Source organism: Oenanthe melanoleuca, chromosome 4 (assembly GCF_029582105.1).
Source record: "Oenanthe melanoleuca isolate GR-GAL-2019-014 chromosome 4, OMel1.0, whole genome shotgun sequence".
Taxonomy (NCBI): domain Eukaryota; kingdom Metazoa; phylum Chordata; class Aves; order Passeriformes; family Muscicapidae; genus Oenanthe; species Oenanthe melanoleuca.
The window spans coordinates 7,328,429-7,400,517 of NC_079337.1; the positions used below are offsets into that span (position 1 = coordinate 7,328,429).

General features: G+C 39.5%; 1 protein-coding gene across 1 annotated transcript; it reads right to left on the reverse strand.

Annotated features, from left to right (window-relative positions):
* Positions 1 to 52,678: 52,678 nt before the first annotated feature.
* LOC130252337 (uncharacterized) lies at positions 52,679 to 58,127 on the reverse strand. Its single transcript, XM_056489804.1, has 11 exons — positions 57,827 to 58,127; positions 56,270 to 56,331; positions 55,965 to 56,118; positions 55,355 to 55,611; positions 54,973 to 55,058; positions 54,527 to 54,621; positions 53,985 to 54,090; positions 53,641 to 53,749; positions 53,367 to 53,498; positions 53,009 to 53,145; positions 52,679 to 52,890 (listed from the first exon to the last, which is right to left on the reverse strand). The coding sequence occupies exons 1-11, from the start codon at positions 57,897 to 57,899 to the stop codon at positions 52,857 to 52,859; spliced, it is 1,245 nt and encodes a 414-aa protein (XP_056345779.1). The 5' UTR covers positions 57,900 to 58,127; the 3' UTR covers positions 52,679 to 52,856.
* Between the last annotated feature and the right edge of the window lie 13,962 nt (positions 58,128 to 72,089).

A 72,089-nucleotide genomic window follows, 5' to 3' on the forward strand; every position in this document is an offset into this window, starting at 1 on the left:
TTTTTTAATACTAAACAAATCTAGGTGTAAGTTTCTCCTAAAAAAGACACAGTTATTTAAACTAGAAGAAATACATTATTTTTGCCATATGTAATATTATGTAAAACTGAACTTTATGTGGAATATTCAATTATAAGACTTTATAGTTTTAATAAAATTTTAAATGCATTTAATGATAGGCAGAAATGCCATTCCATCTTAAATATTGTTTACTCATTTGAAGAGGCATTTCTAGACTATTAAAAAGAATGAAAGTATATAACCAAATTAGTAAATATTACACAGGCTATTATATAATCTGAAAAATTGATTTTGTGCATTATATTGTGACTGGATTAATTAGTATAAAATAAACAATGAAACTGTCTATCAAAAGATGTGAAAACAAAATTATTTTATTTTGAGCCTGTTCCAAATCTTCAAAAAATGTGAACATCACCTTCAGTGGATGGATGATGAGATCTCTAGTGCTTTGAAAATGTCTCTTGTAAAAACCTTTCAAAAGAATGATCCAGGTCTTAAAATGGTAATATGGTATGGCAGGGACTAAACAAGCAAGAAAACACCTTCAGGGCTTAAATCAGCTACACCCTTTTGTTTGAAGTGACAAGGCCTATCATTAAGAAGAAAAATTTTGCTTCTCCAGCACAGCAGAGACACCAACAATGCATTCTCACATTTTCTTCCCTCCTGTTATTACCTTTTCAAGTGTAATTGATTTCACACATTTCTGAGGAGTTTGTTTCCCCAATAACACGCCCAGCCCTGTGGACATCTGATGGGAGCATTCCACATCCCCAATTACTGCCATGCTGCTTTGTTCCTCTAGCAAGTTTTTCCCTTCAGTCCCATGATTCCCAATATAAAGATTTCTTTGTGCTCTTTCAGGTAGATATATATCTCTACACATATATTGTTTTCCTCCTTGAATTTATCATCATTTCTTAATCTTTCTGAAAGAAACAAAAAGGAAAATGGCTGTTAATTGCTGGGAGAAAATCTGAGTTGCAGCATGCACATAGAATTTACATAGAGTCCTGTAAGGCCACCAAACTTGCACTGTGAGACTTTTAAAAGGGCTTTATAGTTCTTCATGTACTCTGAGTTAGTGGCATGGGAGAAATACTGACAAGATATTCTCACAAAAATAAAAACTTCAGTGGCAACCTTAGAAAATCAGAAAACTTTGGCAAAAAGTTGCTCTAAAACAGCAGCATTCAATCTGCATAAAGCATTTCTCAAAGCATTAACTTGACCCATTCAACTTTGCAAATTCTAAGCCATTTGATTTTAAGTTACTCAAAAATTCGGAGGACAAATAATTAGAAGAAAGAGAAAGAGAGGACAGAAAATATATAGAAAAGAATAAATATAGGTACTACTCCTGGTTCCAGTGATCTTCAGCTGATTAGAAACTCCAAGAGGAGGTAGGGTCAAGACATATGGTCTTTACTTTCTATTTCTAATATTCCACAAGTGTACTAAAAGAATTCTAATAAAAGAAGAAGAAAAGGGGGGTGTGGGGGGAGAAATTAAAGTAGTTTCAAAAATTAGACAAAAATGGAAAGAAAATATAGGAAACTAAAAATCCTCCAAAGAGAAAAAAATTGCAATCAGAGCTGCACATGGGTACAGATGATTGCCTGGAAGGACCTGGTGACAGTGGGAGGACACTGTAGCATGAGCCACCTGTGTAAGGAATCAAAATGCTCTTATGGCCTGAAATCCATGTGTGAAGAGCCTGGCAGGATCTGATGCTAAATTTCACTTAATTTCTAGCCTATCTGGAAGTACAATTAGGGTTAAACCCATGAGCAGGACAATAGCTGAGGCAGGCAGTAACACACACAGGCAGTATCCTGTGCTGAAAACACATGCTGTGTCAAAGCACAGCAACCAAACGGATTTGGGTGTTCTATAAATGCCTGAATTTGTGCCTCCACATGCTTGCAGAAGGTCAGTGCCCTGTGCTGTGTGTTCAGGATGCTGCTGTTGTGCCTCAAGCCCCACACTAAGCCAGCCAGACATCTGCCAGCCACAGAGCAAGGGACAAAAGGTGATCCTGACAGGGAGAATGTGGGACCTGCATTCATTCCCACTCACTGTCCATGGAAACAAGAGTGAAACAGCTGGATAGACCCCGGGGGAGCAGAATGAGGCAAGAAATGTGACAAAAACCACAGGACATGAGAAAGAAAAGCTGAGATTGTCAAGAATATGACAGAGCCTGCAACTGGACTGAGAAAGCTCCAGAGAAATTACAAATCTCAATACTACACAGCAAACAAAGCAAAGAAGGGGTTGTTAAATGCTTCCAAAATGCAGATGAGACCAAGAAATCCCCAAGGAACAGCAGGTGCTTCTACAAAAAGCAGAAGCTTTTCCTATCCTAAAAAAAAATAAATCTAAATTAATACTGTCCATGTAAATGATGAGGAAAAAAAAATAGGATTGATATGAAGCATTATGACTTTAAATTTGTGAAATAAGCACTTTATCCCTACCCACACATCCCTCTGAGTCAAAAAGTTACTCTTTAAATGAAATACTGATGACACTTGGACTGAAAGCCACCCAATCATCCTTGCTCCCCTGTCATAAGAGAAAAGACCTCCTATATGACATATACAGCCATATAATCAAGATATCTGTCAAGAACTTTGATAAAGTAAAATATTAAATGCCATTGTAATCAAGAAATTAGTGTTTCTGCTTGTCTATCCATTTCTCAATCTGCTTTCATTTACTCTTTTATTTCCTCTCTAGAATCTGTTTTCTTTCAGTCCTCTTCTTAGCTGCTTAATTTCACTGAAAATAAGGATTTTTCCCTTAAAAAAAAAAAAAAAAAAAAAAAAAAAAAGAAGCAGCAAGCAACCATTTCCTGCTCTTTACATTTTGTTAAACCTCATAATCTTTTTCCCTGTGTCAACCACTTTGTCACCAAAATGACTTTGTCTGATCTTCCTTTAGAAGTAATAGTTCAAATCTGATGATCTTTTGGAAAACATTACCCCTCATAATGGTATATATGAGTTCATTACTTCATCTCTCCCAGTTATATTATCCTGCCACAAGAAACACAGTGACTTTTGATCTTTGAGACTTTTCCAGTCCTACAGGAGCTGATGATCAGGGGATTTTTGCTTTATCTTTCTTTGCATTGAATCAGAATAGATTTAGCATCATCTTGACCTGGAGATTGAATTGAACCATTAGGTAAAATTGAATGCTTCTAGAAAATATGTAAAATAGTGTAGTGATATATAATGTAATGGACTCTTTCAAAAACTCTTCTATATAATTCTCCAGATGTTAAGGAGGTTATTTACCATGCTTCAGACTTTCATTCTATTTGCTCTTTATGAAAGCTTCCAGATAAATTCATACAAATTGTAGGGAAACTTGTTTTTTTAAACAAAATTTGCAATTACCATTGCCAATGACAGTTCAGCATACTTAAGAGAATGAAGTAGCTCATTTTCTTTCTAAAATCCACTGATTTCCAAGAATTATTTTTTACCTCAATTAATATTGATAAAAGTATACCTACTCCATACTTATATTTGTACTTTCATAGACTTTTCAAGCAGCACTTTAAAAAATATTACTAAGAAAAAAGCATAAAGTATGTTGCATTCTGTTTAGGTTACCAATTTACATGCCTGACCTATGATTAAGTATTTCATTAGTGTCTCACTCATGGGAGGAAGCATTTATTGGATAGAGAATGCATGATTTATTTCAGGACAAGAAATCCAAGTTGAAACACTTTTCACATCTCCTAGTGACTTGACATAGAGGAGAATGTTCTATAGATCATCTAATGATAGGATTAGTTCTCTGATTGTTCAGTGGTGGGATTTTAGTTGTTTTTCAGTAGAGGTTTTTGAGGTTTTTTTTGCTTGGTTTTTTTGAAAATGTTTCTTGTATAAATCAAGAGTATCATTAACCTAAACTGCCAGTTCTGGGAAAACTTGTACAAAGAAGATTTCTCTTCAAATTTGATCAATAAAACTGAAACAAGTGCAAGAGACTGGACTACTTGTTCCTTGTCATAAGGACATATCATTTGAATTAAAGCCTCTTGCTTTTACTTACATTATTTTTGACTCCGATTCTTCTCTAATTCAAAGTCAATTGTGTTTTCTGGCAGGCATAAAGAGGTTTTTCCCTCTGAAGTGGCTTATACTTATTATAAGAGATAGTTCATTTGGTTTGAAAATCAGATCATTAAGTCTCCATGTCCTAATAATAGAATAAACTGTGCAAATAATGCAATTGTTTTGAGCTACAGAAGATAATCAGATGGACTCTTGAAGTCCTTCTGGACTATTAGAGTTTGAGTCTTGTGTCCTGTTTATCACCTCCCCCTCTCAGAGAAAAAAAATTTGGGTTTTCACCTAAGCATAACCAAGATTCCCCCATCCACCAGGATCTCTTTTTTCCCCAGCATCCCCTGATATGAAAATGCTGCAAGTACACCAATAGAAACAAAAACAGCTGAAAAAAAGCTCCACTAAAATGATGTTTGTAACAAAGACTATTAAATTTGGTATTACAAAGAAAGCCTATTGTACTTACTAGATAATAAATAACTGGAAATAACTACAAGGCCACCTTACTGCTTATATATTTATGTGTCCTGCTGGAAATTGTTGGCATTTCCCCAAAGCTTTCTGACATTTTAACGGCAGACACCTTTTCATATCCATTTGCATGTTCTAAATCAAACCAAGGGCTGAAGGTGTATTCAAAAGATCTCTTTTCAGCTGTTTGAAATTACTACTCTGAGCTAAAATCAATGTTCTATCAACAACCTGTTTTTTAAAAGTAATTTCAAAATATAATTTCAGCTATTAACTTCAGCCTGTCCTTTATTCTTTCTCTGTGCCCAGTTCTTTCTGTAAATCTGCCACCCATTCTATCTCAAAAGCTGAAAATTAACTGAGAGGCTATTGCTTAAAACCAGTAATAATAGTATAGTTTACATGTAGAAGTGATTACCTATTGCCTTCTCACAGTCAAATTGGACTGGAGTTTGTTTCTTGTCAATGCTTGCTCCTTCAGAAAACCTGCATTTCCAGCTGTGAAACCACAAATAACCAATCTTCCCCTTCTCTACCCCATGAATTTTCCAGGACTTTCAGATGTGAAAATTAAATATTGTGTGTCTGCAAACTCTCATTAAGGTTTTTGGTTTTTTTTTTTAGTAACTGGTTGTGGAGAGCTTAATATCAACATAAGTATGGAGGGGAGAAGAACAGAGCAGATAAAATGTGGAAAGAGATCAGCTCAGAACTCTCATATTCAATATTTGCAGGTAACATTCACATCTTCAATGCCTACATTAACATAAAACACCTCTGACTAGCTTGAAAAATACATTGATCTCATTTTTAACACATCCTTTACCTTCCCTTATGTATTCACTCAGAATTGGTGGTCAGAGATATCTGCTGCAATCACCTGTAAACATGTTCTCCCATGTACTGTCCTCATATCCATCATTCAAAAAAAAAACCACACATCCACTTTTCATCCCCCTTAAGTTTCTACATTTTTTTTTAAAAAAGGTCCAAGTGAGACTATTTATCTGTAAAAGCTGCTGCATTTTAACACACAAATTCAGCCTTTAAGACCAGGCAATGATGTATCTGTAACTACCTTTATAAAGACAAGTCTTTCAGCACCCAGCTTAGAAATGTAACAAGATTTCTAATACTTTAGCTTGAAAACTTTTTTTTTTTTTTCTGTATTTCTTAATATGTGCAACATATTGTAATATGTGTATGGTGTTTCCTAACTGGCAAAATTATGTTTGAGTTAGGAAAATGTTTTCAGGATGTGATCCTCAAATAACAAATCCTTAAGGGCTTTACCCTGCCCTCCCATTCATAAAATAAAGGTGCCCACATATTTTCTTTTTAGGTACTTTTTTAGCAAGTAAAACTGCTTACAAAGTAAGAAAACTCCCTGTAAATTTTCATCATCCCTCATTTTAGCTGTTGCTTAAGATATCTTTGAAGAATTAATAGGAACTGGTGTCAGTAACAGAAACCTGTTGTTGGTTGTATAAATAAAATTCAATTTTACTTCCAGGAGTTGAAAATGAAAATAAAACCTGTTTCTTTCAAATATTTTTTTTTTTTTTTTTTTTTTTTATTATGGTAAGATGTAACCTCCAGAGCCACTGCTGTGAATCCTGTTTTTATCCAAAAAGGAGTTAATCAGCTTTAGAGCTAGAAAGATCCTGACAGTGACAGTGTGGGGTGATGATGAAATCCTAACTTTGCCTTACTCTGTTCCATCAGAGCACCTGCCCACACAGGTACAGGGGTAGACCAGCTGCATTTCCAGCTCCATCTCCACATGTTGGTACATAATCACCATCCAGCCCCTGTAGCTCCAGCACAACATTAATTTTGCAACATAATTACAGCTGATAAACATAATGTGAGGAAAACGGATGCAATAGTTATTAGCACATGTTCACTTCTATCTGAAATCAGTACATATTTTCATATTTATAAAAATCAAGATGCAATAACTGACTATATTTTTAATGGTTGAATGGTGTTTGGGAGAAAAACATGTCATTTTTCTTTACCATTTTACTTATTTCACACACTAAAATTAAATTTAAAATGAAGCCTCAAGAATCATTGACTTAAAAATACCAAGCACCCAAAAAGAATCTTTTACTGAGAAGAAATTTTGAATTGTGACTTGAGTAGGACTTGAGTGGGAAGGGGTTACTATTTCAATAGCAAGAGAATATCCATAAGGTTTTAAGGAAGTTAATAAGGATTATAACAGTTCTCACTCTTTCTTCACACCACTTCAAAAATCTGTAAATAAAAATGAGGATAAGATATTTGCTGTTAGGGATCTGGAATTGAAATAGGCAGAAGAGGCATCAGTACTACACCATTGACATTAATACTTGTACAGCTATGATCTTGGTTTTTTAAATGGGAGACACCTCCAGGCAGATTTTACAAAGAATTCTGAAACCAGGAGAACAATTAGCCCAGGGTCATCAGCCTGAATCATGACTCAGTCCAGGGACATCAGATCATGGATCAATATCTCTGATGAAAAGAACAAAAGCAGAATTAAGCAGGTTGCATACAGGCAAAGACGTAATGAGTAGCAGTATTCTCTTCACCTGAGTTTGAAGAGGAAAATAAATGAAGGACTATGCTATAACAGTTCTTTGTTGATAATATTGTTATATTCTTATGGAGAAAAAATATTTTAAAAAATAAGCTAGGACTGTGGTGTTTAATGCCCAGTAACTGTGAACCTTAGTGAGCTAATTCCATGTTCAGACCCTCTAGCTACAGACTCACACACATAGCTTTACCCATATGAACAGTCTCAAAGATTTCAATGGGATGAAACATATACCAAACATACAATATTCATCTGAAAGGAATAAGTGCACTGTAGCATGAATAAATAATGCTTAGTGAAAGGTTGGGTTTGAGACAAACAAAGAGTCTTAGAAAGGCTTGTATTGGAAGGGACCTCAAACATCATCTCAGTTTCAATCTCCCCTCCATGGGCAGGAATGTCACCCAGTAGATCAGGTTGCTCAGGGCCCCAGACAACCTGGTTTTGGGATGAGGAAATTGTACTCAAAAAAAAAAAAAAAAAAAAAAAAAGTTCTATTGGTTCATTTTAAAGACAAGCGTATCCAAATATGTGGTGCAGGTGATGCAGTGACTTCTTTCTGCCTCCATCACCTCAGCTGTCAGCTCTGAGGGAAGGGAAACTGCAGAACCCTGTCTCCCTGGGACACAGGTCTTGAGTATGAGGTATCATCTGCCAGCCAAACACCACAATTCTCCCACTTCAAGTCCTCTCCTAGGCTAGGAGACCATGGCAGCAGTAGGCACTGCAAAGCCAAGAGAATTTCCTTTTGCACCCCATAGAAATCTGACAGCATTCCACATTAAATAAGTGTTATGGTTACCAATCTCCTTCGGTTTTAAACTTGCCTTAAGCTGCTATTAGAGAATTATTTCCCCCTTTGACAATTTGCTGACATCTTGCTAGCATGGGTGAAGTCATCACTAAATTCCCTTCTCAAGACTCACTGTAAACTTGATGGGAAAGTAAACACTTTGCACAATAGATTTTTAGCTTGTGCGTTCCTCTAGTTGCTTTTGCAACACAAGCAGCTTTGCTCAGCAGCAAATCCTATTCAAGTAGTTATTGTGATTGCCTGCACTAACATGAGACACTCATTTAAGAAGATTACAAAATAATGATGAAATTGCAGCATTACTACATTGTAAATCTCATCAGTGAGGATAGAGAGAAGCTCTCAGAAAGTAACAGATTGTTATTTCAAGTTTCTCCGTTTCCATTATCTGACTTCTCTGAACATAAGGAAACTAAAGACATTGATATTTTAAACTTAATTAAATATTTCAGACGTAGTTGTATGCAATGCCTATATTGTAGTTTAGAAGTTTAGCTTCACCCCAGAGTTAATAAATGAATAGCAGGTGATTAAAATGCTGTTTATTTTATCAGTAACTTTAAACCACCTTGTGAAAGCAGGGCTGCATCAGCTTCTGCACTGAGCATTTTTATATCTAAAGTGCTTAAAGCTCTGAAGCATCTATCTGCTGAAAAACTCAGTAAGACATCCACTACTTTAAAAAGATATTGTTAACAAATATTCAGCTAAACAAAGTAAAGAATTCAGACTGATTACTATAACCAGGCTGGGGAGGTACCAAACCTATTAAATTTAAATGTTGGATTGCTTTTATTGCTTATCTGAGAGGCTCAGTTTCTGGAAAAATTGAAGACTGCTGGAATTATCTAAAACTTCAGTCCCATCATAAAAACAAACTGGCTGGTCTGGTTGCAGGACACCTCACTCCCTGTAGATAATCTCATAAAAATATTTCCCTTTTCTTCCCCCTAATTGCACACCTTGAGGGGTTTGCACCTTTCTGTGGCATACTGTGGTCATGTGCTCTGCTATAAAAGTGGGAATGCTGGCTGCCTCCAGGACAGTGCAGTGCCTCATTAAAAAATGAGTAGCTGCTCTTCCCAGCTTGGATGCATTGGCATTTTTTACATCTCTGGCATCCTAACAGAGTTGTGAGTTACTGAGAATACTGAGAATAGTCAGTGCTCTTGGCCTGAACATCTTTCTTGAAGTAGTTTATATAATCAACAGAGCAATTTATGCCCATATTCACAAGTGCTTCACGCACTTAAGGCTCTCCTTAAAAGTATTATAAAGCACACTGCCATATGTATAGGGCTTAATGTACAGATATTCTATATACATTCATACCTAGATATGTCTTAATTTAACATACTTTCTGTAAAGGACAAACCTGAGCAAGTGAAATATTTCTCCTCTTCAACTTGATAGTAAATAACCTCAAAAGTACATGAAGCTTGGGAAAAAACAAGAATAATTATTTTCACAATTAAACTTAGGTAAGGAGCTTTTGGGGATGACATTTCTGGTGAAGCTAGTGGTTAAAAAAGGGTAGTTGACAATGATTAGCTATAATCCACTACCTTTGCCTCTGCTTTTGCCCTTAAAGCAAAGTAGGTACTCCAAGGAGAGCAGTCTGCTAGAAAAATTTCAATTCTTACATGCAGACAGAAGAGTAAAATGGAAAAAAAAAAATCTAGTTCTCATTTATCAGGAATACTCTAGCCACAAATAGAGCTCCATTTGAGCAACCTGTTCAGGTGAGCTATCTTGAAAGGATTTTTATATTATAAATTAGCTGAGAGCAGGGTTGCATCTCTCTTGTGGGTAAGGCAGCTGACAGGAGCACATCTTCTTTCTACTCCCACTGCACTGCAGGTATCTCTGCCCCAAGACATTCTGGGCTTGCAAAATACACAACTGTTATTAGCAACTCTTGACTCAAGTTGCTAAACATTTTAGGAAAGGTTCTGGTTGCAGAATGTGCATTTCCATAGCCCTCACTGAAGCATGCCCACATAGAATGTCATCTTATTTCCACCCAGAGAGGAAAAAGTGATTTTGATATGACAATCAGAGTTAGAAGAGACCTTAAAGACCACTTTGTTCCAACCCCCCTGCCATGGGCAGGGATACCTTCCACCAAACCAGGTGCTCACAGCCCCATCCAGCCTGGCCTTGGACACTTCCAGGGATGGGGCAGCCACAGCTGCTCTGGGCAACCTGTGCCAGGGCCTCTCTATCCTCACAGCAAAAAATTTCCTCCCAATATCTAATCTAAACATATCATCTTTCCTCTTAAAATCATTCTCCCTCTTTCTATTCCATTCCCCCTTGTCCCATCATGGACATGAGACACTTGCAGGGATCAGCAGGAAACCCTGCTAAGAATTTGCTTTTATTGTAAGGCACAAGCACTTTTCAAACTCTTGGTCTGGGGATCCTATTCTATTCATTCCAGTTTTCAAGTAATTTGTGAAGTCTCTATTGCTTGAAAATATGCTTATATTGTAGCTTTTATAGTCTAATGTTAAAACATCTGAATTTCTTTGGGAAAAAAACAAACAAACAAACAAAAACTTGGTGTCATAGCTAGATTATACTTCATTTAAAAGAAGCATTTCCCCCTTAATAGAAACGTTTTAATTTTGAAAAACAAAGTAAAGGAAAACATTATTGTGCTTTCAGATTTCAAATAGCTTTTGGCAGATGACATATGTTCCCCAAAAGCATACTTTGGGGACTTGGGCCTTGACAGAAGCAAAGTACTAAAAGGATGAGCAACCAAGGGATATATTCCATCTCTGTTTTTGGTAATGCTATCATTTGTAGCATTTACAACAAAAACAACAACAAATGAATATTCACAAAGCAACAGCTGTCCTTCTCTTCAAACTACTCTTACAGATTATCTCTGTCATGATGTTTACAAAAACTTGACTATGGTTAGGCAGATGATATTCTCTAATTGCTTATTACTTATAGCAAAGATGAGAATAATTTCATCCCTAAAAAGAGTTTCTTCTGTCTCCTTTTTGTATTTGTCTTGGTGAATAGGGAACATAGGTGAATACCTGTGTTCCAAACACAGGTAATAATGATAGAGATCCTAGATGTCATCAATATTAGAGAAAAAGGAAAGAAAATAATGTTTATTTTTCCACTAGAGCTCTAATTCTCAGTTACAGACTATTATGTACAGCAAATGATTCCTGTATTTATGCTAGGTAATAATTTACTCCAAATGTATGAAATTATGTCTAATCATTTCTCTTAGGTAACTATATAACATTAAAAAATCTGCTGTGTGAAATCAGATTTAAATGTCAAGCTGAAAGAAATCCACCAAACATATCTCTCCAGGTATCACAGGAATGCTAACATTAAACTGCAGACAGGAACACAATTAATATAAAAACCTAAACCAAGCCCAAACCAAAACAGTATATCCAGCATAAACCCAGAGGTAATTTTTAGGATACATCACAAGAGATTTTCAGGCAAATAAAGAATTCTTTGGGAGTACTGCTGAGATTCAACAATATCAAAACAGGTAGTTTTCATGAGCTGCCTTAAAATTCCTTAGCATTTGCTGTTTCTAGCACAAGTAATATAAAAATAAACTGGATATCAAGACTAGTATGATTTCAGCTCCAGGGATACAGGCAGCAAGATTCATCTGTCACCTTGCTTCCACCTAGTACAGATCTATGTGATAGGTGATCTCAAAATATCTCATCACACTGGATTTCTTAATACACAAACTGGGAGGAAATGTGGAGGTAAAAAAAAAGCTGTCCTAAAATTCCAGCGCTTCAAGAATCCTTTGAATACTCAAGAATCAGCTTCTAATTTTGCTGAAATTTTGAATTCCTCCCTCTGGGACAGTGATTTCTAACTCCCAAGAAAACAGCTCAATCCTCAGGCTATGGGCATTCTCCAAGAAAACTGGGTTTCTCCAATTCTGAATGTTTGGGGACAGGGAAGGAGGGAAAATAAATGGAAATACATTCTCCATTCATCTAAAAACAATCCAATGATCAGATGATTCATATCAGTCAAGTGTTCAAGAGCTATATAGAATATTCTACAGATAAAAATCTCCTCTGAATATGTATATAAAAGCTTGAATGATTTTTTTAGTACTTCAACAACTCCAGCAGTAACCCAAGAAGCACAGGGCTGGAATTGTTCAAACAGTAGCTAATATTCAAATAACCCATCAAAACCGTATTTCTAACAGACTGGCATCATGAAAAGAATTTTGGATAAAGGGGAACAGATGAAGAGAAATAGCAAAAAGAACTCAGAGGAGCTGTCAAAGTCCCCCAGGACAGTTTTAGACAGAATTAGGACACCATTTGCAGGGAAAGTTGTTGTTATGGACACTGAAGGCTCAGCCCCAGCTCTGCGTGAAGAAAGCACTCAGAGAGGAACCTGACTGTTCAGCTCCAATCAGAATTACATTTACATTTATTTAGTCTCATAACCTGTGGATTCCAAATTTTAAAGTAGCAGTTCAGCCTCAGACTGGACTTTAATATTGGCTATGCATCCAGGCAAAAGGGTAAAACCCTGGGATGCCCCCTCTCTGGGAAGTCTGAACAAAATTGGGATATGGAGGCACATTCAGGATACTGATCCATCTTTCAGAGATGCAAGAGCTAAGGAACAACACTCCCAGTTAAATACTGGCAGGCAGCAGTGGGTAGCTGCAGAGCTGCCACCTGGGAGGTGTTAGGTGATACTTGGGGAACGTGTTCCCCTCTACAAAGGGGCAGTGGCACACAGCAGGTTCTCAGCCTGAGCATGGTGTGTCAGGGTTTATCTCAGCACCCCTGGCTGCTGAATCCTGGCTATAAATCACAGCACCAACCTGCACCTGACTTCCCATGTCTTTGGTGAATGCTGTAGGCACTCTTTTTCTCCCCTCCAAAGTCTTCATGGCCCAAAGCTTGGCATTATTAATCTTTGATTAGAGATTAAAAACAGCTTTAGAAGAAGGCAGATGGTTCCCAGAACAACACAGACTGTGGTGTTAGGATATTCTTAGTGAAAGCAAAAAATTTTTAATTCTGCACCAAATAAGACTGACATTTATAAAAATTCCACTGGGACATTAGGCCAAGGATGCAGATGATTATTTTTTCCACATAAGGGCAATAATCTGGCATGGAGTCCAAGGGACACTTTCTTTTTAGGAACCTCCAGTCCAGCTGGGCACAGTATTCTGAGAAGTTGGACCCTGACTTCTCACCCCAGCATTTCCTAAAGGTTAGCTTTAGACCTTTCCCTTCCCTGCTATTGCCCCTGCTATTGCCCCTGCTATTGCCTCTGTGTCACACTTATAGCAGCTCCCTGTGCACAGTGTGAGGTTATTGAGCAACTTGAGTTATCTAAATTTCAATAGACAATGCAGTTTCTAAGAGCTAGGGGACAATGTGACTTCCAGAGCCAGGGCTCTTTTCCAGTATTCAGTCTCTGACTTATTATGTAGTGATACAACAAATGTTTTGAACCATTTTCAGAGTGGCTAAACAGTCAATTTATCAAATTACTGTATTTCCAGACTGTGGAATATACCCTGGCTTTCTGATGGAGTGGAAGTAGGAGGAGGAGGAGAGTAAATATTTCCCTTAGTAAGTACTAAGAGACTGAAGAGATATAAATACACATTGAAATACAGAACATTAATTAAAGACAACCAATTAAAGCCTTTACATCTCTCTATTTCTTACCTCTATCTCAATTCTTATCTTATAAAACCTTTGACTTGAAAAGACCATTCTAAAGGCACTAAGTGGAGTCCAAGGTAGATAAGTGATTATAAAGTCTCTGAGAGGCACACAGGGTCTTTAGAAGTAAGGATAAAATTTAGAAATTGATACTACCTCTGAATGCTCAGCCACAAGACTCTCCACATTGCTCTAGGTGATCTACAGACACTGGCAGCAAGAGTCACCTCAGTTCAGAACTCTGCCAAATTTCCATTTTCCTTCCAGTGAAGAGAGTCTTGCAGTGGCAACATTCTGCAGGGCTCAGAGCTGTACAGACACTTGGTGTTTCAGTAGCAGCTAACACCTTAGGCCAGCCAGCCTAGAGTTCTAATAGAGATTTGATAAAATGAAGTGATGGTGCACAGCCTACTTTCAACAAAAGAAAGAACTTTTAGGCCAGTACTTACTGTATTAATTTTTAACAGAGGTTCACTGGCTAAGGGCCAGGTAGATACCTACAGCAAGCACATGCACAAAATTTAACTGCACCAAAACCCTTATTTTCTTTCAATCTATCTCTAAAATTACTGTGCAAAACTTGGCACAGCAATGAGTTGAACTACAATTCTTTTCCTGAAACCAGAGCTGGCAACATGCTCTACATTACTGGCTTGCATAAATGCCTCTTCTTCAGGTGGTTTAATGCACCATTCAACAAGTCTTCACAGGCTGCTGTAAATCATTTGTGCATATTTCAGGAAGCAGATGTTAGGAAACCTCACAGGTCTAGATGTAAATCACATGGCTATGGACTTCCTGGGAGAAATAAGCACAGCTCTTGGCAAGAGGAAAAAAGGGAAAGGGAAAGGGAAAGGGAAAGGGAAAGGGAAAGGGAAAGGGAAAGGGAAAGGGAAAGGGAAAGGGAAAGGGAAAGGGAAAGGGAAAGGGAAAGGGAAAGGTTAAAATAATACTCTAGATTTGGAGCATTTTCTTCCACTGGTGAGTTGGAAGTTAATAGACCAGCTTCAGCTAAAGAAACTGACTGGAAATCATGGTGGTCAGTTTATTCTTTTTTTAAACCTGCAGCCTCAGGATGTGGTAAGAATATTTTATTCAGAATTAATTGTAACTAAAACAAGATAAAGGGGAAGATAGTTTCATGTATAAATAAAAATGTTAAAGGGAGAAATTCACCTGTCTGATCCAAATCACAATTAGATGGGCTAAATTTGAATTTGAGAGCTGGATTTGGGTTAAAGCACAAAGGCTTTAAAACTCTTTCAAACTCATGCAGAGTTAGTAATCTCAAGAAACAAGTTTTACCTGTTCTCCAAAGCCTTCTGGCTGAAAATCCAAACTTGGCCACTGAAAAAATGTGTCATGGAATTGAGCCAAAAATCTTAATGCAAGTTCAGGCATTGAAATATATTAAGGCTGAAATGCCATGCAATACTGGTCATGAAATTCCAGCAATCTTTCACTATCTGCTTGTTCACAGCAATAAAAAATAGTTATGAGGTTCCCAGAATAAATAATTTAAATATTAAGAAAACTAATGAGCCAGAATACTGTTGAAAAATAAGAGAATTTGTGTATGCAAAAACTTTTAAACTTGCATTTACAAACTTTAAATAGATTTTTAAAAAACTGAATTCCCATTCTCCCCCTAATATTGCCTGTCTTCTGAACACACCACCTTTACCTTTTCTCAGCTTAGCTTTAATGAACATTAAAATAAACCAATTCTTCTGTGTAAAGCCAAAATACAGTGTTTCAGATTGACACTGGGACTCACTGAAACTGTTGAATGCAGCTGCATACATCCACCTTTAATTAAGATTGCTGCAAGTGCAGGTATTCCCAAGCTGTCCAAAAAATCACCTGCTGAGGAAATCAAGCAACCAGGGTCAGAGATTCTAACTGGAAATTATTTTGTCCATTAGGAAGACATGAGGGAAGATGAAAGTAGCAGAGAGGTGGCTCAGAGAGAAAAGCATTATCCAGGCAAACTCAGGTAGGACAGCTCTGCAGGGCATTCCCCCTTGGGAAAGGTGGGAGTAGCAAGAGCTGCAGCTGTGCCCAAGCATCTCCTCTCCTCCTGTGTTCAGGCAGACACCTTTTTCTATGTGTCTGAGAATGAATAAGGGAGCACCAAAGGTTAATCTGCTCTCACAGCATGACACACAGTGCCTCGGCTGCTGCTCACCTCTGCAGGTTGGGTGGGTGACAAGGAAGAGCCTGTCAAGAGCCTGGGCACTTTTAGTTATTCATATCCCCTTCCCTTGAGTATAGACACACTGAAGAAAATGCAAGTACATTTTTAGTCATCTTCACACCACATACATATATAAAAATACACACACAGACACACACACACTGTCTCTCTGGAAGCCATAAGAACAGACAAGCCATTCTTAGCTCTGCTCCAGAGCCTTCTGGAATTACACTGGCCCTACACTCAGACAGGACCTCTCATCACTGTGGACACCAGCCCACTTTGCAGCACACCACTAGCCAAGCACGGTACAAGCAGGAAACAAAACTGGGTCTCTACTCCAGAATGGCTATAACCAAAATACAGGATGGTCTCAAGCTGCACCAAGGTTTTTATTTGACATTACAAGAAACTTCTTCATGGAAAGGGTTTTCAAGCGCTGGCAAAGGCTACCTAGGGAAGGAGTGGATTCACCATTCCTGGAAGTGTTGAAATAATGCCTAGATGTGGCACTTGAGGACACTGTTTAGTGGTAACATAGTGGTGGTGCTGGCTTGGCAGTTGGACTTGATGGTCTGAAAGGTCTTTTCCAATCTTGATGATTCTGTGCTTCTCAGAACTAAAGGAAAAATAAAGCCATGCAGGCACTGAAAAAATAAACAGGTGTCCTGTTCAAAACTTCCACTTTAATCTAAGAAATGGAAACTTTTGATGGACATCAGGCTGTGTGTCCCTGAAATGAAATATGGATCTCTAGCTTTTATAAAGCATTTCAAAGAAGGCACAGAGGAGAAAAGACATCTTAAATATAATATCTTTCCTCAGGACTAATCTCTCTCAGTATCAGTTCATGACACTGCAGACTTTGATGCTGCTTTGACAAATATTTTCTCTAAGGTGAACTTTAAGTTCCTTTGGTTTAGTTTTTACCACTTTATTTTTTTCCACTTGTAGTTTATGTAGGAATTGCACTGAAATGATAACCTCTATTCCCTCCAAACAGACGGATTGGAGAATAAAGACCATTTATTTCTATTAAACTGTACCACTTCATATTAAGGTTATCCAGGCCACTAGCTCATGACAAAATATCTTGTTCAATGTAATTTCAATTTCAACCTGCAAGAAAAAGCAGAAGATACACTTGAAAGAGCAGTGCAAGTTTTATATTTTTTTAATTCCCCTAAAGAAAAAGGAAAAAAGGAAAAAAAAAAAAAAAGTGGAAAAAAAAGTTATTTGTAATTCTGAAAAACTAATGAAAAAATTACCCTGATAGTTTTCTTTTTTTCTTCCAATTTTGAAATGGCCTGCAATTTTCAAGATGTTGTTTTAAGTTCTTTTTAAAGTTCTTGCCTTACATTTTTTGGGAAAGGCAAGTTATCTCCTCATTCCACATTGCTTTGCAATCTCAAAATAGTCATCTAACATGAGAACACAGCCAGAGCTGTAACAAGCAGAGCTGCCAAGATAACAGCAAGAAATCCCATCCTTTGCTTTCACCTTAGTCTAAAATGTAAAGTACAGCATTTTAAAATGTTTCATTTTGAACTATTATTTGAAGTCTAGATTGAAAAAAAGGTAAAACAGGCTCTGCCACCTGAAAAGCCTCAGTTGAGTCTCAATTCAGATATTTTTTTCTCTTTTAATGCATTAGGGTAGAGAAGAAATTATTTCCCTTTTCTTTAACTCAGTCATTCCATTTTCCCTTGCACAACTTTTATGGACTGCCATCTCTAGCTCTTCCAATTTTTTCCTTCTATTCATCTGCTGTCATTTCTTAAAGCATAATGCAATGGCAACTTACCCAGTGGCACCAGATAATGGTTTATTTCTTTACTCTTGCTCTGTTTAACAATACTTTTCTATGCATATGTTGAGTCTTTTCTGTAAAAGGACTGCAGCCTTTCAAGTCTCTGAAATTTTATTCAAAAAGTCCCCTAAAAACTTTTAAGTGTAATTGTACCTTCCAGTATTTTAACATTTTCCAAGAATCAAAAGCACATGTTTTCAGCTTTGCTGGAAAACTTTTCCCTTTATAATATAAGACTACAGTTTCCAGTCCCTGTATTTCAGGAATTTACAGTCATGGAGTTCTACCTACATGAAAAGTCGTCAGCAGTCAAGGCTCAAAGTTACTCATTTACACCTCAAACAGCAGCTGATGCATAGGAAGGAAAGATCTCTCCCTTCTGGACTCAAAATGCCTTGAAACAGATTAAAAAACAAAACACCTTTGAGACATTTCTCCAAATTAGTCTATTAGATGTGGCCTAGTGGAAGGTGCCCCTGCCCATGGCAGAGGGATCTGGATGATCATTAGGGTCCCTTCCAACTCAAACCATCCTATGATTTTACTGTATGTTCTGATTTTTCATAGGTGGTGTAAGTGGAGGCTTGCATCTTTTTCTCTAAAAGAATACAAGCACAGCTAGGAAAAGTAAAAAGTCAAAAAGTAAAACCAAACTACTCTTTCCAGCTATTCAGAATAGCATTATTTCACAAAAAAACTGTTTGCAGATTAATTTCTTTGCCAAACCTCTGTTTGGCACAGGACTGTGGGGAAGCATTTCAGCTCCAGCCTTGCCTCCTCAGAGTTACAGTTTGTGAATTCAATTTGAGAGAAAGAATTTGGTATCCACCAATTCTCCAAAGAAAGCAAGATTATAACTAAAGCATCTAAGGCAAGATCTGGCTCTGCACTCCTCAGTGCAGCATCACTTTGCATCAAACCAGGAGCCATTAAAGAGACAGTAACTGACAGTAATCTGTGTTCTGATATTTGAACACTAAGAACCAAGCAGAAAGCCATGCAATTAAGGCTGCTGAGGACAAAACTGATATCCCAGACCACTTGCAGAGCAGTTATCACAGTAATATGGCTTAAAATAAATGAACAAACTTTAGCATCCAGTTTTGTTTCTGTTACAGAAGATAGATGAAGCTTGACACTGATTTTCTTAAACATGATTAAATTTTTTAAAACTAGTTTATTTGATGAAAGGGCACGTTTTGATGCAATTATGCTCAAACTGTCCTCCTGGCATGTAAAGCTTACCAGTTGTTTCGCTTGAGGAAAGAAACAGATGTAGGGATAAAGAGTGGCCAGTAAAACTTGAACTTATTCCTTATGAAGAAAAAACATGATTTCTTTGTGTTTTGCTTAAAAGTAATTTTATTTGGAACAGAGAAGCATTCAGATCATCACAACCTAGAAGGAACGATTAACTCACAGTCCTAAAGTAGTCTATCACATGAAGTAATGAACTTTTATGCACATCTTGGGTCTGGGTGAAACTAGGTCCAAATAATTATCCTAAGCCAAACAAAGGAGAATGAATGGTAGGCTCAGTTACATCAAAAACATGCCAGACCTTCCTTACACTGCAAGTAGCATTTTAAAGGCAGAACCCTAAATCTGCTCTAAAATTATTTTAACAATATTGATGCAATTATAAAGTAACTGGTAATCAAAATGTATTCCACAATATTGACCAAGCATTTTTTTTTATTCTACTAGACAGCTAGAGAATTTTTCTCCAAAATGCTCAAAGCTTTAGACAGCAGCAAAATAAATTTTCACCTCAAGAATATTAGTTAATGGAACATCAAACCTTTATATGCCATGAAAGATTAAGGTAACTGTTGCCAGAGAACAGCCTCTGTTACTCATAGGTATAAAAAATGGTGGCCTGACACATTTAAAAGCTGAAACTATCAGCTTATCCATAAGAAACTCACAACAGGAACAGAAGTAATATAAAAATTCAGATCTCTTCACAATCATGACTAATTCTGATGAAGGATTATCTTGTGCTTACTTTTTAGAAGTCTGTGATATGCAGATTTTCACCCCCCCCAAAAAACGAAACTGTAAATATTGCATTTACAGCTGCTCCTGTTAGATGTCTAACTATAAATTTATTTAGGAATGGGAGCATGATAGATAAACCCACTTTCATGGGTATAAGCAATGATACATAATGACTAACACCAGCTTAATTTGTTCTTTGAAGAGCTCATTGAACCTTTACATATCAGTTTCCTCATTTGCAAATTTATGTTTTTATAGTTATTGGCATTCAGAAAAGTCTGTTACTCTTTCAAGTGCATCATTTCTTAAAGAATCTGTGTGCACATGATACAATCATTGGGGAAAGGATGAGTAGAAGAGAAGGAAAAGAAGGGTTATGATGGTGCTTCTCCCCAAGGACTTCTTCAGTTTAAATATTTTATTATGCATTTTTTCTATGTTAATCTAACTTTTTAGCAATTTTATTTTAAATTAAATCAAACCAAATTAAATAAAATTTCACTAATGTTATCATTTAAATTTTAAATTACATTTATTTTTGATAAAGAGGGCGAAACAGCGAAGAGGGGCACTTAGAAACATCAATATGCAGCATCCTCTCTCCCTAGATTTAAGATCATAATCAGCCACATTTTCATGACAGGAAGGATATATTCAGAGCTACCCAAGAAGGCTCTGGAAATAAACAGTTGTTTATGTGCCTTCTGTCAACATACAGCTCAAATCACTGCCAAGCCCTCCTCTTTTCCACCATGGACTAATGGCCTCTGGGCAGCTGCCAGGGAAGAACAAAGGATATGCCCATGTCACTGTCTGGAGCATTTGGTAGTAATTCCACATCACTGCACTGGTGTCTACTGGTGACAGCAGAGGAGCCCAACAGCTGCTGGCTCTGATGCTGAAGCAGACCCAGCACTGCAGACAAAAGGCCAGCACTGGCAAGACCTGAGATGAGTGTATTAAACATATGTGCTAGCCCAGTTTCTGGAGTTGCTCAGTCTGCATAAAAACTGGCCCAGGAACAGTAGATCACCTCTGAAAAGTCTCTTGCTGCATGAACTTTGAGTACACTGAGCTATTAAAAAAAATCCCCTTTTAAAGGTTGCAGTGACCCTTTGATTCTAAAGCTTCCTTGCATACAAATGGAAAATTTTCCCACCTTCCTCCACCAGCTGTCTTACCCCATCCCTTCCTCTAATGAAATTTCCTCCTTTTTTATATCTTCTCAGTTCTGGGGCAGTTGACACCATAAAAGATAGATGCAGAACCCTGCAGAACAGTCCACTAACCTTTCATGCTGATAGAGGAGACCTTTAAAGAGTTTGGCTGCAGCCTGGAGACTACCAATAACGATTTGTGCTATCACCTTTACAGAAGTATAATGGATTTCAAACATCTGAACATCTATACTGGACATATCTTGCCTGGTTGTCAAAAGGGACACCAGGAACTTCCTTTGACTCCCATTGTACAGATCCTTCACCTGATGAATCCACGAGGACCTGCAGAAACCACATTCAACTACAAGGACTGGAAAGCTGGGGGGTTTTCTTTTTAAATTATTGCAGCAATGTCAAAGGCAAACAGAAACTTCTTTAAAGCATTTCTGACACACCAAGTAGCTTCAAGAAAATCATGTCTCTGACCTCATTTAATGCATTTTACATTACTTTCACCACCTTTGTGTCATGCACTCAGGTAATTGAAGACTTCTGATTTCCTTCCTGTTCTATTTCATTTTGCAGCATCTCCTCCTGGGCAGGCTTTGGTGGCATGCAGCTGAAACACATCTCTTGAGCTGCTTAGGAGTCCTTTATGATGAAATCAGCAAGGAAGAGGCAAGGTTCGTTATTTCTACGTTACTGCTATGCAAGCACATTTCTGCATCACAGGCTATTAAAGAGAATTTCAATGTTGATCCAAGCAACATCATTCCAAAGTTAATATGATAACTTATGGAAGTAGAAAATTACTCTGAGAGGACTACAGGTCTCAGAGTGAAACTGGTGAGAAAGTCATGCAGCATCACAACTACAATGCAGCTCCTGTGTTTAAATTTCAATTTGCATAGAATAAGGAGCTAATGCCAGTTGTGAAGTGCAAAGGATTGGCACTGCAGACAGGAACAGTTGAAGAGTTTATCACCATTGCTTTCCTAATATTATTTATGCACAAAATAACAGACAGGAGTTCTCTGTAAAAAATTACTATAACACACATGCAGTTTGAGGATGGAATTTTTAGAGATTAGATCAAAGACACTGATCTACATCTGTTTTATGAAAGCATTAGAAAAAAAATCCATTAAGATCCTACCAGTACATATTACCAAGTTGTTAAGTTTCCTGTAGTAATTAGCATATTCATCTGATATTGAGCATTTCAGTATCAATACTAGAATTCTGCATTTGCAGTGTTTCAATTGTATAAAGACACAAGCTTATCAAATATATTTCAAGGGGAAATAAATAGTTTTTAGCATAACAGCCTGGGTAGGTTTCACTGTAGTGTCTTTTCTTTTTGTCTCTTCATTTGGTACAACAATTTAATGGTTTCTCACCATCTTTCCATAATAACAAAAATCTCTTTGCTATAATTACAGGTTTATTGTGTCCTTAAACCATGAAAAAAGCGGAATTTGACATTGCATAGTGATTGTCAGCCTTACCATTTCAAACTAAACCCAAATAGACAGCAAATCCAATGCTTATGAAATCTGGGATGCATCAGAGTGCCATTAAAAGAGATCTGCATCACTTTATCTTGGTATGGCTTAGAAATATCACACATGAAACACAAAGTTGAGCTCCATCTCTCTGCTGCCAATTCCCCCTGGCTGGGATGGGGAAAAACTGGAAGTAGCAGCATCTACAAGAGTGTGCCTCTGCCACTTTTATCTCTGAATCACCACTTTCTTCCTTCAGTTCAACTACCCAAGTTATAGCAGAATAATTTTGTACGCTTTGTGCAATACCGAAAAGATTTTCTGTCTCTCATTTGCATGTCTTTTGGCCACTTTTTTAAGCTCATAAAGTTAGAACAGTATCATAGTTTTGAGCTTCTCAGAAGTAAGGAAAAAAGCATAATATGGTCTCTGTTGGGAGTGCAAGGATGTAGAGGGAATGGAAGCAGCAAAATGTACAATAATTGCTTTAGGGCTTTATCTCTCTGGCTTTGCTGTGGAAAGACCTCATACAAACAAAGTGATTAGCTCATGTTACAGATCATTCCTAAAAAAACCCCAGAACTTCTCCAGCAACAGCTCACTTGAGATAGGGCTGCTTTTGGAGACACTTATTGTTCATGCATCACAAGTCCTCCACAAGTAGGAAAAGCAAAAAAAGAAAGTACATGCAAGCACTTCTTGTCCTTTCACAGGAAAACTGAACTGATGGTTTGCACTGAGCTCTGCAGCTCAGCTACAGGACACCCACAGCTGCAGCAACAACAGAAAGATGTGTTGCAAGTTGGAAACAGCTGTGGGAAAATCCATCTAGCAGAGGCTGAAATTTCATTCTTGCACAGCAAAGGAAGGTGAAGTAAAAGCTCCAGTCAATTGTCACTTCTAAACCGATGCAGAGGCAACTGTTCTTACCAGATGCATGTTTAGAACAGATGTTCAAGACAAAGCTCATATATCAGCATGGATAACAGGTCAATTTTAACTTCAATTTTAAAACATCTAGAGTTTGATTTTATGTATTAGTGGCAAGAGATGCAGTACCACTAGCTGTAGAGCAGAAAAGGCTGAAATATTTCACATAAAAATATCTAACAAATAGAAGTTGTTCCAATAGCATTTGGTCTGCATTTTACTGGGACTATGAAAACACAGGTTACTTGCAGGATTGATCACCATGAGAAAACAAATTTTTTTTTTTTTTTCCTACTGGCTGGTATATTTCTGTACCCCATTTCTACATACCTATGTAGTTACCTCCTGAAACTCAATTTTATGTTTCTTAAATCAAGTTTTTGCTGCTCAGATTTTTTAAAAGTAGGAACATATTTCTTTTTAATATAGGAAGGAGGAATGTGTTCTGCCAAGTCTTTTCTAAGATTGTGACCAGTGCATTTTCTGAAGAGACTGATCTGCTAAAAGTGTTTTTGTGTTTTGGATCAGTGCAGCCTTATTTATGAACCTTAGGAGTACAACTTATATCCAAGGGAAGTCAACACATCCCCTCCACAACTCCTGTATTCCATTTTGTGCAGTAAAAAAACCTGAAAAAATAGTTACGACAGCAACTGGTTATGCTGCAAAATTTCATTTTGTCTCATTTAAATACTACTCAAGATATTAAATACTTCCAAAGCTGGTTCATCACAAGTTTCTTCTTAATTTGGTGGCTTAGGAACTCTGAGGCATAAAAGTACCCTCTGTGAATCCATGAGAAACAACTTTCCACTGCCACCTCCTCAAAACAAAACAGCAAAAGCCAGAAAGACCCAGAGGAAATCCTTACTTGGAACCACTTCCTTTTCAAACAGCATTTGTTGTGGCCCTTTTCTAGACCTACATAACAGAGCATGAGGTGCTTGGTAAATAAATCTTGCATACTTTGAAGTACAGTCTCCTTATTGTGACTAGTACTTTGAAACCTCATTGTAATTAAATATTTTAAAGGACATCTTGCAAAATTTTAAAATGTATTTTATTACAGTGTACTTATAAGCATTAGAAATTACAAAAGAAATGTAAACTATTCTGCATATAAGACAAAGAAATTATTTTTCTCACTGAGAGAGAAACAAAGAAAAAAACACTTTTGCCTCTTTCCTTTTAAACTTTTTTTCTCTGCTAGAACAAACAGTATCACAACAGAAGCATTTAATGGCACTATTAACTCAACTACCTAAAACCAGAACCTATATTAATTACTTTCATTATGCTTAATTGAACATAATCATCTAACCTAACAATTCCTTGAAGACTAATTAATAAAACAGCATGTCTTCTGGATCAGGAATGCATTAATTGATTTCCTTCAAAAGTAAGACATTTAGGGGACAGAATTCATAACTTCCACCATTACTATGTTTGGACAGACTTAACTTTTGCAATCACAATGACTCTAAGGGCAATGGATCTTATTGGTGGAATTGAAATTTCATCCAAATTTTCATGGGAGATTTTCTGTCTCTTTGGTGACATTTGAAGAGAAATATATGACTCAACAAGGTCATTTCATAAGAACACTGCAAAGAGTTACAAAAAACTCATCTGTATTATAAGTAATCTTCTACAATGCTACTTTTTCATATAATGGTGATCAAGTGCACAATGTCATCTCCTTAAGGAAGTAAAGAGTAAAGCATTTATTTTATAACACTGATCAGATGAACCCTCCCACACTCAAAAGAAAAAAACAAACAAAAACAGCTTTTTCTTCCAGCAGGAAGCACATATTTTCTCATGACTTGATCTGAACTGTCTCTCATCTCTTCCTCTGCTAAGCATGAGCCAGACCTAATTTCTACACCTTGCTTTTGAGAAACCCAATTATTGTCAATAGAAACTTCACCCATGATTTCCTTTCGTGAAGGACACACCTGAACAAAGGAAGACTTTCATCCTTTGGGATATTGTACAGTCAAGATTATCTTCTGCTGCAGGAAACCAATATAGAAATGACCCCCAGCCTGGGAAGTCATCCTAAAAACTAAACAATGGACATTTTTGAGGCAGAATTATTGTCTAACCCTATTATTAAAACTATTATACTGTCTAATAACTAAAGAAGCAATAAGCCAGAGGGAGAAAGCTCTAACCACTTTGTCATTTGGTAGCTATGTAGGTTTGCAACCTAAAACATGCACTTCATTTCATATTGAATAAATAATTTCAGTAATATTAATAAGTAATCCTTGAAGAATAAAATGAAGGAGCCAGACCTATACTTCATAATCAGGACACTTCCCTGGGAAGGGAGAGCAATGTGTGTTTGGCCCAATTAATCTTTGATGTTGCTCTGCTGTTCATAACAAAATTAAATTCAAGAGCTAGGAAATACCACAGACTAACTCAGCAAAATAGTTTAGAAGGCAAAAAATTAAAAACAAACAAACAAACAATGGCAAACTCCCTTCCTGAAGAAACTGGCACCTTGATTTCACATCCTGCAAAAGCATGCTAACCAGTAAGTTACATTTGGTGAATTAAGCAGGGGAAAGGGTGGAAAAGAAGAAGTGGAGCACATGCTGGCATTCCTAAATCTCTCAATCTACTAAAGAAACAATACAAAGTGGAGGGGAAAAAAAAAGACTGCACATCAATATCCAGAAAAAAACTCTGTTTTGTCAGTCACAAGGTGAAAGTATGTCCCCCAGTGGAACTAAGAGATCTAAATTTTAGCTTCACAGGAGTTTAAAGACCCATTCCCACAGTTAGCATTTCCCTCTGGTAAGTTCAGCAATACCTGGTCAACATGACAAGAACTGACTCAGTTCTGCAGGCAGAGATTTCCAATTCTTCACCTCCATCATACTGGAAGATTAGATTCAGTTCCAGAATTCCACTGGAAACTGACTGCCTAAACCAGCAGCTATTCAGCATGTATTGGAGCAACCTTTCCACATCTACTGTTGTCCCTTGAAATTATTCAGCAACTTTGTGAACAGGATTTGGTGTTAAGTGGCTTGTTTGAGGGATACTTTTTCTGCAGATAATGATCAAGCATGCTTTTGTTTCAGTATATGCACTGTACGATACATGTTCTTTCCCTGGAAAGTTTGACAAGCTGCATGTTTGAATGGATAAATAAATCTACCTGGCTTCAAAAAAACTTACAAGTAGAAAATGCTAGGGTCAGTCATGGCAGAGGCAGGAATAATGTTCAGTGGTTGTGTTTCCCAGCTCATCCTTTGAGGACTTTCTTCTTAACTTCCTTCCAAAGAGTGACTAAGTAAAAGTTGCATTTCATTCACATCCAGATAACTAAAACTTTTGGTATTAGAATAATTTTTACAAATTCATCTATTCCAACATAATTTAAGTTGCAAACACATTTTAATTGAGCACACTTCTGAATTGCTTAATATGCTACATCCTACTTGAGGAAGAATAATAATTTTTTCTCATTAATCTCCCTCCATTCTTCTCCTTTTCTCGCTCAACTTGTTTCATTATATAAAAGAAAAAAAAAAAATATTTCCAGGCCTCTCTCTTTGCAACCTTTGCCTCTTTTAACAAGTAAATGGTGGGGATCATCTTCCCAAACTTCACCTAGGCTGTCCACAAGAATCTTTGAACTGTGTACTAAATGCCTGCTCTTAAATACAGTAGAAACAGATAAAATACAACACAACTTTGATTCCCTCACCTGAATTTACAGAGAGCAGGCTCATGTGAACAGCCATGCTCGCCTCTTGTGAATCCACCTACAGAAACTTGATTTCATATCATTCACATGTGACCCTCCTTCCCCTCCCACTCCTCAACACAGTGTTTGTGAGTTCCTGACCAAGACACTATTTGAGCATCCTACACTTTGAGCTAAAAGTCTTTTAGAGACAGCATATCAGTTTTCAGGCTATACCAGATCCAAATTACCTACTCTAAACTCTGATCCCTATTTTGGATTCTAATCCCATTTTCTTAGTCTCTAATTAGCAATATTACTTTAGTGCCTTGTTAATAACTAAGGCCACAACCTAAATTATCATCATTTCAATAAAATAATCTTGGAAGTCCAACAACACAAACAGTGTTAAACATTTCCTAGCTGCAGACAGGTATGCCATAGCATGCAATTTTCAGTTTCATAGGCATCAACAGATCAAGTTTCACTACCCTGTCATTAAGTAAGTGATTATAGTAATTAATGAATTAAGCAACATTTATAAGAAAAAAAAATAGTTTAGAAGTAGCATACATGACTCACTGGTTCCAGAGCTCTCAGCCTTTCCCAGGAAGCATGCTGCAAGTCACACCCAGCCCCAGGTCTGTTCTGTCTTGCCTCTGCATCTCAAGCCCTCAGGGCTGTTATCTTTTGACACTCACTTGTAACTGCACAACATCACAGGATCTGCTGCCTTCCACACCATGAATATTACAAATTTTTTACTGCAAGGGATTTCAATGTAATTTTGGTTTTGTTAAAAGTATTAAATCCTGTTGACAAACCTCACCTGATGAACTGAGTCTCAGAGGTGCAACAGGATTTCTTTAAAAAGACTTTTAAGAGGAATCCAAGGCTGGAGGGACATTCCAGTCTCAAAAATCTTGAACATCTTTGCACTTCCAACAGTTCTATGTCAATGTGAATTACTTACCTTAAAACAAAGCACTACCTTCTTTCAAAAGAAGTTAGAACAGGAAAAAACCAGATTTTAAAATTTTAATTTATTTAGAAATGTCTGTGGAAATCAAAGCTACCGGATAGATTTGAGAACGGCGTGGGTTGCATTTGTGGTGGAGATGAACAGAACTGGGATATGTTGAAACTAGCTTAGTTGGTTCCAAATGTAAACATAAGATATGCTTATTGTATGCACTCTGAAACTAAAGAAAAATTTCACTTAGTGCTGAGAAGCTGAGGCTGGATAAACTACTTTCCTAGCATTGTTCCTCGGAAATCCAGAGGAAAATTTTTGAATATAACCCAAATCAGAGCTGATTCCTGCCCCCACACTCCCCCTTCCCCAAAAAAACAAAACATTCTCAAGGCATGACTTGCCTTATTTAACAGCCCTGTTTAGAAGACAATTGCTGTAAGAGTTTGGCAGCATTAATTTTTCCAGAGCAGTCTGTCAGCATGTGAGCCAGTACAAATGTGGAACTCATGCATGTGTGTTACACAGTACAGAGCTTGCCTTTAGCAGTTCTCCATTTCTGACAAGAAGGAAAATAATTATCAAACTACTTGATGCACCAGCCTGAGGCTATAGCAACTAGCTAACCCAATTTAAATTTTGCTGGTTTTGTCAATATATAATTGGCTAGTATCTTAATTTTTAAATTGTCAGGTTTTTTCTGTTCTATCAGAATTCCCTTTATATAACAAAATATCATCAAAAAAAAGAAAATAATCATCGGGAGTTCCAGATTCTTTTTCTCTCAAGGGAAAAAAAACAGAAAAGAAGTCCAGAATCATAGAATAGTTTGGGTTGAAAGGGTCCTTAAAGATCTAGTTCCAACCCCACTGCCATAGACAAGTACACCTTCCACTAGACCAGGTTGCTCCAAGTCCTGTTCAATTAGCCCTTGAACACTTCCAGGGATGAGGCTTTTCTGCATAACATGTGCCTGTGCTTCACTACACTCACAGTAAGGAATTTCTTCATTACATGTGAAAAAAATATTATTCTTAAATGACCCTTAATTAAAGAAAAAAAAATTACTGTGGATTCAAAAAAATCCTCTGAACCTATATTTGATTTTTGTCTATCATCTCTCTCCAACTGTGCAACTCTTTTTTTTCCACCTTTGGTCGTTTCTTAAACAGAAACTAGACCATAGCTTTACAGTTTATTGCTGTCCCTCTCTGAACCTACTGCAAATGTTCTGTGCACGTTTCAAATCAGCAGGAACCAGTGCTGCATATGGTATCCAAAGAAATGCAGAAACACCTGGGATTAATATATGATGCACACTTTGGCTCTTTGTTTGTTTCCCAACAACCCCTAACACTCTGCTCTATTTTTTGTTTATTGCTGGGCTGAGGTTTCCATGAAATTATTTATCATAAACTCTGAGATTCACTGCTTAGTGATAACAAGGCTTCAGCCTCACCAACACAATAAACATGCAGAGCAAGGACAGCAGTAGGGCTGCAGAAACCTTTAAAGACACTTTTGAGAACTGTGTCCCAGAACTGGCTTCTTGGCTTAGGAAAGCTTACATTAAGCATTCAGAATTCATTTTGTTTTTCCATGAATGAAAGATTTTTTAAACAAATGGCAGTGAAAAATACAGGAGTAATGAAGCAAGTTAACAAAGGTAAATAAGAAACAACATCAAGAATGACAACTGAAGGGCAGAATGGTTCAGAAACCACTGAAAGCTGAAGGTTTCTGTGTTTCCCAATCCCAAGCAAGTGTTGCTTCTCACCCCTGCAAATAGCACCTGATCCTGAGCAGCTACTGCTGAACCAGAGCTATTTCCAAACAACCCCTGCTACAGCTCTCATGCAAGCAGAGCTGAGACCGTGCCTCTAATACACTCCCTCATGCACTGGGTTGCAATGTAAGCCAGCAAGGCTCCCAAATTCTGGATAGTGACAGCATGTGAATTGCTTCACCTGAACTTTGAAGGCCTCCTCTCAGCAGGACTTAGGATCTCTTAGGATCTCATGATAAATGCAATAACATAGCTGCCTATTCAGCTCTCCAGAGGCAAGAAATGTGCTGAAGTCTGGTGGGAGAAGACCATAGAGACAGACCAGGAGGACATGTACATCTTTTTTTTTTAAATGGGGACTGCTTTTTAGTGAACTGAGCAACTTCAGATGCTAGCCCCTGCTTGCCTTTTGCCTTTGGGCAAATAATCTAGCATAGTTCCTGGATTAAATGAACTATAAACACAGGGATGAGATAAAGAGTGAATCGTCTCCTCTCCTTCAATGGTGGGTTTGCTACCAAAGAACTGCCTTACATTAGAGTAGCAGCACACACACCAGAACAAGCTACTTGTTACAACTCTCTGTTAACACTCCAGAAAATCTTACTTGGTGATAAACCACTTATAAGAGTGCAGGGAAATTGACAATCTAACTTTTACTGTTGGAAAAGATTACTTACATCCACAGGAGGAGGCATCGTGCAGTCAGTGTTGAACAGCCAAATAACATCACCCAGAGAACAGCACACATTTGATACTTGCAATGCTTTCCTCTGTGAAAGGCAGATAATCTTCCAGTCCTTTCCAAGGGCACAGAGTAACTGTGAAGGAGTACTGCTGAAGAAATTACACAGCTGAAAGCATTAAGAGACTAGACTTGTTCTTTTGGTGGCACACAATGCAAGACTGTTCTCGGGTCAGAGTCTATCCTGGTGCAGCATCATTCATCTTTACAGTAGATACTGCTGAGTCAGGAGGATGATGTATGAAGAGAGACTTCATAAATCCACTGAGCAACAAACAGAATCAATAAAGCTTTGGGAGAATGCTGCAATGGAAGACTATAATTTTTTTTTTTTTTCTATAAACAAAAGACAGGCAGTACTTACCATCAGATCAACTACCTGCATCTAAATCTGATTGATCAAAGTTGCCAACAGTGACTAAATACTCTGTTCAAGTGTTATCTGTGCAAGAACTGCCTTGATTTGTCACTCTTTAAAGTCTGGAAACCATTGAAGCTCCTTGATAAATGGATGCCCACCACTAAAGATCATCACTTCATTTCTAGGCTTGCTCCAGCAAGTGCCAACTTTTTCTAAATCTCTGAAGTACTTTATCAAAATTTAAAGTATGCTAATTAATTCAGGACTTTCAAAATTACCATTTTATCTTAATTCACTACATGAGACACTTGTCAGGTGTTTGGAAGAAAAATTGACACAAACAAATCCTGAGGGGTGGAGAAGTGGGCAGCATGAGCAGGAGGGGAATTCAGGAAGACTTGAAGACTATCTTACCAATGAATCCTCAGCTGAATATTTCCAGAAAATGGCATAGGTGCATCCAAAACTTGACACAAAAACAATCATGTAAGACATGAGCTTTATCTGATGCATTCATTTTTCTTGGACTTTTGAGAGAAGATGATAGACAAGATTATCCTCATTTCAGGTGATTGACAGATTCTAGGATAAACAATACAGGAAGCTGGAAACCCTCATCTGAAAATAAACTAGCATTCTTATTAAAAAAGAAGTGTGCAGGTCTTGATATTGTATTTCATGATCATTTAGCCAGGTAGAAATCCATGCTCAATTAATGGAACTACAAACCCTCCTGTGTTAAGGAAGCACAAAACACGAGGCAGTTTCATGTTTTCTGGAGCATGGGGTGATTTAGCTCACACACTTTGCTATTGCTTTGTCACCCAACCAGTATGAAAACTGGTTATTTCCACTGTGACAAAGGATCAAGCATAGATACTGATTCAGTCCCACATCACACTTGGTAAGGCTGACAGCTTCAGAAGGGGGAAAATCTGTAACTGCTTATTTGGCCAGATTGTCATGAAATGATGTGGGCATTTGCTGCACAGCAGGGGATGGCTTTTACTAGACAGGAGCTCAGCAGACAGGAAAGCTGTGTTTTGAAACTTGCAGACCTTGAGTTTCAATCCTGTTTTCTAGTGCAGGTCATATTCAGACAGACCTCTCTTTGTAACTTGTTCCACACTGTTGGAACTGCTACTGCAAGTCTATTTGCTCACATACATTATTAATATCAGCTTCTTGTGTCATCACCCTTCTAACCTTCAGTCCAGCTATTTGAATTTCATTAGGCTATAACTAGAGCCAGTTGAAATTTGGGGCTGAAAACAGACAAATTGCAAAAACTCTCGTACCTCATTATTAAAGATTTATATTACAGCATAAAAGATAAAGTTTACAAACTTCATGATTTTACATGGGGAAGAAAATATTCTTCTCTGCTGAGGACAAAATGTAGCACTCCTCAAATACCATTTTCTTCTTAATATTATTTTAGAAGTCTGCAAAGCTTAGTCAATTCCCTGAAAAGGTTGCAGTTGCAAAGAAATGCAGTTTTCCCAAAGCAAAGGCATTCCTTTGGGTCCCCTCCCAAAAGCAAGAATCCACAGTACATAGGGATTTTTAAGAAATACAAGAGAGGAAGTGTGTATGGATTTCCAGTCTAGGCAACTACTCCTTACTCTCCTCCCAAGAAGTCTGAGAAATGAGAGATCACTTACTCTGCCATGTGCAGTTGCAGAACATACAGCATTTCTTCCAAGGAAGAAAAGCTGTGACTGTTTCGTGAGGGCTTTTTTACACTTTAAAACAGTGTCTTGACCAGTGCTCAAAAAAGAAAAAAACCTTCATAAACTATGTTTACCTTAAGGTTAACATTTGAGACATTTTTTTTTCACATTAAAGAGTTTTGCACACAGGTTGGGTAGTTCCATACCCACAGCCACACAAGTAACCAAGGTTCACAAAAGAATTTTTATCTTTCCATACTTTCACCATCTGAAAGATGCTTTTCTTAAGACAGTAGAGAATTAATTTAAGTTTTTGACAAATATCCCTGAATATTACAAAAACAGGAGTCATTAGTCTTTCTGTTAATTCTAAATTCTCTTTAAATATAGTTATAATGATTACTACAGCAATTCTTCTGTCACTTTCTTAGTGGCTGTTGCCTTTCCCTTTTCTTTCATTCCCATTCATATACTCTCTGGTGCACTAGCTGTCCTTGACATTTCCTTATTAGGTTTACAAATAATCATTAATTTGTTTTTGTGTTCTGCCTCCTGTTTCAGTGATGTATAGGCATGTCATTACCTTTCTAAAGTGTATTCATTATTTTTCTTCCAAAACAGCTCACTACTTCTCGCACAGGGCTCGAGGCAATTTGCATTGTACACACGTAATGGTGTACACTGATCATTGCACTTTCACTAAAGTGTGTGCTATCTGTTCTTCAGCTTTCATAATTAATGAACTTGTGATCTAAGTCTCATTCACTGCTTGACTGTTCTTTCCCTTGGTCTGCTCGAAAGGCATAGCACTGTGGGGAACAGAATATTAAACTCTGACTCAGGCTGGTTTGCTACTCCTCATTTTGTCCAGGCCTTTTGGTTGCACCATCTCCATGGCCCTCCCACCACTGAGGAAGCAAGACATACATTAAAATATGAGTTTGTGCAAGGTGGGTTTTTTTGGTGTGGGGGACGTGATTTAGAGTGATCACCAGACTTGAGACTCTTGTGTGCCAAGAAACCAGCTTGGGATGGCTTGCTTAAAGACTCAGCAATCTGCTGTGGCTGACTTGATCGACATTCACTGGCAAGTAATCTGAATTTGAAGCCCCCAAAGAAAAAAAATTAATCTTTTTGTTATACTTTTTTTTTTTTCTCTAGCAGTTTTGGCAACTCAGTTTATACAATACTGTTTTTCCTACCGTTTTGAACTTGGTAAAAATACACTTTTAATTAAAAGTTAAAACCACACCAAAGCAGTTCAAAGATTCACTCACATTTCTGATATTTAGATGTTTTATTCTGAAAGTTATCAGAATTTTGATAGCCAGATAAAGAGATGGCTATGTTTACTTTAAGGTTTCTATCATGAAGAGTAACTGAGGGACCAATTAAAACAGCAGAAGTCAGATGACCTTAAGAAAGGCACATTAAAAAGAAAACAATTAGAGCAAGATTAATCTGATTTATACTGGAGAACCAGTATGAATCCAGATCTCTCATGCTCTGCCTTAAAGAAAACAGTAACAAAAATCAGTTGTCATGTGGATTACATTTTTTCCTCATGCACATTCAGCTAATATTTAAAAAGTGATGTGTTTTTTCATGTTATAAACAAAGTCAGACTTCCTATTCAACCAAAGTATTTACCTGTCCTACACTCCTAGCTATGCATTTACCTGATCCATGCTGAGCATCTTATTTCTCTATATAGTACTTTTCAAGACAACATCCTTTATTTTGCTCTGGACCTTATGTCAACACCTGCATATGTGCAAACCAAGTGTAAAACACAATCGTGTCAGGAGTGATGGCATTTCCCACCCACTCTGTGAAAGGAATTATGCTGTGTTTAAGCCTGTTGGGCAATCTGCTCCAGAGTGTCTTGTAGCAGCCTTTTCCAACACAATCCAATTAAAGTAAGCCCTGTGCTGTTCTCCATCTGATGGTCTGAAAGTATAATGTCAAAGTTAGACACCATAGGGTTGAATGAGATTTATTTTTTATGTGTGTTTCAATTGTTAAGAGTTGAGATAAATTAACTGCTATTTTCATTTCTTCCCAAGTGTTGAAAAAGGTTAGTTATTGCAGTTTCTTGGAAGTAATATCTTACAGTGACAGATTCCTTTCCCCCCTTGTATGTTGTATTTTTACAAATGACAAGAACATGCAGCAGCATGTAGGATATTCTCAGTATTTCACTAGGGAATTATATTTCCAATGTTTGTCAGCATTTTCCTAATAGGTCTCTGTATTCAGGAGTCCATAACTCTACTGAAATTTCAGTCTCTACTGGAACTTCACAAACAGATCCTCCACTCAACTAATCTTTCTCAAGTGATCTTAAAAAAAAAAATTAAATGAGAAAGCATGTGCATAGCTTATTACAGAAATTACACTACAACTGAAAAGAAACAATACTTATCTTGTTAGTTCATACACCAATGGGAACTCCATAAGATATAGAATTGGAAATTTTTTTCTTAAGAAGGAATAGAAACTACAAAGAAAGAATACTTCACCCTTCCTGAAAGAGGAAGTTATTAGTGTAAGCTTTCAGAGAAGAATAAAAGACTTTTTTGAAAGGTAAATTATCACATTTCCATTCCTTTCCTTGAGTTAAACAGGTCATAACTATCTGTACCTATGCTAATACTGGGAATGTCTGAAATAAATTACATGCAAGTAACATATAATCAAGAATTAAGTAGGCATATTCAAAGAAAATTTGAAGTGAAGTTTAGAAGTCAAACTCAACCCACAAAAGATTCATAAGCAGAGAAAAATAGGTTTTTCTATAGATCCAAGAAAGTGATTTACAAACCCAAAATACAGTAGTGCCATGCATTAAGAGAATTAAAACGTGTTGTTCAGTAGGAGTAACACAAAAAAGGAAATAGCAGTGAACACATAACAAGTTTCAGCCACTTTAACCCAGTAAAACTTGAGTGTCACACTGCAGCCAGTGTCAAAAAGCAAATGACTGAGCTGCCCCACAGCATTTCCATGGAATCAAAATCTATTAACTGCCTGCACATCAATATTCCTTTGCAACAACCACTTTAAATCTCAAGGCTAGAGACACGCTCTCAAATGAAGTACATCATCAAGTACCAAATAATTTAAAAGGTCATGAAGAAAGTTATGCTTGAGTAGTGTTGTAACAAATAAGCAAACCAAACAAGCAATAGCTCAACCCCTTCCAGTTTCTGCCTCACTTAGCACCATCCCTCCCCTCTTCACACTGGGGTTTGAAACCTCAGATAATAAAAACTGTCATGTGTTTATTAAGGTCATGAACATCCAACACCTGAATGATCTTGAAATCCTTGCTACAACTCCTGAACCACATCAACCAGCCACACCTGGCATTTTAAGAGCATCGATAGTGCATATTTTATAATACATGTATAACTTTGACAGTGGCAATATTTGCACCCTTTCTAAATGCTTTGAGTGGGTAAAAATGTGGAATTCAAACCTCTTCCATATTAATTTACTTGTATCATATCTTACTAAAGATGATATGGAAGATTATACACATATCAGAATTCTGAAAGCATAACCTATAGCAGCATTGAGAATCTAATCCAGACAGGCTTTCATGCATGACTAACATTAATCAACTTATAAATCTTGATGTAGAAGTTTAGCTTAAGAAAAATACAGTAATTTAATCAGTGTTGTACACTGTAGTTCTATTTTGCTCATCACTACCCATAATACTGTATCATTAAGCTCATTTAATTCCACATAAAGCAGTCAAGCAGTGAACGCTAAAGCCTTCCTCAGACATCATTTAACCCAGCAAGCCTCAGGCACCCTGGAAAAAGTCTGCAATTCGAGAACAGGGGTAAATCCAGTCATAGCATGAGTTTGGAAATATTTTATGTCTCAATGACCAAATGCAACTAGATTGTATTTTAACAAAATCCTGACACTGGAAATACTAATTATTCATAGCAAGACATACTCCATAAGAGGACTGTGATGTTCTGAGGCATGCATTAGTATGTTAAATACATAAATCCAAGATAAATACAGGCTAATTTACTCCTCCATTATCCTCTTCAAGTTCCAGTGGAATCCTTATAGCAAAATGTGGATGCAGGACTTGACAACTCAACCCCAACACGGGAAAGTGTCTCTCACTCACTCTTTCCTTCTGATCAAAGTGATCAAAGAGGAATCTTTCAGTCTCAGCAGGATGTATAAACAATGTTTACTGCTCTGTCCCTCACAACTCAATCTTCTGTCCTCAGTCAGACACAGTGTAATAGGGAGACCAAAAACACCCTTACACATCTACAGGTTGTTTTTTTTAGATTTCCACAACGCCTGAGGGTTTTTCTCTCGAAATGTGAAAACTGTGCAGCATCCCCCCTTTGCAGTAAGAAAACTGATGAGGAAATCTTTATTTTCCTTGTATGCAAGAGTTACAGATGACCATTCTCACACAGCAACAGAATCCCATTAAAACCAAACCCTCCATCGGCAATGATACAGGAGAGAGCAATTCCTCTCTGAAAGCAAGCCATCAATTGTCACTGAGCAGTGACAGTGGAGAAATTCTGTCCTGTGGAGACCTGAGTCATCGGCCTGAACTTCTGCAACATTCTTGCATTAGGCATTTGCCTGCTGAGCAGTTATTTGTGAACACAGCAAGAGATAAACATGCTAGCCATGTGAACAGAACGGGAGGGAGGAAATAACAAAAAAGCTAAAAAAAAAAAAAAAAAAAAAAAAAAGGTGAGAAAACAGTATAAAATTTTATAAATATCTGAAACAAGAAGTAGAAATAATCCTCACCCAGCACTCATAAAACACTAAAGGTTTTGTAACATGCTCCTTCTAGGGACTTCTCTGAGAATTGAGAAGTACTTGCTTGCATACTTCAGAATTTATACCTCTCTTCACACACGCTTTTTGACCCAGCAATTTCTGTTTGTTGTTTTCTTACAACTTCAAGTACCAGGCTATAAAATCCTGAATGAGCTGTTCAGACCACCAACTAAACTGAACAATTTCATATCAACTGAACTCAATTATATTGTTTTAATTAACCACAAAAAGATCTAAGCCCTTAGAAATTAACTTGTTTGGAAGTTCTTTCATCTTCCAAGCAAGTAACAGAGTACAAACATCAATAAATTCTGAAATGCCAGTTAGAACTGAAACTTCCCAGATGTTTTATTATTTCAGTATGTGTAGATGCCTGTAGGAATAATCAACATTCCTTCAAGAACTCTCCCCCTCTCCACACACACACACACCATTTCATTAATAGCAAAGTCATTGATGCAGTGCACAAAATGGACCACAGTGACACAAAAATTCCACTTCCAAAACCCTGTGGATCAAGTGATACCAAAGAAGTGTTGTCAGGGGCAAAGGAAAAAGACCACATGTGGGAGGAAATTATTTGGGATAAAAAAATAAGTGGATTTTTTTTGAAATTCAGACAAGTTTAAGAAGGAAGGTTCTACAAAAGCCTACACACGGGTTTGTCAAACTTTTTTTTCTATTTTTTCCATTTTGTAATAATTTTCTACAGTGCTGTCTCAGGTGTGACTGCATAGATCATGCAGCCTGACCAAGCCAGAAGAAGATGTGGCCATGTTGGCATTATCTGACAGAATTCAGATTTTACACTTTAAATTATATGTACAATTATGTAATGGTCTTTTTTAGTTATGGGATGTAAAGTATAGCTCCATGGAGAACCTACCATCAAGAATTATAATCCACTGTTTCTTTTGTGAGAGAAATCTAATTATATGTTCAAATCTCCAAACATCTGAACTGAACAATTTAAAAGAAACATAGGTGAATTGAAAGCAAAGCTAATAAGAATTAAACAGCTGTGAGTGCCTGTAATATGGCTTGGCAATGTCTGTTTTACTTAAATCTTACACATTTTAAAAAAACCTCTCTCCACAGATTAACATTTTCCTTGCTCAACAAGAAGGAATGGTCCAGTTCACTATGGCAATATCTACTGTTTCCTAAAAGGAAACTTAAAAAATATTCTATCAGCCTCCAACTTAATTGAAACTTGTACAGTCAGTGAAAAGTAGAGGGAGGAGATAGACACAATACTGAAGATGTCATTTTATTCAGTTTAATGCAATCAGTGTGGGCCATCATTCAAAATGTATAAAGAGTCTTCATGGACTCAAAAGACAAATATTGGACTTTTGGGGAGATTAATACCATTCACAAAACTATACTCTTATCAGATAATAGAAGTGTCTTCAAATTCATCCTCCTCTGAAAAAAAACCCCCAATTGCTATTTGCCATTGATGAAAAAAAGAACAGAAATTCATTCTCATTTCTAGGATAAATTCACCTCTGCTTAGAGACTATGTTTATTTGAAGTAGGGATGAACAAACATACCCATGGAAAACCACTGAAAAGTGTAGATTCAAACTCTAAATCCATTGACAAAATTATAAACCTTCCAAATAAAAAATGTCCTACATTATGGTATTTGCAGATATCTGCATTTTGTTTTCATGGTCTCTGTGTCAACCTCAGCTTTCACAAACTCTGCAAATTAATTCTGAATTATTGTTGAAACAAATCCACCACAATTTAGAGCTTAGCAAGCCTCTTAAACAACTTTCAGATATGCATAACTAATCTGCAATTTCATATTCTGAATCTGTGATCTTGTTATGAGGACACACAACAGCACTGCAGAGAAATCACGACTCAGATGATCACAACTCCTCCCACCTCCCTTCCATTATGTGAAGGATAAAATACTATTTCACCCGCAAACCTTTCTTGAAATGTTTGGGTTTATTTTTTTTTCTATTTTTTATTTTTTAAAACTCAGAACTCAGCCTTTTAAGGCATATTATCTGAAAAAAAAATTCTTGTGAAATTTCAAGTGAGTTTCTAGCCTTCTTTATATGGGCAAATACTCAATGATATCAGCCATAGATTAAAAAGAAAAATACAGAAATGATTCAATTTTTTAAAAGCTATACTTTTAAGCTTCTTCCTCTCTTTACCACTTTTCATAGAGCAGTTTCATCTCATTACATGCCTAATAAGGAAGGACTAATGTGATGCCTTTCAGTAATTCCTGCTCTGCCTTTTATTTTTTCAAGAGAATTTGACAGCACGTGTTCCTTCCTTATGTGACTTAGTGACAAACTAGTCTAATGAAGTGGGAATGAAGATCCTGTCCTTTTTGCCAAGACCAAACTCCAGGCCTTAGGTGAAGAAACCTGTTCATACAACGATTCCTGGTGAGCAAGTAGGGACTGAAAGATTTTAGGCCAAAGAAAGCCTTGCTGAGAAAATGGTCATTGTAAATTAATTCTGGTTCTCTTATAGCTTGAAAGAACTGAAAATACAAGGAAAGTAGTTTGAATTTTACTCCTGAAAAAATACATTTTCTACTTCTACATTATATGACAACATAGTCACACATCTAATTTAGGGACATAACTGATCATCACCCAGCCATGAAATGAGTTCTGAGAACTAAGAGCTGTTTCAAAGGACAACTTTTTTTGTTGGAAGATGCTAACAAGTTGCTTCCCCTAAAGGCATTACTAAGAATGCAACTGACTTTGAGAGACTGAATGCAGAAGTGCAAGTACCTCCAGAAGAAAAATAATATAATGGGCTGATTAATCACATCTGCAGTACCTGGGTCTTAGTGTCATTCTAGGTGAGTCTTCCTCATTAGAAATTGCATCTCTACTCTTTCTAAACTTAGTACAACCCTCCCAAAAAAGATAACCTAATGAAGATTTGGCCAGTAACTTGCTGATCTTTCAAGTGGGGGGAATTTCAGTCATGGACAGTGGCAAAACACCAAAACATAATAAAAATTATGACAGGACTTAAAAAAAACCCCAAATCCAAACACAAAGCCCAAAAACTCCAACATCCTTGTATGAACCTTAAGCCATCAATTAGTGGAAGACACAAGCAAAATCTACTAGAAATATACCCCCTTGAAAGAATAGCTGGACCAGAAAGCTAAAACATTAAGTGCATAGCAGTAACTCAGCAGCAGAAATACTCAGTGTTAGATGCTTGTAGGGAGTGCCTTCACCACATTAAACTGAGCACAGCAGACAGGTTGTATATTGGGATTCTGGAAAAAAAACAGCCAGGAAACTCCTTAAAATAAAATCCATGTTTTCTACTTCTCAAAAAATTTATATCAAATTTAACATATTAAGTATCTTCTTCCTTTAGTAAAGCTTCACAAAACCTTTTCAATATCTAGTTCTCGAATAATCACATCAGTGTACACAAAGAACGTTGTGAACTGTACTGCATCATTCAAACTATCTTCATGTAACAGTAAAATGTGTGAGTGAGCAAGGTGCTCAAAGGGTTAAGTCAAATTTAAAATGTATAAGTTGAGCTTTAAAGCACTCACATCAGAAAAAAATGGGCTCAACAAGATTTAAACACATCAGGTTTAGGGCCTGTGCAGCAGAGTGTTTTTAAGTTGCAGTTATTTCCAAGTCAAAATCACCTCCATCTACATTTATTTCAGAAAAAGGGAAATATGTTTTGATTACTTGTTTTAACTCCAGCTGTAATCCTAAGCAACACATTTTCTGACTTCTTGAGAGGGCAGCTATTTACAGGAAAGCAAGAGATTTTGCTTCTGTAATACATGTTTTCAGTTTGTGTACATTTATGACCTGCTTTTTATGCCTATTTGAAACACTACAAACTGCTTCAAAGGTATTACAGATTCATGTAAAAAACCAAGCATTAATGCAAGATGATTTCTCCTAAGAGAACTCTGTAAAAGCAGGCCATTCACTTAAAACCAAAACCTGTAAACTGTAAATCTGTCTACTCCTTTCTGATGGAGTTAATAATAGAGTATGGATACAGAGAGCATGAGCACAGTTTAATACACAAAAAAAAAAAGTATTTTTCTTAATGATAAATTTTAGTAGCTCCTCATTTCAGTCCCATGAACATTCTATTTGCTCATCTGATTCCGCAGTGATTATTTTCTGAGATTTTACCACCTTTGAAGAAGCTGAATCATTTCAAAACTTGGGAGGCAACAATATTGCACAACTTGCCACAAAGTTTGAAATTTGTGAGCAAATCATTTCTGCATCTGCAGTAGCACAATATAATGGATTACAGAAGAAAGGTTCATTAGATCTCTATCATGTGAAGACCTAATATTGAATCAGTAAGCACCTAGCTGGGAAGCAAAAACTACAGAGTAATTAATGTACTATAGTATGCATGCATTGATTTTTACATGGACTATATTTTAGCAGTAATAATGTCTGGCACCAGATGACAAATCAATAGGAGCCACTATTGTGCTGTTGGTAAAAAAAAAAAAAAAATAAAATTAAAGCAACAATCTTTTGTTTAACTGGCAAAATCAGAGTTCCATACCTCAATTTTGCTATTGTAGTACCTGACATTATTTTAAATAAGATTTTCATTCCAAACTGATTTGAAATACATATAAATACCTAGTCTTTGTGATCATTTGGATCTTTTCATAAGTAACACGCTGTCACATTAAGAAAAAAGCAAAATATAAGCATCAAATGGAAAAGAGACAGTCTCCTTCACGTGAATATTCATGGAGATTTGTGTTTGCCATCACAGTTCAAACACCATGTCATGCTTTGCTTCACTTCACTTCACTGTTTGCTCTTAGAATTGTTAAGCAAGCTTCAGACTAATAAGTGAACACAAGGTGGGAAAGAAACTGCATGGTTTCCTGAAAAGGTGATATCAAGAGTGTATTAAGAATCAAAGAAAAAGAAAAATTAACTCTGAAAGCTCAGTATCTTGTTTATCTCTTGGAAGATCTCAAAGGAACAAGGTGTGTAGCATCAGAGCCCAAATTCCATCTTCACCAGCTGTTTGGTGTAAGCCCTTAACATTGCACAAGAGATTTTCCATTTCACCCACAATACAAGGGGTAAGTTAAGGACCAGCTCCAAAAAAGCTTTACTAGAGAAAGTGTCAGGCAAGTGATTTTGGATGGAGGCTACAGGAGCCAGACAAGAAAGGCTGTGTGTCTGAACCTGTGCAGTCATTTCATGAGCTTTCTTCCATAGACTTTACTAAAAAAAAAAAAAAAAAAAAAAAAAAAAAAAAAGAAGTTTGTAAATTGTAACTTCACAGAACCCCATGAAAATGAGAGATGTAAAGAAAATCTTACTCTGGTGAGAGTTGTAAGGTGTATAGAAATCCAAGGACAATTATGGTACATGTGTAGGTTATCTTGCCCTCTGCAAGAAATTATTTTACTTAAGACTTGAAGTCAGAACAACCTTCAGAACAGTATAGCCAATATTATGGCATGCTAAAAATTATCATGGCAGACAAAAGAATACTCAATTAAGATTCACATTACTGATAACACAGTCCATTTTTAAAAGGAAAACCTAATAAAAGAAAAATAATATTAATTAATTTAAGGAGAGAAAAAAAAATCCGTCTGTGTAATGTTTCTTTCTCCCTAGCACCTACAGATCTTTACCTTCCAAGGCAATACCAATTCTGCTTTCACTGCCTTTTCCTATACAATATACAAGAAAAGTTGGCATGTGTAACTTAAAATTCATTGCCATTAGCACACAGAGTGAAGCTGATGGAAGCAACTTATTTTCCACTTTTTATACTGTGGTTAGCACTTCAGCATTTTTAGAATAAACAAAATAAATGGGACTACTATGTGTGTTTATAGTATGAGGAAAATAATGTAAAACTTAAATTAGCATAATAACCTTTAAGAGAAAGTATGCATGCAACCTCTCTAAAGGTTGTTGGTAATACATGGGAGGAAAAGCATTATTTATTCTAGAATGTCTTTAGGTTAGGCAGCTGGTTCTTTTACACACCAGAAGGTTAGAGTTTAAAGGCTAGTACAGACCTAGAGATCCTGTTTCGCTCAGCAGGTGTTACAAACACACACTTGTGGAGGAAAGAAAAAAATCAGAAAGGTCAAGAGCCCCTGTGATCATACCTTATAATTCTTTTCTAAAATACACTGCCAATTTCAGAAATATTCACCCAATATTTCCACAGTGTTGTGATTTAACTATTTTACCATATAACAAAAGACTTACGCCCAGAAAGTAGTAGCTTGTTAAATCTAAATTAGGAAATACTCCTAATTTGAAATTTTACCTTAGAGTCAGGATTGAAAGCATTCAGCAACTCCCAGCATTTGATTTGCTATTTTTAGCCAGGAAAGTGTGTGATCTAGTGCAGCACCATTTGCTTTTTTAAATTGATTGTGCTGTCTTTTCGCTGGAAATAAATATACTATCCTAACACCATTTACATAAAAAACCTGGAACCCACACAGTGTCAAGCTGAAATGCAGAACAGCAGATCTGTGTTTGAGTGACCTTTATGTATAGTGTGCCCACAAAAACCTACTAACAAAATAAAGCTTTTTCAGGGCTGTCAAGTTTCAGCAACACAAGGTTGGAAAGGATAAATCAAGATACAGCAGAAAGAGTAGTATATGGTGAGGGAAATAAAAGAAAACAGCAGTCTTCAGAAGACAGGTTAGTTAAAGAGAATCCAGCATTACACTCATTCTGATCTGCTGGGTTTAGTATTCAACTGGCTGAGACACTGATGATTTACATTTCAAAGAAAAGAACGAAGCTTGCTGATGATCATCCACAGAGTGTGGGTGAGACTGCCTAATTCTGCATGAGCCATATCCATGGAGGCAATGCAAGCACCTTCAGAGCCCATTCCCAGCACTGTTCATGAAATTTGAGCCTTGTCTCTCTCACCTTGTCTCTCTCACCCCAAACACCCACATTTACCAATATACAGCTTGACTCAAGCATAAAGGTAAACTGTTACAAGATTACAAGGTTTCTGGTATACCACTTTGTGAGAGCATCAATTAATCTAGGGGAATTGCATCAAAGAAATAGATATAAACAATGGCAGGTGGTTCACCTGCAGATGAAAAAATGAATAAGTGGAGTGCTTCAACTTGCCCCATTCTGATTTAACTGATTTTCTTTTTCCTGCAGGTTCTATTAATACAATGAAACCAACAGTCTCGTTGATTTTTGCCCATGTTCTTTTGAATTTGAGTATATCTACAGCACCAGATGTCAACACATCCCCTAACACTGTGTATCACTAAATTTCTCATAGGAAGATTTTGGTGCCTAACTGCCAAATTTCACTATCTTGAAACCTCTTCAGGGACACCACCCTGCCCCCAGATAAGCTTAAGAAGATTTTTCTAATGGCCTCAAATTGTTGTTGTGTAAAGAAGTGATATATGCAAGAACGACATTTGGCCATTCTCTCATTAAATTGGAAGTTCATTGGAAAGTTGAGAAAGAAATTTGTTTTGGTTGAGTTTCCTGACAGGTCTCTCTCCCTTGTTCACTGATCAAAAGCAGATTACAAGAAATTAGGTCTGAAAGGGTATGTGAGATATTCTCTTTAGAAGCATGGTTGCTTCTGTCAGATATCACTGAACAGTTTGGGTTGGAAGGGACCCTAAAGATCATCTTGTACCAAACCCCCTGCCATGGGCAGGCACATCTCATACACCTATACAGTGAAAAAGGAGGGCATTAATTTATTTGCCCTCCTTGAAAGGCATCAATTTATAATCAACAATTCTTACCTGAAAAACTTTTCCTATACTCTTTGAAATAAAGTATAAATAGATACGAAAAAATAAGTAGACCAAAAAGACAACCAAGCTTTATTTCCTCCTTGGAAACTTAATGTTTTAAAAGAACATTTTTAGGATTTTTCCTGCCACTGACAGCAAAAGACCAGACTTCTGTAACTTCACAGTCCTATTAAAGTAAATTGGACACAACAGTTATATCTGCTTTCTCCACTGCAATTTTAAGTTCTAGTCCTAAAACAGAGTGCAAGTGGGGTGTCTTATCTTCTTCAATTCAAGAAGTCCCTCACAGTCAAAAATAGCCTCAGTGAACTTCATATCAACTTGATAGATAAAACAAGAGCATTTACATTCATCCTGCCTCTTTCCCCAAATTCACTGCAGCTAAAAAAATCCCACTTGTGTCTATCTGAAGAATTAGACTTGTGCCTGTCTGGAGGATTGCTTGAACACATTTGGTATTTGGTCATTATAGGTTAAAAAAAAATAAATTAACAGTTAACTTCTAATAATTTTGATTCTTTGCAAGGACAACAGAAAGAATGTTCACTTCCCCACACACACACCTCTTCTCTTTTCTTCCACAAGAATATCCTATTTTCTTCCACAGTCTGAAAATGACCTTTCATTTCAACAGCTCTGTGGAGTCCACTATTTGCCGAAACAAACAATTTCTTCCTGGCACAATAGCAGCTATTTTAATATTCTCTTCAGACTTTCTCTTGGTTGCAATCCTAATAAATGCACTCAGGTTTACAATGAAGAGAGATCCTACCAGACAAATGGCAGCAAGGTTACGAGCACGAGCTGATGACCTTCTGAAAGCTTGTTTTCCAGAGCTGCCTGATGGGGTGAACATCCCAGTGATGTTATTCATTGAAACAGGAACTCCGAATATTCCCCTTTTCTGAGCAAAGTCATTTTACCTTGACAACATATCATCACTGGCTCTCTTCTGTACATCTCCTAGGACAGGAAAGAAAGGTGAACAATTTATCACTCATGAATCCTTGATTTTAACGCAGATATTAACTGAAATTCAATTTTTATTGAACACGTATTTTGAATATTATATACACATTCATATGCAGTAGCATTAAGGCACAAAGGCTAAATGTATCTGTCATCTGATCTGAACTGGGATAGAGATATAGCATTTTTTAACTACAGTATAAAACACTGGTGACTTGTACTTCACAAATCCCTGATTTTTCTAAAACCTTCAAGCCATTTAACCATTAGAAAGCAAACAGCTTAACAGGATTTCCACTTTTATAATTCATTTGACTACAGCTTGCAAGAGTTAAAAAATGTTAGCCCACCCAGGTTCAGTTGTTCTGACTACCAAACCTGTAGTGATTTTTCTGCTTTCTTTCCAGGAAGAGCATTTATAGGTTGGGTTACACCCCATAGAGCTGTACACAAAGGTGTGCTTCCATGTCCTAATCTTCTGTAGCAGAGAGATTTCCCCTCTAAGGTACTCCCTGTGTGACAGGGGGAAGCCCACCACTATTATGTCCCACACTGAGAAATCTGAGCCTGCCACTTCAGATGAATATGGGGTTTTCATTTGGGTAATACTGCAACCCAAACTCAAAAACTACCTCATGAAACTTATTGTCTTTCTCTTTTCTGCCTGAAGAGCAGAAAGGGTCAGTCCTTACCTTACATCCTGAAAGGGCACTTTCAATTTGCTGGGAAAGAGTCAGAAATTCAGCTTGCTTCAGCAGAGAGAATTACAGGGTACAATCCCAAGCAAATTAATAACACACCAGGGCTACGGAAATAAGGTCACAGTGTCTTTGGCAGGTTTTTGAATAGGACACTCACAGTCAGCCTAGATTCTTGTGCTAATACCCTCTTTGAAGGTACAATTTTTCCACTGCAGTTATTTAAAGTGGGTAAGAGAGGTGTGGAGAGCAAGCCTCATGTTTCTTTACCCACTTTAAGCTAGAGGAGTTTGGGTTTTTAGAGTTCTTTTGATACAGTTCCTTCCAAATCCTTGAAGGAAGCTCAGCCTCGAGCTGGGTCAGAGTTTGGCCCCTTGCTGAGGGGAACTGCTCTGGGGCAGCCTGTCCCCCAGTAGGGCTGGGATGGGGGCACATAGATGCTTCCCCAAGGAAGGGAACACCAATTCCAGACCAGCCCACCCAGAGTGGCTGAAGCAGTGGGGAAATCTGCACCATGTACCCTTCCTGTGGTCAGTGCCTGCACCCAGAGAGAGCTGCAGAGGAGAGAGGTACAGAGCAGACCTCACTGAGACCCTTTCCTGGGGCAGGGACAGGCAGCAAACCTGCCTGCAAAGCTGGTGGAGAACCTGCAGGTGGCTGGGCTGCAGGAGAAGGCAGTGGAACATCAGGGATGCTGAGAAAGAATTCGATGGCTCAAAGCACAGTCTGCAGATGGACCTACAGCCAAACAGTCACAAACTCCTCCCGAGCACACAGAGAAGGGGATAGGAGGCAATAATGAAAAAATTAAGTCAGACTGAGAGTTATGGATTTTTAGCCTGGAGAAGAGAAGGGTCTGGGGAGATATTAGAGGACCTTCCAGTGCCCAAAGGGGCAATGAGAGCTGGAGGGACTTTTTTCAAAGGTGTGTAGTGGCAGGACAAGGGGGAATGGCTTTAAACTGGAAGATGGTAGGTTAAGATTAATTATTAGGAAGAAATTCTTCACTTTGAGGGTGGTGAGGCTTCTAACAGGCTGCCCAGAAAAGCTGTGGATGACCCATCTCTGGAAGTGTTCAAAGACATACTAGATTTCTGGTCTAGTGCAAGGTGTCCCTGCCTATGGCAGGGGTTGGAACTACAAGATATTTAAGGCCCCTTCCAACCCAACCCATTCTACAATATGATTCTATGATTACAGCAGCAGAATCTTCATCTATATAGATATGCATAGTTTTCTATAGCTTTCACCCAAATGAGCTGCTAAGCTTATCCTGCAGTGTAGGGGACTATAAAATAACAGAACAGGACACTGACCTGCTTTGTCCTTCTCAAAATTATCCCAAAGATTTTACAGACCGTTCCATATTCAGGTCTGTACTTGTGTATCTCCTTCTCTTATATTCTGGTAAGCAATGGTACACATTCTAAACAGTGCTTTACAATACCATGCATTCATATCATTAGTATTTTTCTCAAAAAAAAAAAAAAAAAAAAAAAATCCCCCTGCAGTTTTAAAAGAATCTTTTGTTGCCATCTTTTAAACTAACCAGCTGCTTCCTGCCAAGATCTACAGCTCAGTTGTTACCACTATAAAGGTATTTCTTCAAAACAGTAAAATTTATTCTATCTTTGTTTGTTGACCCAGCTGTAATGTTAAAACTACCTTTGTCAGTGTGCATTGCCCCTACCAATGTGCTGTTCTCACTGCATCAGTTCTAAACAATGCAGTACCTTTGCCTGCAGTTACACTTTGTATAAAGGAGCCTGTAACTGGGAAATGGGAATAAATTATATCCCAGCCATTCCAACAATGCAGAGAAACTCCTGAGATCATAAATGTCAGAAAGTTCAGTGTCAGTTTTTCAGAGGGTAAAACAGAACAGGAAGTTAGCAAAAAAAGGTCCTGCAAAATAAGCAATAGGGCATACATGCACAGATGTTTGTCAAGCAAACAGGATTAGGTGAGGTGCCTTAGAGCTGAACTCTTCCCATCCAGATATATTCTCCAAATCACAATCACTAAAAGATGCTTGGATTTGTAAGTCCACTGACATTTTTAAAAGGAAGTTTTCTTCCTCTGTTAAAGTTAAGAGGATTTATTTACCCAAAACAAAACCATTTAAGACACTTATCTGCATAGGACTGAGGATCATCCTTTATAAAACAAACCTTTAACTTCAAAATTAGACTAGAGGAATGTAGTATAGTTCCAAGCAAGCAACTCAAGAGGGCTCAGATCAGAATGTGATCTGAATGTGCAGTGAAATCGACAGAAAAGCTACTGTAGTAACAAGAAAGAAACCCAAGATTTAGTAGTGGAAGAATTTAAACACTGCCAAAAGACTCACACAATAAGTGCTCTCTGTAACAGAGCTTTTGGGATTCTTACTAATGTATACCTGTACTCTTACATTTATGACCAGGCACCTGATTGTTTCAGGGGCTCCTCAAATTTAAATTTAAGACATATTCTTAGGCTACTCTTAATAAAAAACAAACATGTATTTTAAAGGAGTAGAGAAATATCTAAAGATATGAGAAAAAACCCCATCACTCTCAAATTCTTGGTACAATAGGGCTGCAATCATACAGCACAACTATTCTAATCTGCATGATTAGGACATTTTACAGACCCAAGTACTCTTTCCATTTATAACTCAAGTGCTATCTACATCACATTTAATGCCCTTTTCCACTTGGCCCCCACCCACCAAACTTCTGAACTAAAATACAGGCACACCTTACTGGTGTGAACCCATTTAAGTTACCAGGATTAGTCATTCTGATGCATATTCTGTTTTGCAGTGCATCTGTACTAGGCAAATGCATTTATATTAATGCAAATGTCTTAGTTGAGACATACTACAAACTGAAAGGAAGAGACAAACATTGCAATGAGTAGAACAACAAAACACCTAAAAGTGAGGCATTAAAAATAAGAGGACTGGAGCTAGAAGTCAAATTAGCTCAAGGGCTTAACAACACCCTTAGAATGAAGTGGTAGCCATTGTAAGAAACACAAAGCAGACTCTGACAAGTCTAATTAATGAATTAACAAATGGAATTCCAGTAGAATTCTTTTACAATAGACCTTTAAACAGTTCCTACTCATCAGGCTTAAAATTGTTTCACTGTGGGGCATAGGGGCTATTGAGCTTAAATAGCAGCAGTTTTGTTCATCTCACATCATATCAGAATTCCTGGAAGTTTTGCACTGTATGCAAGCATCCCCCTCTCCCCACCCCACCAAAAAGTAAACTGAATCATAATATCCAAGTGAAAAAATCAGGAATCAGTTCACATTGCCGTTTAACAAACTTTTCAACCTAATAAAACAGGTTCTAGGCTTAACCTTTCCCTCCCTTATCTTGCCCAGGCACGCATCAGGGAAGTAAAACCTTTGCACATTCACAAATTCCCATATCTGTGAGTCCCAAAACAGAGGTCTGTAAGGAAAGTGGTTTCATTTTTAGGTTTCCATGCACCTTTCAAATTTTTTCTGAGCCCTGTAAGGAGTGCTAAAGTAAGACAGGTCATCCAAAGTTTATTAAAGCATCTGTGCCTTGCAGCATGGAGTTCACATATTGTGAATGCAACATTACTCAGCCAATTTAACAAGATTAGCCAGCCTGCTTTTTCCACTTTCTGTCGTTTCTTCATCCATAACAAGCCAGCTTGTAGCTAAGGGCAGCCAAGCTCTTTTATAGCTTTATTCTCTCACAGCTAGGAAAGTACAGCATTTACAATTGGGAGCTATCATGTCAGAAGCACAGTAGCAGTAGCTTCTCACGGGTCATTCAAAGTGCGCTATACAAACCAAAACCAGGAAAACAGAAAGGAGACCAGAAAGAAAGCAGGCTAATTAACAGTTCTAAATTTTAGTTAAACTCTGCTCAACCTTCTGCTTCTGAGATCCAGCTAGACAGCTAATAAGCCTCGTGGAATCCCAGCTCTTAATTAACACACAATTATTTCCCCAGAAGGATTAGAAGTTTCACCAAATGTTCAAGAAGTCAGTTTTTACAGCTCCGGTTAGATTACTGACTATGTTTAGGAGCAAGGGTTACTGCTCCATATTCTGGTAGTAAGACTGGTTTTTTTAAATGCAATCACATCTTGAGAGAATGCCTGCCTTTCCACTGCACAAGGCTTGTCTATGTGAGCACATAACATTCTCAGGCAACAATTCAGTCACTTGACATGAAAACACAACAACCAATAATGTAAGCATGTCAATGATACATTAGCTGTTTGAAAGCACAATATTATGTGATCATGCACATTTCTGAAAGACCAGTCCAACATTTTATAGGCCAAGGTGTGAGACTCTGTGCTCCCTAGCAAGGATCATCAGAAACAAAATGCTAATCAGAGCAAAACCAGTTTCACCAGCAGCTTGCTTCACTAACTTACACCAATGTGGGCAAGGTACCTTCCCAAGGCATCCCAGCTGGCTATTAGTCCTTTTTGGGCTTCTGGCTAAGCACACAGCTCATTTAAAAGCCCTGCCTCAGTTTTGTGGGAGCAAGCATGAGTTTCAAACCACAATGCTAAAGCACTTGTCCTTAATAGGACAGTCAATCATCAGACCTTTATCTTACTTTAAATCATCCATAGCATCTTCAAACAAAAGCTGGCTATGACACTCTTCTGGTCCTACAGATTTCTTTCTCAAGGTACAAGAGTGAAAACATCTCTATATACACTAGCTTTCATCTGCTCCTTCTGGCTGCACCTCTGTGCTGAAAATTAATACATATTTTCAATATATCACTTGAGGAATTTGGGTGAACTGTGCTAAAAAGGCTTAGAAAGCTGACAAATCTGGCTGTCTTTGCACTTTGAAACTCTACAAAGCACACTTACTGGCAGCAGCAGCCACATGGCCAGCCCTTACACCTTGTCCATCATTTTAGCTGAGCACAAACTGTTAGTCTTTCCCACCACTATTGTAAACCAGCTGTGACTGGCACACCCTGTGTCACCTCTGTCCCTGTCAAGCCAGCTGCTAATGCCACCAGAGACTGCTGGCTACAGACCAGCCACTGTGGATATGCTGCCAGACAGCAGCAGAGTCAGGAAATTATGTGTGGGGAGGCCTGGGAACCTGGAGAGGAAGTCAAAAAGGTTTTCTGTCTGCTCAGTGCCTGGATAAGTCCTGTAATAAAGTCCACAGAGTGAAGACCCACCTCCAAAACTGTCAGGCTGGCTCCTGCTCCCAAGAGACCTGCAAATGTGCTGAGGCTGCACTCTATTTCACTAGCTATGGCACTAAGGAAGATGATATTCAGCAGCAGTCCCAGTGGAGACCCCAGGGTCTGACAGGGTCTGGCACAGTTGCATATGCTGCTGCTAGTGCTCTTTTACCTTTCCAGGCTATGGCTTTCTTCCTCATGATGTAGTTTACCTTGCCAAAAAAAGGAGTTTTGCACTTTCAAAAGTTTCTCTCTTCCTGAAATGAATGAGCTCCCTCCCAAAAAGGCCTGAATGGTTCCTGAGGGTCAGTCATGGACTAAACTAAGGAATGTCTTCAATGAAGCATATTTCTCTGTGCAAGTGTACCTCTTCAAGTAGCATCAAGCCCACTGTTTGCTTTTGCCAGATCGAATCTGCCCTGACAGTCCCATGACCAGCCACAGGACAACCTCTGGAGTTTGGATTCAGAGAAGCATCCATGCCCTTTTCCCTGGAAAGGACACCACTTTCTGCAGGTACCTGCAGCCCATTTGCTCTTTGACCATGGTGTGTGGGAGGCTCTCCCAGCCTCTTAGACGCAAAGAAAGATGATGAACACATCAGCATGGCCACTCCAATGGAGCTCAGCAACCTTTATTTGGCACATTGTCCTCAGCTAAGGCAGTCCTTGCCACCCATTCCTGTCAGCTGTCCTGTTGGGAAGGATGAATGCTGTGACAATACGCAGCTTCCGAAGCTTGCAGCTTCTTGCCAGGGCTTGCAGAACTTGGGCCTTCTCCTCAGCGTCCCAACAGGTTGGCCTGCACACTCTTGCTGCAGGAAACAGGAAAAAGAGCCTTAGTTCTGTGGCTGGCCCTAAGCCTGGCTCAGGCTGGCAGGTCCTGGCCTTGTGCTGAGGTTCTCTTGTGGGCCCTCCTTCCACCTCACTTACTCTTCCAGTATTTTCCTCAAGAGCTGGAACTCTGCCGGCGGCTCCGAGCGCTGCCTCTCCTTCAGCTGCTGGGCGTAGGCCTTCCTCAGGAGGTGGGGAGGGCGGTAGGGATCCTCAAACACGTAGGGGCAGGAGGTCTGCAGGGGCACGGGAGGCTCTCCTGAGGCACTGCCCCGGCAGCTGGGGCTCCCCTCGCAGCCTCACCCAAAATGCGAGCCTTGCACGGGCCCGGCGCTCCCGAGAGCAAAATGGCCCCGGCACAGCCGCTCTGCAGGGAGACAGGACACCTGCAGCACACCCTCTGCTCCCCTGGCAGCCAGCAGAAAGGCCAAAGCTCCTTTTCCTGAGGGCTGCATACCCGTCCGTGCTCCGTGGCCGCCCGGTTGCCGAAGTATTTGCGCCACACTTCAGCCTCCACCTCGCGGCGCTTGGATGCCATCAGCAGCTGGAGCTCTCGCTCCTCCTTCTCGCTGTAGAGGGGCTGTGCTCTCTGCAGGCCAGGCACAGACAGCATCAGCCACCTTGGACTGGGCCAGGGCAGCAGGGCTGGCACCATGTGCAGCTCCTGCTGCCCCTCCTGCCCTCAGAGCCCAGGCTGTGACACGGGACTGGCAAACCTGGCAGGTACCTACCAGCTCTGAGGGTCGGGGAGCACTGGCAGAGACCTTCGACCCCGGCTGAACGGGAGAGGTGGGGTGCTTCAGCGTCATCTGCGTCTTCTCCTGGATTATGGGCAGATGCCTACAAAGGACAGGCAGCGGTCTGAGCTTGTGACCTGTGGGATGGCAGCCTGCCCTCTGGCACCACCCAGCAGTCCAGGGGGAGGACCACGTGTCCAGCAGGACAGTGTCTCCAGGGCTGTCTGCCACCAGCACATGCACCCCAGACAAGGGAAGCATCTGCCACCACCACAAGCGATAGTGAGGGTGATACTGGGGGCACGCCCTCAGTCACACCACTCCCCTACAAGGCTCACCCAACTTGGCCAACCTCCTTGTCTTTAGCCTGATCGACTTCTGTCGACTGCTGACTGGCCTGAGAAACCCTCCTCCGAGCCAGGAACACCGGATCCAGCACGCTTACTACCAGCAGGAGGCAAGAGAAGAGCACACGGCCTTTGGGATCGTGTGGGACAGCATGGGTGGCAGAGCTGTGCTCAGCCCAGGCTCTGCTCAGGCTGCACGAGGCTCACCAACAATCCTGCCATCCCAAGGAGTCACAGCTCCAGCCAGGCCCCTTTCTTTTGTCCACACTGGATCTGCTCCAGAGATTAATTCCCACCAAGCTACCCATCACCCCAGGGCATGCTTTTTCTCATCTCCCTCTTCTACCTTGCCAGCAGAAGGGACCCACCAGTGGGAAGAACTGGGAGCTCCTGAGGAATCCCAGGGTCCCGCTGGGGAAATTGGGCTGTAGGGACTCACCACAGCTCAAAGCCTCTTCCAGAACAGGTTCCCCACAGTAATCTCAGAGGGCAAGGGCACACACAGTCCCTGACAGCACTCAGCTGGGACATACCTCTGCGGGACCCCCCGCCCCACGGCGCCGACTCTCTTCTGGGCTTCAGGGAAACCGGCGGGACCAATGGCTGGTGTGGGGTCTCAACCACAAGGCTGGAAACAAGAAGGGAGCAGCTGGGTAAAGCTGGAGCAACAGGATCTCCTGGAGGCTGGCACTTCTAAGCTGCTGGCACACATCTTTGGGGGAAACTGCCTAGTCCTTGGAGGACAGAAGGCACATGCTGCCTTGCTACCTCTCTCAGGGCACACCGAAACCAGAATGGTCACTTCATCTGCAATCTCCAAAGCCAGGGAGGAGTGAGCAGTGGAGAGGGAAGCTCTCCTGTGAAGTGGCTGCCCTTGCCCAAGTTTGGCTGGAAGGGAGCCACGGCAGGAGGGACCCCCCAAAACAGTGGCTGAGCAGGCGCTCAGTGAGCTGAGAGCTGTAGCAGCCATCCTGCTCACCTTGGCAGTATGAGAACCTCATTTTGACTGATCCGACTAAAATCGTTTTGGCCCGGAAAGGCAACAAGGCTCATCATATTGGGGTCCTGGAAGGGAACAGCAGTATGTCAGCAGAAATCCAGAACATGTGCTGGTTGCTCAGAATGGCTGCAAACCACCTTGGTGCTCAAAGACACAAAGGCTGCTTCTCAGAAAGCCTCACACACCTTCTCCCTTGATGACATGAGCTCCTCCCTCAAAGGGCCTCCCAAGACTGGGACGAGCTCATTGGGAGTGTGCCCAGGCTGGGTGGTGACAACACCCAGACAAGGCAGCCGGAAAGTTTTGACAGCACATTGTCACAAAGCCATGAGGAGGAGCCCCACAGAAGTGACAGGCTCACCTCGAGAAGGGCTTTCATCATGTTTCCTGTTGTATCCAGCTCCAGCAGGCAGCCATCAAAGAAGGTCATGTTGAGCACTTTATTCCTCACAGCGAGGATACCGATGCTCCTGAAGGAGAATTCCACCTCCTTGCTGTCTCGGAGGGCCCCAGCAAAGCAGTGCAGCGTCTCCTGTACACACTGCTCCACGATTTCGTGGCGAAAGTGGGTGTGAGCAGCAATGTCTTCAAAGTCTGGCTGAACAATAGGTGTCTCATCTAGCAAACAAGCACAAAGTCACAGTCTCTCTCAGCTCAGTTCAGCCAACTCAGAAACTGGAGGTTATCAGCACCCAGCTCTCAGGCAACACTGCCAGACTTTCAGTGCTCTCCTTTCAGCCTCACCCACATCTCCAGAACGGACACAGAGGATGGCAAAAGCCAAGCAAAGCTTTGTCTCCTGCTGTGACAGACAGCTGGAGCACAGGGTAGCTGAGCAAATGAGGCTGGCTACTCAGGGAGGGTGCTGGGCTACCACATTTGTGCCCACACTCAGCACTTTGCACATTGTTATATTAGAGATGTTGACACCAATTGCAAAGCCTGTGCAAGGAAAGGATCCCATCTCTTACCAGGAATTTTGCTCTCTTCACTCTCAAGGTTGTAAAACATCTTCACAGTCTTGCTCAGAATGAACATAGGTCTCTCAACAGGCAAAACCTTGCCTTCTGCCACAGTGGCTTCTGCTGGGACAACTGCAAACCTCCCGACTCCAATATCCACTGCCTGAAAACACAAGCAAGAGGAAGTGCTGACAGGGCTGCCCAAAGGTAAGGAGGCTGCCAGATGACTTGCATGGCCCTGGGGATGGCACTTTGGGCCCTGCTCCAGAGCCCCAGAGGGACAGGATGAGGCTCATGCAGGAGGCAAGACTCACCCTCTTCTTCAAGAGGTGTCTGTAGATGTGCCGAGACATTCCAGACCAGATTTTGCAGATTTCTGGAAAGCAAATGAAAGCCATACCATGCTCTGAAGCCAGCACAGGCCACCATCTCCCATGGCCCTAGCCATGCAGGTGACAGTGGAGTATCTCAAGCTCCCCCTTGCCATGAATAAGCAGCCTCACTAAATGGGGCTGTGCTCTTGACTGCCTCAGGCTCAAAAGCCTGCCTGTGTCCAAAACAGGCCTGGAGAGGAAAGGCAGGCTGTGGTTTTGCAAAGGTGATTTCCACTTTTAGACACTGCCAGTGCCTGGAGGCCTGGGCTACTGTAGATTCCCAGATGGAAATAATGTGTATGTCAAAAACACCCATAGCCAGATAGCTGTGGAACTAACCAAGAGTCATTGGCATTAACACACTGCAGGAAAGGACAAAAGGGGGCTGGAGAAGGGGTCCTTGTGGAAGGAGAGCAGCATTTTCTGGGACAAACATCCTTGTTCTAAATCCTGGAGATAAGCACAGTGCAGTACAGCACAAGAGCAGGAATGAGGCTGAGAAGTGAGCATGGACTGTAGGGGGGATCAAGACCACCAATGTCCCCCAGAGCCCTCTGACCCATTTCCTGAAAGGTGTGAAAAAATAGATTGCACATGATAACTAATTTGTGTAGAAAGCAATAAACCTATCTATAAAAAGGTACCCCTACCAAACCTGGTCAGAGCCCCCAGCACTTATATCCATATTCTTATATAACAGTAAATCAGGGACTAATATAGAAATTTCCATGCCAACTGTGTAATTTTTTTAATGAGTTAATGAGTTTTTAATGAGTTTTTGTGGACCCTCTGATTTTTGTTGTTCCCTGCTGTTGCCTGATATCATAAGAGAAAAACCTTTGCAACACTGTTAAAATAGTAAAATAAAAAGCAGGCCTTTATTTGGAAGCTTCCAGCTGTCCTGGTGGTCATGGACACACCTGGTATCAGATTTCTACAATTTTATAAGTTTAACAAGTCATCATATCTAACAAACTTTGTCCAATTAGAAGAGCAGCTGGTTAGGTAATTATTCCTCGGATACTGCCCCATTGGAGTTGGTCCAGGGCTTCTTTGCTCCACTTCTTGTTGTGTCTTCTCAGATTCTGATTGGAAAACAAAATATACTTCTAGGTTCTCTTCTTGAAAATAAGACTAAACAGTATTTCAGGAATCTGTTATGTGGCTTAATTCATTACTCTAAAATCTAAGAGAAAAGGTAGGAAAAATACTGGGAGTTATATAAGTAATAGTAATCTATAGACCTATGAATATATAAGAAATATATAAAAAGCAAGTGACCTTTAGACATCACTTCTACCACAAGCATTTATGAATCCTGAGTGCTCCCATCTCCTTAAGGATGGGACATCACAGCTGCCAAAGGCACCCTCAAGCTCCAAGGCACAACACAGCAGAAGTGTCCCACCTATGGCCCCAGCCTCGTGCTTTCCACAGCTCATCTCCATGTAATCCTGGCACTGACAGTGCTCCTGCAAAGCCCCCCTGGAGCCTTACCTACAGTGCTGAGCTCCTTGAGGGTTGGGAGCTCCTCTGGCTCCACACTGCTGTACAGCAGGTACCTCTGCATCTTTGCCCCCCTGCACTGCAACAGCTGGGGGAAAGCTGCTTTTCCTGCTATGAAAACCCTCTGCTCCTCTCCTCCTCCTCCTCAACACTTCTCAACAGTCTCCTTTCACCTCCTGGCAGCAGGAGAGTGTGGTGACAGCAGTGCTGGTGTCACCCAGGCCTCTCCAGAGACAGAGGTGCAGGGACACTGTGTGTAACACGAGCTGTTGCTGTGGGTGTCCCCCTGTGACATCATGCCACAGACACAGGCTGCATGGATCCTGCCACCACACAGCCTCACCCACATTTGGCTTCAGCATTAGCAGGGCAGCCCTGCTGGGTACCCCAGGCTGCTGCACTGATGGTCCTGCCTGCACATCTCAACTCTTCCTCCCTGGCTGGCCACACAGAAACCCCTGGAACCTGGGGTGCAATCTGCATTAGTGCTGGAAGGCTTTGAGCACTCAGAATAGAGATGGAGAGGTCCACCTCAGGTCACAAGAGAAATTAACCTGCTCAAAGGACAACATTCATCCTCTCTTATTCCGTTGGGCCACTGGGATGCATTTCTTTCACTACACTGGGATCCACAGAGGACTGCAACTGCACAAAAGACACCATGTGCCTTTCAGCTGCATCATCCAATGCACAGCCACCCTCCTGAAAATTCCCCTGGGCATGAATATTGACTTCCCAAACTTCCCACTGAGTTTGCAGAGTTTCTTTGCACCTGGCTATATGCACTCCACCATGCCAGACAGGGACTGAAAACCATATGTAGGTGATATTGGAAATCACCTTTTCTGAGACAGGAATTTTGTTTGGCCATCAGCTGGTCATTTTCTCCTTCTCACTCCAGTGATATGGCACAGCTGGAACCCTGGTGGACCATTTTCACTTAGCCATAAGACAGGCCCATGAACATATTGCTTCCCATGTGAAAGCTGAGTGCCAGCCTCCTTCATGACTCAGGTGATTGAACATCAACACTGGCTGCTGTTGTCAGGTATAATATAAATGGCTACCATGAGCTGATGGGTGGTCCAGATTTATTTTTTTTTAATATAGGCAAACTAATTTTAACTTCTGGTTCTTTATTTTTAAACTTCACCCAGTCCCTTTATTTAAAATTTATTTAAAATACTGTTCATGAAAACTTCTCAAGTTTCCATAATACCTTTAGGTTGCCTTCTCATTAACATTTCTTAGACTTTCCATAAAGGTGTGATTTATGGCCTTATTTGACAACTGCTCTTTGGATGGATTTTGAATTTACCAAGACAATATCTGTGAATAAATGTTATTCATGTACATTAGTGGTTTCCAAGTCAGGCAATTAACTTACAATATTTGCAGGCTCCTTCCTCATTTTTTTTCCACAACATAGTCAGGCACAGTATTAATATCCAGTACTGAGTCTAATAAAATTTCCATTGCTTTCTGGGGTTAATAATGAACACAGCAGGGACAAAATCAGTATCACTGTATTAACTATCATTAAATAAGGTGTCTAAGCATTAGCATCATAGGAAGTGAAAAGTTTAGTGTCTATTAAAAAAAATGTATTTGTCTATTTATGTCATTCAAATTCTAACTTTAACATTGAGCCTTGGATTTTGAAATTAGCAACGTGCAAACACATTGAGCATGGTCAATTAAACTGAACTCCACTATTTCACATAACTACAGAAACTATGAAAAACAGAACTAAACTTAGTTTCAGCTAGTTTCAAACAGGTATTTTAGACTTTTTTTCATTAATGAACATAATTATCTGAATCAATTCATTTTAAGTATTAAATTCTCTGAAGAATTTGATCCTACAGCACATATCCATGTAATTAAAATACTTAGAATTATCAAATCTTAGGCATGTATTTTGTCTGGTCTAGCACCTGGAAGTCTGTGGTGGGGGACTCAAGGTCTATTCCCCACTGGCTAACCTAGGGCACTTGATTTAAGTGTTTGTGGGGACAAGTGTGCTCCATATAACCTGTCAAGCCAGCAACAAGAGGAGAACACAAACCATGTAAGTCTGAAGTCACCTCTACATAATAAAATGATGGCACAATCACATTTGGAAAGCTGGAAGGAAAAGAAAATGCCTTAGGAGGACATCAGTATACAGAAGGGGAGAGAATAGACAAGGAATCAGAGCTCCCCATGTGCTCAGAGCAGTGAACTCACCTGAGCACTCCCACAACCCCATCTGAATGCTGCTGGGAGAAAGGAAAAAGGGCATTGTTAATGCCTCTGCATTCTTCTCCCACTATGGACTCTGGACATAAATAAAAGCATGAGTCCATAGGTGGCACAGGGTAAACACCACCCAAACTTAGATAATGCCTATGCATGGGTTTTCCCTGCACTCTTTTCTGTTAAAAGATGGATAATGGGATGAGAGTCTCCATGTGAGCACTGATTAACTTCAAAATGCACAATTCTGCATGGTTCTGGTCTGAGAAATTTTATTTATAGATGACCCCTGCTTGGGAAGACCTGCTCATACTGCTGCAACAGACTGCAGCCACTCTGATGCTAAGAGTAATCCTACTGTTCCTAATGTGAACCACACACCCACACCATAATTAATATTAGCTGGCATTTATTAGCAGTTTGGGCTAATAGATGAAAGTGAAAAGTGTGGCTTCCTAAGGAAGACATCTTCAGAAAAAAACAGAGGTAACACAGCAGAGAAATACAGTGAGACTTTGCCTGCACCTTCATAATATGTGTATTTTACAGATTGGGAGTACAGGTGAAATACACAGAGCAATAAAGTAAAACTTCCAAGGACTAAATCAGTCCATCCTGTATGCTAAACATATTTGAACATAAACAATTAAAATGAAATAGTTTCATAAGCATCAAAATTTATCTTCTCTCACAAATGAGAACAAAATTAGTTTAAATGCCTCAGAAGTAAATTCCTTCCTCCTTCAGACTCAAACAGGGCTGGGGACTGTTTGAACTAAAGCACTTACAGTGAATACCTGCAAGTATCTGTAAGCACTTGGATTTCTCATTTCCATCTTTATTTTTCTCCTTCCTCAAAGCAATTAAAATCTTCCTTTTGCTGCAAGGGCTATGGGGAATAGTCACAGGGGAGTTCTGGGAGACAATGAGGTCCTGAGATGAACCAGCTTCCCCCAGGTCCTTGGTCAGCATCTTCTCCATGGCAGTCCTGGTGGTGCTGTGCTGCTGGTACACCTTTCTTGGTTTCAGCAAGCACTGCTGGCACATGGAAATGCAGTTTCCATTGCTCAAAAGGCTGAATCCAGGTTTATGGCTCTGTCCAAGGGCTGACTCACTCCTCTCACTTCCACCCTGCCTGACCTAGCCCCATTTCTTCTGGAAGAGTCAGGCTGCACTTTAGGTAAGTGCAGCTAAATTGGGGAGATGATAACTCTATTTCTGCACGTCCACTCAATTAATCTGTTCCTGGACTGTCAGTGATAATAATTCTCCAAGAATTACCGATTAAGTCATACACTTAAAATTATTTTCTAAAGCCTCCTATTGCCATATGAGAACTTTGATGTTGACTCTTGCCATTACAGATCATTACTGTTCAGCATCATCACATCCAAAATATGGATTTTGGTTTTGCTTGTTCATTCACAGCACTATAAATGTAGCAAAGGAATTACTACTTCATATTCTACTTCTGTTTTGCTAGAACTTTCCTTGTCTAATTTATCCTCTGAGACTTTTGCAAACTTCTATTTCTTTATTCTTTTATGGTATTTTCTGCAATTTTCCCTCATTGTCATTATTACTACTGAAATTTTATTGTCTTTCCCTTTCCATTTTATAAAAAAACAACTTTAAATTCCCTCCCTCCCCCAAACTCTTTAAGGACTTTCACTTCTGGTTTGTATCAGCTAGGCTAAAGCTCTAGTTTTCTGTTTTGCTAAATCCTAATTAAACTTCTGGCCCACATACAAATGATGCCTATTACCTCTGTGGCAGCTTTTTCTTTTGACTAATCTAGAAATACTAATTTCCCTATATATTTTGTACTAAAGGAAATTGTCTTTAGAGATGAGAAACACTCTTCAAACACTTAATCAGTGAATAAATACCATGCAGATATGTAATCTGCTTTCATACAGCCCCTCCCATTATCAATCCCAGATGAGGAGTTTTCTGCTGTCTCCCAATCAGAAGACTATTTAAGACCTTTTGACCAAGATAGGACATATATATATTCAGATTAAAAAAATAAATAAGTGAATAGACAAAATTGAAAAACAAAATGAAAGAAAACAAACAATACAAAACAAAACAAACAAACAAAAAAACAAGACAAGGGGAAAATTAATCCTGATATAAAGCCAGCTAGTTAAACTGTATTTTTGCTATACAGCCACAATAGGCCAACCCCTGCAGTTTCCAGATGTTTATTACAGGATAGGCCTGGACAAATCTTCCTTCATAAAAGCTCTTTGTACAGAGACATTAAACTTTAAGTACCTTAACACAAAAGTGAACCTTTAAAAAGGGATTTATTTTAACTTTTTGTATACAAAAACAGCTGGAAAGGGAACAGAATGACAATGAATTAAAACAATAGTTATAGACAAACACTTAGTAAATCTCCACCTTCTTCTCCTTTAGGCACAAAAGAGAATTTCATCAGCACCATTTACACAATAGTCTTATTAAGCTTACCATTTTCTAAAAGATTAAGGGCCTAATCAAAAGAACACTGAAATCACTGGAAATCTTGCTATTTCACTTGAACAACTTTGGATGTGGTCCATACTGACTCCATAAGAGTAACTGCTTATAAGAACTCAGATTAAATCTGGAGGAAAATAACTCTGGTTATAACCTCCATAAAAATCCAATAAAAAAGAACACATGCTTGCTTTCTATTTACTTTATTTTCCATATATTTTAAAAAAGGACATTTCTACCATTTTGCTCCACAACATAATCAAATTAATTTGGTTCAAAGAAGTGAAATGAAGATTAAAAAAAGCATAAAGTTGTTTCCAATTCTGAGATTTATCATTATTCACAGTAAAAATATCTAGTATTTCATCCCTCAGTTTCATGCTGAAACAAAAAATTATTTGTCAAAAATCGGGGTGAGAATGGGACATAGTTTTTCTTCCCAGAAAATGCTCTCTGTATTGCCAGTTCTAGAGTCCTGGTTCTGCATTTTGTCCATGTCCCAATTATCCATGGGCTTTTCATCATCATTTCACATGTTCACAAAATGCAAGGTCAGACTTCTCTAACTGAGAGTTTGACTCCCACTTGTACACACGTGTGCATATTCATGTACCTGTACTATAGACCAAGGCCAAGAAATGAATATAGCATCAAACATTAAAATCAAGAAACATGATTCCAGAACATTTTAATTAAAATGCATGCTGGTTGGATACTGCTCATTCCTAATTTCAGGCAAGGCTTCTATTATTTTGCTGTAAGTGAGAAAATATTTTTTTTCCTGTGTATGCGAAAAACGAAAAACAAAACCCAAAAAATCATGATCAAAGAATGGTTGTCAACTGGCTGACAAACACACACAGATTTGTAGGACAAATGAAGCCATGGCTACTAGAAGGAGCTCATCATACCCACCCTCTCCTCCCCCCATAAAAAAACCAAACAAACCTGTGTCAAAAACTCCAGCAATTTAAGTAGGACTAGAACAAAAGTCACAATGCTTTTATAGCCAAAAAGGTTAAACCACTTCATAATTATTTTTTTTACCACTCTCAGAGACTGAAAGCTATTATTGCCTAATGCCACACTTGGCAACCAAATGGTACAAAGGAAACCTCTATTCTAATTTCATGAGTATTTCAATACATTTATGCTAGGCTCTTTAGATTGCTAAATATGATTAGCATCTTCTACACATGGATAGATAGATCACAGACATACTATTTCACTACCCAGCAATAAAAAACTGGACAAGCTGCATCAGGTTCCAGATAATCAGACAGTCCCAGTCCTAGCAGATTAGACAAATCAAGCAAGATGGAACATCTAGAGGCTTCTTCCACCTCAAGACAGATAGCAGCCACCAGCCAGCATGCAGGGGACAAGCAGTGCAACTGCCGCTACAAAATTAACTTCTCTCTGTATTCTGAAGACATTTGGAGAAGCCAAATGTGTTTATACCAGGCTCTATTTTGGCATGGCCACAACTTTTTTGATGCAGCACTGGAAGCTCTAACACTGCATTTTTCATACTGCCAAACCACACCAAGTTACTACAAAAATCTCCCAAAGTTCTGCTGTTAGGATGCCCAAAGCACACATTTCTGCTTCTATCTCATTTCAGTACGGAGGCTTAAAGAGAAACCTTCTCAGAGTAGGCTCGTGTGCAATAATGGAGTCCAATTCCTGCATGGAATTTTTTTCTTTTGGCCCTAATTTACCTTTTTCATAGGGGAGAAATATTATGCCTGTTATACACATATACACTGAGGCAGTTCTTCCAAGTCACCACCACTAGCAAAACAAGAGCACAATCCTGTCTTCTAACATTGGTACTACATCAAATGACAATTTCTGCCATTCCCTAAAAGCACATAAACTCTGGAAACCATTTTATTACAGCAATCACCTCTAGAAAGTTGCAGTATCACTTTATTACCCAGAAGGCTCATTTTGGCAGGAGAAAAAAAAAAAATATAGTTATATACATTTCTTTTCCTAGCCCCATTTTTTTGTGATTTCTCAGATTAGAGTGCCAATCAAGTATTATTCTCCTTCTTCCCACCAAGACCACAACACAAGGTGGTTATTTATTACATGCTGAAAATTCTAAAAATGGGCATTAAAACTTACAGATTTATATATTACAGCTCTGTGGATAAAGGACTTCTGATGATGCTATACTTTTCTAAATTCTGGTCAAGGATTTTCAGTTAATATTCTTCAATACTATCCTGTAAACCCATATAGCTACACTGCTAAATCAATGTATACAATTATTATTTGGATTTTCTATCTTGGCTTGGAATAGAACTGCATTTCTGAAGCTATTTATCAGCACCTTGGCCATGCCATAAAAGCTATTTCTTCCTTCCTAATCGTGCTTTTGTTCCTTTCTGTGCTGAGCAAAATCCAGCAAAGGGTCAAATGTCTATATCCTTTCTTTCCAGCAAATTGAATGCTACAACCTCATTTCCTGGGTAGCTCCAGATTGTTGGAAACTACACAATGGTGGAAACTGGGGGACACAAATGCTCCCCAGATCCCTACTGCCCAGCATCACAGCAGTGAGGGAGAGCTGCAGACAACTTCCTAATACATCCTTCCAAGAGAGGCTTTTCCAATTAAAGCCAGCAGTCGAGCACAACCAGTAAAAGCAGTAAGTTCCTCCAAAATATTCCCGCTCTGCTCTTGACACTGCCTTTTACAGGAAGCAATGATCCTCTTTCACCAAGTTTCCTCCAATTACAGGAAAATCTGTGAGAAGCACAGAAAGCCAGCAAACTCTGAAATTCTTTTCAGAGCTGAGAAAATCCAAGCCTTCCTACAACATTTCTGACATCTTCCCACTCTCCCCTAAATCACATTTACATGGCTCATTCTTCTATTTAACACTTCCCACAACTTGAGTCCTTCCTGCCTTCACTTCCTTTTCCCTCCCTTTCCTGCAAATCTCTTTACTTTGGTGCTTAGCTCACGTAGAGTTTTCACAGCGCCCGTGTGATGTTTTTCCCCGGGGATCACTCCTTTAAGTCAGCTCTCTGCCTGCCGGAGACGGACAGATTCCTGCACCGCTCCTTTTCTTCGCAATAAGCACAGCTCCTCTTTTCTCGTGGACATCACACGGCTTGCTCTCAATGCAGCTGCTGCCTCCCACAGCTGCAGGATTTGCCGGAGCCCTTCTCAGGCAGCAGCTGCTGCAGCTCGCAGCTTTCCGAGGCTGCTCGTGGGGAAATGATGCTCTGCCTCCCCCGGCAGCCGGGAGGAGCAGCCACGGTGCTGAGCAGGGTGACCCTGCCCGTCGTGGGGGTGACATCCTGCTCTCTCGAGTGGCTGAGCTGATCAGCCTCTCCCGAGAGCTTAGAAGAGCACTGAATTAAAAGACTCTCGCTAGAGGGAGGATCGGGTTTGTGCTGGCCATTGCTGAACTTGGTTGCAGCTATATTCCCCCCTCCCCGCACTTGAACATCTTGCAGAACTATCATTTCTCTCCAAGCCCAACATCAAGGTTCATGTAATTACATGTAAGTGTATGCATATGGTTGTATATGCTTGTGTTACTTCAAACAGATTTGCATAGTAAAGCCAGCGAAATGAGAAAATACCAGTATTAAAGGAAGCAGGTGTGATTCAGCAGCTTGTTGTGGGCATGTGAGGAGACAGTCACATGTGGCTGCAGACTTCTTCGGAGCATATTGTGCCAACCCTACACTTCCTCTAAAATCATCATCACCTCGGGAGCTCTTCTCACCATACCCGAGCGCTCCCCAAGTATAAATCCATTCACGACAAAATACATTTGGCAACATTGTTTATAGTCTTTCCTAAAACCAAGGAACCGGGGTTTTTGTTACACGTGTTGACACACAATGGCACAGGGTATTCAGTATCCTTAGCTGCAGGATCTTGCCTTCCCTTGCTTCTGCACTGGAGCTGTAACAGAAGCCAAAGTGCTGCAGGTATGAACCAGCTCTGATTTAGCATCAGCACCACTGCTCATGGTGTGCACTGATCAAACAACAAAGGTCTTGGGAAAGATCTTGTCCCAGAATAAAAACCGGGTACCTTTAGAGTGCCTCATCCAATGCACAAACTGCAGGACAGAAAGGCAGCAGGGAGGGATCTTCCAGTAACAGATTACCGTGATTTACAGACTCACTAGAAGCAACAACATCAAGAACTTTGAAATCCAACATTTCCTAAGTCTGGTTATGCAACTTGCATACTTTGCTAATCGTGTTTCCAAAGTTTTGCTGAGTGAGGTGTATTGTCCCTGTTCCCTGTGGCTGTGAGATCCTGCTGATCAGAGCAACCTTGCAGCTCCGTGAGGCAGCAGCAGCCAGGCTGGCTCAGCCTCTGGAGATCCCACTGCTGCACCGACTTCTGGTGAGGGAGAGAACCTTCTGGTTTGGTTTTTAATTGAAAAACTGTAATTGTAGCAACACCAGGTCACAACTTGCATAATAAATAGAGTGTGGACCGCTGAAATCTATAGCATGGACTACTGGTAGTTCACCTAATGAAGTAACAGCTCACAGAAAGGAGTTTTTCCATATGCATATGTAAAGACTGCTAATGAAAAGAGAAAGGAAACTAACTTTTGTTGTTGTTAGGCTGCAGGAACTTAGGAAGCTGCTGGAAAGTCTGGTAGGGTATTTAGCTTTGGGGTTAAAGCCTGGTAGGTTTTGCTTTTAAGTCTAAATGTTGGATTTATTTTTTTTTTTAATTTTTTTTAAATTTTTCTCTCTTCCCATTTGTTTTACTTTTATAGCCATTTTCCTGTTCTTCAGTAAACGAGATCACCTTTATCTGCTATTCCATGTTGTTCTGTAGACATGCTTTTCCTTTTCCACCTTCTCTGCTTCCTAACCACCACTGAGAGTAGCAAATGTATGGATAAGTGTGCACATGCCTCAGATCTACATCCAGCTCTGCAAAATCCTGGAAATAATTATTCTGAGAAAAACTGTGTTCCTCCTCCACAGCAATTGTATGGAACATATGAACTTGCCCAGTTTCTGCCACGCAGTCCAGCCACTAAGCAGTTGTGAGAGGAGGTGTCTAGCACAGATTTTTCAAAGACCAACTTATAAATTTCTTGAGAGTGTGGAAGTGTTTCAAGGAACAGCTTCTGTGGAAGAAGTTTTGAGGACTTATCCTTTTGCCATTCTCAGGAAGATCCTTTGGTATCTGCCTGAGAATGGCAACGAGACCTCCATATGCTAAAGTCACTATTCCAAAATGTGGAGGTGGCAAGATTTTGAATTGAATATTTCAACCTTTTTAGCATAGGGAAAAAAAAAAAAAAAAAAAAAAAAAAAAGAAAGTGATCATTGCCTCATAAGTGACTAAACTGCTTTCCAACTGGAACTTCCTCAATACTGAAATTGAGTAAGACTATGGAAAAGTTTTCCCTAGACAGATGTAATTTTAGGAGAAAAATCAAGCACCTGAGCATATGATCTTTCCAAGGGAAGACTTAAAAAAATACAGTCTTGAATACTGGTAGGGCAAGTAGCTCCACCTAGAATAAGTACAAAAATATAGATGTACGCACTCTTTCTAAGTGACTACATAATTATAACATCTCTTTTGCCATCTTTTTCCTTTTCCTTCCTAGTTGGTGCTATTGTTATCTGCTGCATAGTTGGCACGATGACTCAGATGATAGAATTATGCTGGAAATTATATATACATGGAACACTGAGGCCCAAGAATGCAAATTCTTCTGGGCAAACAATCTAGAGTTTAGGGCTTTTTTTGTATTTATTCTGTCAAGCACTGGAGTATTATATCCAAGAATAGATGTTTTGTATTTGAACTAGTGCTTTCAAGCTGAACCTCAAAACAAATGGTGTTTTGGTTCAAGGTTTGAACTTTCTGTTGAAAAGAAAATCAACAGTGTAATTTTCTTTATCATGAGCAACTGCATCTACCTATGGCTTTGAGTGTATTATTAGAAGCTTAACAGAGTCTCGAACAACTGGAGTTTTCCACTGCAGTTTTTGTCCTCATTTGCTCTGGTAATCATTCAAGCTTAGCAGCATTGGTTGAATTCAGATACAGGTCAACTGTATTTTGATGAAATTGAAGGAAATGGGTGCAGCTGATTGAGCAATACCATGAAAAAAGAAATTTATAGAGAAAAAAAATATGATGCCTCTCCTGATCAATGTGATCATATTTTGCTTTTCATCTGGTTCAGTACCAGGTTTCTATCTATGCAGTAAACTATCTCTCTGAAAATACCAGCTAGATGGTAAGTAATTGAAGAAGCCTTGAATTGAAGCCTTACTGAAGAGTCTTTTGTCAAGAAATATCTTCTGTGATGTTGGATACATATGTCACCTCTTTTCTGCAAGTAAACAGATAAAATTAGTATTTTTGACTCATCACCTTGTATAAAGTCACTTTCATTTGTTTATCATGTATCTGCAGCACGACAATAAAAGCAGAGTTAAAAAATGCCAGATTTGTGACTAATTATTAAATTGATAGTAATGGGACATGACACAAGCTTATAGGAACCAGGCCAAATGTTAGTGTAAAGCCATGCATACAGAAACAACTATTTTGAAGTGACCAGGACTTTAGCTGCTCTGATCTGGACACTGTAAAAGGTCTGACCGATAGAAAATGTTCAGAGTTTAACTGTGGAAAAAACAGTTTTCTTCTATTTATTTCAATGCAGACTTGAATCAGCTAAAATCACAAGTCATTGAAACAGGTTGGGATTTTTTTTTTTCTTTTTGTGATAAACATTATGATAGACTCTGAAAGCTGGAGAAGGCAGGATAACAGCAGTAGACTGTACCAGTCTGCTGTTTCACACTGAACAGCTTCTTGCTGCTCGAGTAGTCTCCCTGAAATGTGTATTGAATGTTTGGGGGTGGGCAAAGAAAAGGAGGCAGAAGCTGGCCTTAAGGATCTCCTGTAGGATGCATCCACTGTAATTCTGTTCTAGACTCCTGGCACCTTCTGCCCATCATATCTGCTCACTGGTGGAGTACAGAGCATACAGTGAAATCATACTTGATTATCACTTATTAAAACAGCTGTCTGAGGTCGTAAATGAGTTGTTTTCATCACCAGGAGCACTCCTCTAAGTGTGAAAGTGATGATTAACATCGTGTCTCTAGTCCTGCTTACATCTTCAGCCTTGTGACAGATGCTTGTCTCTGGGGTTGTCTAAAAGCCATCAGAAAATGTCTTAATCACTGGTGACCCCTGCAAGAACTTTGGTGGCTTCTGCATCGATCTGACATACGGAGTGCTCCTGAGGCAAACATGAAGACAGGCTTTTTTTATTGATCAGCCAAATTGTCTAGCCTTCCTGTTTTGTCTCCTCATTGGCAATTAAGAGAGAAATCCATTGAGGGAGTGGTGGCAGTGAACCTTCCCCTCTGATAGAAATAACCTTAACTGGGCCCCTCAGTTAATTTGCAAAATTGTTCAGTATCGACCTTGCTTTGAAGCAGGATTTCATCCTATGGCCCCATCAGTAACACATATACATCTTCCTTTAGGAAGCAGGCTCTTTCTAACCATAGTATCTTTTGTTTCCTATTTACAGTCCTAATCCTATCATCCATTCCAGTAATCTTTCCTGCACCATGAGATGTCATTTTCTTGAGGGAGAACCTGGGTGGGATTTGTTATTATTGTTTTTGAACCAAGATAATAACATTAAAACAAGGAATAACAATCTAACAATCTAACATTTGAGGGACAGGGGAGACAAATTCTTGATGTGTTTTTAACATCCAGACAGTAAAGAGGCCACAATGTTCCCCAGCCTGAAACTAAGACTGAACCTAAAACAGAACCCGCAGATCATTTTGGTGACTCGATTAAACTATGAGGATTAGATTTCTACAACCTAAAATATGATTGTGCAGGTTAGGATAGTGATTGTTTCTCCCAGAACACAGCATTTGGATGTTTCCTTACTTGTGTGACTCCTTTTGTGCCCGAGCAATGGAAAAACTGCACTTGGCTAATGAGAAATGAAACATTTCCTCACCTCTCCCCCAGTAATCACTTATCTAACCCCTGACCCCAAATTAATGCTTTAATCCTTTACATCCATCTTCCCCATCTCTGTTTTATATTGTCTCATGGAAGGCCAGGACTTGCTTGTCCTTCTTAACGTGAAAGTGATATTTTAGACTTGGAACCATTTAGATAAATAATTGGGATTGTTCATAGCTTATGTCACTATGACTTCACTGCAACTACGTGATGAAGGGCAAAAGAACTTGTTGGGGCAGAGGGGATGCCCTGGCCTTGGGGCACTAGACTTGGCTTTGGAGCATCCTCCAGACCTGGCAGCTCTTCCCCCTCTTATGCACATGCATTCAGTTCTGTGTGTTGATGATTCACTCTCCTACCGTGTATGAGTTAAGTGCAAAAATTTTGTCTTTAAAATAATCCTTGAGATTTGGTAAATGGAGGTGCCAGGGAAGCTCTGTGTGAGCAGAAGTATGCTTTAGCATCTGTTCTCCTTGTTAGAAAGTGCCCTGTTGCACTTGGGGTGCCAAGGAGGATTTTGGCAGGGGGGAAAGGTTTGACTCACCCAGGTGTCATCCCCATCAGCACGGAGGATTTACAAACCTGGCATCCTCTCTCTCCATCTCCAAATCACAGCACAGAGTGAAAAGCAGTGATACGAAAGATTAGTCTTCATTCGGCAAAAGAAGTGCCAAATTAAATGATGACAGATGGAAAAACTAAAGGCCACGGTGTCAGGGGTCTGCTCATAGCCCTGGGCTTTAGCAAGAGGTAAATACACAGATCTCAGCCGGTGCTGCAGGAGGTACGTGCCGGCGGAAAGCCGGCGCTCGGACCGTGCCGAATCGATACCTGCTATCCAAGGGAGCAGCGCACGGCGCTAGGGCCAGCCCAGCGTTATTAGAAAATGATATATTGCACATTAGGATGGATAATTCATGTCGCCTTCATCGGCTCAGACCGTCGCGAAAATCCATAAATCATTTTCTCGTTCATGTATCGCCTAAGTGCGATTTGTCACTCGGCATTAGCGGGAGGGCGGCCGCGGATCCCTGCCGCTTCCCGGAGACCCAAAATGGAGACCCGGCTGCGCTCGGAACCGCGGGGGCAGCTCCCCCCGCCTGTACACGTGCGTGGATATAAATGTGTGTATGTTCCCGCGGGGCTGCTGCCCCCCGCGTCACGCCGTCCCTGCAGGAGCCTCGCGTGGGTGTCGCCCCCCGAGCCCGGGGATGTGTGTCCCCCCCCCATCCCACCACCACCTCCGGGGCTTCCTCCGGCCCGCAGAGGCGGGCACGGACACGGTCACGGACATGGACACGGACACGGGCGGGCTCGGTCTCCGCGTTTCGCCCGCGTTCCTCGAAGGCAGGAGAGGCGGCCGCTCCCCTCCGGGGGCTCCGGCGGCGGGGAGAGAAGCCGGGCTAGAGCCGGGCTGCCCCGGGTCGCTGTTAGTGCTCCCCAAGGGCATCCACCGCTCCCCCGGGCAGGAGAGGCGCGATCTCCGCTCTCCGCGCCC

Excerpts from the sequence above, each read along its gene's own strand:
- LOC130252337 (XM_056489804.1), bottom strand. The coding sequence starts at position 57,899 with ATGCAGAGGTACCTGCTGTACAGCAGTGTGGAGCCAGAGGAGCTCCCA. Across the intron at positions 54,091-54,526 it reads GGGCGGGGGGTCCCGCAGAG|TAAGCGTGCTGGATCCGGTG; the intron begins GTATGTCCCAGC and ends TCCTGCTGGTAG. Across the intron at positions 53,750-53,984 it reads AAGGAGGTTGGCCAAGTTGG|GCATCTGCCCATAATCCAGG; the intron begins GTGAGCCTTGTA and ends TGTCCTTTGTAG.